A 72,089-nucleotide genomic window follows, 5' to 3' on the forward strand; every position below is an offset into this window, starting at 1 on the left:
TGCTTTTGCCAGACAGAATCACGTACATCACTGCCGATGAATGGCGGCTGATACATTTTGTTTCCACAACATGGACGATCTGGAGTTTGGCTTTAACTCTGTCAAGGAATCATGTATTTATGCTGATCCCAAGGACAGGAAGCTTTTGTGTCATTGTGCTGCTGACTCCTATGAGCTATTCACAGCAAAGGACCTCCTGGCCAACTCTTACAGAGGAGATATGGACCTGACTGCAGCTCCTGTATTGTTCCTTATAGAAAGTGAGAAGTGGGAGTGGGTGGGTAGGGACTTTTTGGGGGGGGGTATGGGGGACTTTTAGGATAGCATTGGAAATGTAAATGAAGAAAATACCTAATTTAAAAAATTTTTTAAAAAAAGGAAAGTGAAGCTGAGACACTCAGTTTCCTGTGAAACAATTCACCAAAGGAAAGCACAAAGTTCTTTAAGAATACTCCCGAGAAAAATAAAATACAATCACCTGAGAAAGTTTGATAATTTGTGCTTTTAAAGGTTAAAGTGTAAGTTGCATACCATAACATCACATATTTAAGCAAGTCGTAACCAATATTTTAAGGAGATTATAGGATACTTATTTTTCTTTTAATTGAAATATATTTTTCTCACACATTACGTCCTAAGTACAATTTCTCCTCTCTCTACTCCTCCCAGTTCTTCCCCACCTCCCCTCTCACGTGGATTCATCTCTTTCTGTCTCCCATTAGAAACAAAGAGGCTTCTGAGGGATAATAATAAAATAAGAAGACAAAACAAAAACTAGCAACTAGAATAAGACAAAACAAACAGAAGGAAAAGAGCCCAAGAACAGGCACAAGAAACAGATACAGATGTAGAGACCCATTCATTTGTATAGTCAGGAATCCCATAAAAACCTTAAACTGGATGTCATGACATACACAAAGAACCTGTAGGTTGAAAAAAGAGAAGAAATATACAAAATAAAACAAAACAAAATAAAAATAAAAAGATTTTTTTAAAAGAGGAAAAACTCTGATACGACAAGGAAGCTCCAAAAATGTTTTTGAGTTTGTTTCCTGTTAGCTATTTACTACAGAAATTTGAGTGTTTCCATGGGGCCCTTTTGGCCAACAACTCAATTAGATGTAACCTAATCCCGGTATTGGAACATCATTTTGGTGACTAATGTGGGAACTTAAGGGTTCTTTGGAAAGTCAGTTGGATGGTGTTTTGCTTGGGCAAACATGTGAAGGAACATGTAGTTAAAGTGGACACTTGCGTGAAATGCGAAGACAGACTCCTGAAGGAAGGTTTCACTGAAGCAGACACACGAGAGCGGATGTGCTGCTAAAGCAGCACGGGAAAGGACACGTGATGAAGGAGTCTTTGCTAACAACACTCAAGTATTCATCTGCTTTTTTTTTTTTTTAAAGATTTATTTATTCATTATATGTAAATACACTGTAGCTGTCTTCAGACACACCAGAAGAGGGAGTCATATCTTGTTATGGATGGTTGTGAGCCACCATGTGGTTGCTGGGATTCGAACTCTGGACCTTTGGAAGAGCAGTCGGGTGCTCTTACCCATTGAGCCATCTCACCAGCCCCAAGTATTCATCTGCTTTACATTGCATAGTTGATCTGCATTTCCTGGGATGCCATAGAGAGAAATGCACCAAAAAACCGCCTGCTGGTGTGCTGCAGTTTGTTGCAGCTTCCAAGGACTCAGGCTGATTGGATGCACATGCAGAGGCAAGACCCATGCTGAGGCAAGGCATGTGGATGACATGTGATGTTTGGAGAGTATAGATAGTACTCTATGGAGTTATGGAGTACCCAAGTACCTGGCTGGTACCTAGCTTTTTACCTAGCTGTGCAATGCTTGTGGGTCTCGCGTCTTCACTGATCTTTGCTTCCCTGAGAGAGGCACAGCTGAGAACTTCTGGTGTCCCTCCAGGTCCCTTCTGCAGACTAGAGCCCAGGCTGAGGCCTGGCTGTCTCTGCTAGGTTGTATCATCGCTGTTGCAAACATGACTCTAGGGAACTGGACTGCTGGTGTATCAGTGTGCTGTTTGCTAGTGGATCAAGCTGCCAGTGCTTCCTAACCTGTGAACTGAACTGCTGATTTCTAGACAATACAGACAGAAGTTGTTCCAAAGAACCTTTTAAAATACCTACTTTCCTTATATCCTTCCTTTTTACCTATTTCTGGTGGGTGGTGGGTGACAAGGAAGGTTGAAGTGGTTAAGAACCATCATTAAAAAGAAGGTTAACCTCTTTTTAGTGACACCTCCCAGGAGGTTGGCTATGTCAAGATGAAGCTGAATATCTCCTTCCCTGCCACTGACTGTCAGAAACTCATTGAAGTAGATAACAAACACAAGCTTCGGATATTCTACTCAGCTCATGGCCACAGAAGTAGCTGGTGATGCTCTTGGTGAAGAGTGCAAGGGTTATGTGGTCCGAATCAGAGGTTGGAATGACAATCAAGGTTTTCTTTCTTTCTTTTTAAAAAATTAGACATTTTCTTTATTTGCATTTCAAATGTTATCCCCTTTCCTAGTTTCCCCTCCGAAAATCCCCTATCCCCTCACCCAGTTCTCCAACCCACCCATTCCAATTCCTGACCCTGGCATTCCCATATACTGGGGCATAGAACCTTCACAGGACCTAGGGCCTCTCCTCACATTGATGACCAACTAGGCCATCCTCTGTTACATATGCAGCTAGAGCCACCAGTCCCACCTTGTGTTTTCTTTGATTGGTGGTTTAGTCCCAGGGAGCTCTGAAGGTACTGGTTAGTTCATATTGATGTTCCTCCTATGGGGCTGCAAACCCCTTCAGCTCTTTGGGTACTTTCTCTAACTCCTTCATTGGGGACAAAGTTTTCAATGAAACAAGGTGTTTTGACCCATGGCAAGTGCACCTGCTGTTGAGTAAGGGGCATTCTTGTTATAGACCAAGGAGAATTGGAGAGAGGAAGCGCAAGTCTGTTTGTGGATACACTGTAGATGCCAATCTAAGTGTTCTCAACGTGGTTATTGTAAAGAAAGGAGAGAAGGACTGACAGATACTACTGTGCCTCATCAGTTGGGACCTAAAAGAGCTAGTAGAATCCAAAAGGTTTTTAATCTCTCCAAAGAAGACGATATTCACCAATATGTTGTCAGAAAGCTCTTAAACAAAGACGGTAAGAAGCCCAGGACCAAAGCACCCAAGATGCAGTCTTGTTACTCCACAGGTTCTGCAACACAAATGTTGATGTATTGATCTGAAGAAACAATGCACTAAGAAAAACAAAGAAGAGGCTGCAGAATACGCTAAACTTTTGGCTAAGAGAATGAAAGAAGCGAAAGAAAAGCACCAGGAACAGATTGCCAAGAGACATAGGCTGTCCTCTCTGAGAGCTTCTACTTCTAAATCCGAGTCCAGGCTTTAAGAGTAACAAATAATGACCTTGAAAAAAATATATAGTTACAGGTGACCAGAGATAGAACATTGGTGCTCTATCTGCCTAGTTATTTGGTGATGTCCTTTGGATATATCCTTTATATAGCCATACATTTTTGGAAGCATCTATTTTATTGTTTCTATACAAGTACTCAAATACCACTTAACTTTAGCTGCCTCTCTCTGTAGTCCCTCCCTCATTCCTCGTATTTTCTCTCTTATTCCCAATCTTCCCTCCCCCTTCCATTTAATTCTCCCATTCCTGTCCTCCACATCCATCCCTAACTATTGTACTTCCCCTTCCTAGGGAGGTCTATATGCCACCAGCCCCTTATACTATTCCTAACTCCTGTAGTTATATGGATCATATTTGAATATCCTTGTCTTAAGACCTTATATCTACATATAAACAAATACATACCAGATTTGTCATTCTGGGTTAGAGTTATCCCTCTCAGGATGATTTCCTCCCCCCCAAAATTAAGATTATTTCTATTTGTGTCCATTCAGTTGTTTGCCAAAAGATAGCCACTTGGTGACTTCTATCATCAAAGCTTAGCTAGAGCAGTTTCAGAAGTTCATATAAATTAAATACTTGTGTGTTAGGTTTCTATCACCCAACACATGGTTTTTAAAAGTCATTCACTTAATTTAATATATCAGTGGGGTAGTTCTTTTTATTTCCTAGGTATTCTTTTAGTTGTATAATATTAGCTTTTGAGACAAGTTTTCATACTTTGGCTCAGCACTAATTTTCAGTGCAGGCTGGCCTCACACTCATGAGAATTCTACCTCAGTCTAATGAGTGCTGAAGCAGATTTGACTTAGTTTTATGTTATTTGGGGGAATTTTTTAACATAGTTTTTATTGAAAATCCTTTTTCACTACAATATATTCTGATCATGGTTTCACTCCCTCTAACTCTGAGATCCCTTCTACCTCCCCACCCACTCAACGCCATGCCTGTTTATACACTTCTTCCCCCTCCCCCTCTAATTAACAGCAAGATCAACAAAAGAAGATAAGCAATTTTATAAGAAAAAGCTCAAGAAACACATACAACGTATAAAAACACAAAATTTGAAACCATAATGTACAAGCAAAATATAAGTAAGACAAAAATGACCAAATAAAGCACTATGAGACAAAAGTCCCACAAATTCCACTGAGTTTGTTTTGAGTTGGCTATCTTCTGCTAGGCATGGGGCCTGCCCTGAAGGTTGGTTAATAGAACCAGTGAGACTCCATTGGAAAAAAAGTAATTTTTCCTTTGCCATGGACAGATGTCAATTGGAAATAGCTGCTTTCTTAATTGACAGTATTGTGCCAGAAAGTGTTTGTGAACCCCAAAAGACCACCAAGGAGCTGGTTCCGATGTAATCACATTAGGGTATCTTTATTATAAGCTCTAACTTAGGCGCTCAGCCAACCCTGACACAGCAGGGCAGGAATGTGGAGCAGCCCTGAGCCCTCATCAGGATAGTGTTTTATAGGGAATGGCAAGCAAGCAAGGGGTGTTAAGTCAACAGGTGGGTGCTTTGAAGCAAAATCATGAATAATAAAAAACAGTTTGAAGGTACACCTGAAACAATCAGACTAATTTTGATTGACTGTCGCTAGGAAGTAACTCTGGGGTATGGGCCAAGGACAAGCCATGGTGTACTTGGATGTAGCTTGGGCTCGTCTGTGAGTCAAATTCTCAGGCACTTTTCCTTTTAAGATGGTGGCCAGTCCCAAGATGGAGTAGGTTTGGCCTGTCAACAGTAATTGCACATATTTATGAGACACAAAGTGTTGTTTCAATATGTATACACTGTGAAATGATTAAATCAGAATAATTTGCTTATCTGTCACTTCAAATATTTCTCACCTTTTAAAATGAGAACTGTTAGGAGCCCTGCGTGGCAGCTCATGCCTGTAGTTTTAGAAATCACAAGGCTTAACAGAAGGGTTCCAGAGAGTTTAAGGGAAGCCTGGGGTGCAATCTGTGATCCTGTCTCAACACCCTCAAATCCTCTTTCAGCTATTTTGAAATATATAGCACTGTTAATTATATTTCTTGTATTTGCATCAGCACACTCAGATTTATTCCTCTCATTGAACAAACTTTATACCTATTGACCATCTTTTTTTCTTTACCCCTTCCCACCCCATCCTAGCTTTTAATAACCACCTTACAATTCTCTTATGTGAGTTCAATTTTTCAGATTCTCATAGAACCAAGATAATACATTATTTGCCCATTGGTGCCTAGCTTATTATAAGTAAACTCATAATTTTAACTAAATTCACCAACAGTTTCAAAAATGATAAAATTTCCTTCTTTCCTTCCTTCCTTCTTTCTTTTCTTCCTTTGTGATGCTGGAGATCAAATTCAGGGTTCATACATGCTAGACATTCCATGACTGAACTACAGCACAGAACCTTGCTTTTTATTAAAATCTGGACAGTATTTAATTGTTTATATATACCAAATTTTTGAAAATTAAGGGTGGTCCCTTAGTTTGTTTTTATATCTTACTAATTATAAAAAGAATAATGTAATTACCAAAAAAGCAGTTGTCCTTTTCCATTATTAATTTCTTTTCATTGCTAAGATTGAATTAGGTGAGTGTAACAAAGTTAATTTTTAATCCATTTATATATTGATGCATATTTGAATTATTTTCAGGTTGGGATTTTATGAATGAAGTTTTCATGAAGATTCTTTCACAGTTCTTTCCAGGCACATGTGTGTTTGTTTCGTTTTTGTTTTTTTGTTTTTTTTCAGATTATAAATACTTAGGACTAGATTTTGGGGGTGAAAAGATGGGTCTCTGTTTAACTTGTCCAAAGTGTTTATAGCAGTTTATATCCTTGCTGTGTCCTCACACGCCCTTAGCATTGTGTTTTACATATATAAAGATTAGATGGTATCTAGCTTCTGATACATTGATTTATTACCTGTAAAATTAACATAGCCAGGGTGAGAGAAGTAGACTGGTAGACTATAGTAAAAGACCCCTCCCATTTGACCTAGACACACTTCCAGATCTGCAGTCACACTCTACTGCTGTTCACACTGGGGCTATACTACTATGGGAAAACTAACACCATACGCTAGTCAGTAACTGAGATACTATCTATCTTAAACTTGCTTCAATACCTAGGAAGACCAGCAGTCTCAACTTACCTGAACTAAACTGAGCCACAAATCAGGCAGCATAGATGAGCTGGTCTGAGACCCCCAACACATATACAGCAGAGGACTGCCTAGTGTGACCTCAGTGGGAGAAGATGCACCAAGTCCTTAAGAGACTTGAGTCTCTAGGGAGGGACTTGTTCCTGCAAGCTTTGACTCAAATATATGATATATAACTAATAACTAACCAGAACCTAACTGCAATTCTAATTTCAAAATATTCTCTATAACATTCCCTATCAAAGACCCCAAAATTCCCTGCTGAAATGAAACCCATGAATTTGTCACCACAGAGAAAGCTAAAGGATCAGGTAAAAAATGCAAAAGACTCCTATTATGTGTTTCTCAACATACCAGGTACTCACATCATGACATTCCAGATTTTGTAATCAGTGACTATGCTTTGTCCTTATCTATAAAATGAGTGTATCAAATTGCAGGTAGTAGGGCCAAAACATTTGATGAGAAATATATATACATATATACATATGTACATATATATACACATATATGTATGTATATATACATATATATATCCAAAATATCTTGAAAAATATGTCTTTTGCTGTCATTACTATTTTTGTTGGTTTTGGTTTTTAATTAACTTATTTACAATCCAGCCATTGCCCCCCCCCCAGTCCTCCTCCCCCTGTCCCTGAGAGGATGCTCCCCAACCACCACCTTTTCCCCCTCCCTGGAGACTTAAGTCTCTTGAGGACTTGGCACATCTTCCCCAGGCAGTCCTCTGCTGTATATGTGTTGGGGGCCTCAGACCAGCTCATGTATGTTGCCTTGTTGGTGGCTCAGTTTCTGGGAGCTCCCAGGAGTCCAGGTTAGTTGAGACTGCTGGTCTTCCTATGGAGTCCTTCCTCATCCACTTCCTCTATCCTTCCTCTTAACCAACCATTGGATCCCTGACTTCAGTCAAATGATTGCATGCAAGTATCTTTGTCTGTCTCAGTCAGGTGCCTGTTGGATCTCTCAGAGGGCAGCCATGTTAGGCTCCTGTTTGTAAGCACACCATAGCACCAGTAATAGTGTCAGGCCTTGGTGTCTCCCATTGAGGTGTATCCGGAGTGTGCCTGGTCACTGGACCTCTTTTCCCTCAGTCTCTTCCCCATTGTTATCCCTGCATCTCTTTTATACAGGAACACTTCTGGGTCAGAAATTTTGACTGTGGTTTGGTAACACTACCCCTCCTCTTGAGGCCTTTCTCTATTTACTAGAAGTGGACTCTTCAAGTTTCCTCTCTCCCCTGTTGGGCATTTCATATAAGGTCACTCTCATTGAGTCCTGAGAGTCACCTCTCAGGTCTCTCTAGAGTGTATCCCTACCTCCCACCCTCTGAGGCTGTATTCTTCTGGACCTCTGGGCTTCTCTACTGTCCCACCCCTTACCTGATCCTGTTCCCCTTTTCCCCTCTCTCTCCCCTTCCTGCCCAAATCCCTCCCTCCCTTTGCCTCCTGTGATTATTTTCTTCCTCCTACTAAGTAGAATTGAAGCATCCTCATTTGGCCTTTCTGCTTGTTGAAGTTCTTAAATTCAGTGGATTGTATCCCAAGTATTCTCTACTTTTTGGCCAATATCCATTTATTAGTATGTATGCACAATGCATGTCCTTTTGGGTCTGGGTTACCTCACTCAGTATGATATTTTCTAGTTCTATCCTCCATACCAGAGGAACACATGCTCCACTGTGTTAATAGTACCCTTATTTATAATAGCCAGAAGCTGGAAAGAACCCTCAACAGAGGAATGGATACAGAAAATGTGGTAAATTTACACAATAGAGTACTACTCAGCTATGAAAAACAATGAGCTTATAAAATTTTTAGGGCAAATGGATGGAACTATTTTTTATTATCCACTTATATCCTAATATCAGCCCCCCTCTTCTCCCAGTGTCCCCTCTCACATTTCTTCCTCTCATTTCCCCATCCCCTTCTCCTGTGAGCAGGGAGATCCCTCTGGGTATAATTTCCAACCCCATAGCCCCCTTCACGCAACCCACTGGAACATCAAGTCAGAGTAGGACTAGGCATGTCCTCTCCCATGGAGGCCAGAGAAAGCAGCCCAGGTAGGGGAAGGGGATCCACAGACAGGCAACAAATTCAGAGACAGTCCCTGCTCCAGTTGCTGAGGGACCTATATGAAGACCATGCTGTACATCTGCTACTAGGTGGGAGTGGGGCGCTAGATCCATCTTGTGCTCTTTGGTTGGTGGTTCAGTCTCTGGGGATTGTCATTGTTTTTCCATCATATCACAGCTATACTTTGATTTTGTTTTAAATAAGCAGCAAAATGAATAAATTCCAAAAGTGAAAATCCATTGCATTTCCCTCTTCTCATCATCCCATAGTTTTCCCCTTGTTCAAATAACATTTATGAAGCTCAGAGCTCATGAAAGTAATGTCCATTCACTAAATCTCTTCTTTCCTCTAAGTGATAACAAGGTTGCTGGTGTAGTATATTCTCAGAGTATATCCCAAAGCTTCCTTGGATCAAATAATAAACAACTGAAAGGAGATACAGGAGAGAAATTAAGAAATGGAGAAAGGAGTGATGTTCTTTCTTCAGGTGAGATTTCACAAGTCATAGTAACCACCACTGCTGCATATAGCAATGCTTTCAGTACACTACTGAGGAGAAATTTTTACCTCAGGGACACTGATGTCTTAGCACATTATGTAAGCCCCTTTTCAGTAGAGTCCATGATGTTAAGGAACATAGTCATGTACCTAACCAAGCTCTCTGTGTACTCATAAGCAGTTACCACCCACCAGCTATCCCCAGAATTCATTTTTGTTTCAAATTATAAGTTGTGAGAGCTTGGAGTATAATACTGAAGATTCAGTGTTCTGGAGACTTCTGTGCTAGAGAATTTGGGACACAGTGTTGCAAATCATTTGAGGTCTTCAAATACTTTTAGCTTTCCATTCTGAAGAACCATATTGACACTCTGAAATCATTTCTGCTTTTACTTGTGAGTCTAGGCATCTGAAGAAATGGAATTTTGCTGTGCTAATTTTATGCCTGCTTGACAAAGGTTAGAATCATCTGAGAGGAGGGACGCCAATTGAGAAAACTCCTCCATAACACTGGGCTATAGGTAAGCCTTTCAAGCGTTTTCTTAGTGATTGATGTGTAGCTGGACTGGCTACTTTGAGGGTTCTTTTTTTCTTCCTCCCTTCTCCACCCTTTCAAACACCGAACATTAGATATGAGAGAAAAAAGGTTAGAAGAGAAAGGAGTCGACATTATCAATAGACTACTTCCTGCTGATTTGGGGCATTGAGGTTTTCTGGGCAAGTTTGATCTTTGCCATCAGGATATCTAATTTCTTCTTGTTATTCTTCTTTGCACACTACTACTTAACAAACTGCAACCAACAGCAACTAATAACTAACCAACAACCCACCCCACTTCTCAGGGGGCCTAGCATTTATTTACCCTCTGAAAAGTCCCCAGAATTCCAAATGCTACACAAATGCAAAAAATATCTGCAGCTGGCAGAATCAAACCCCTGCTAGAGCATGAGGAAAATCACAGTGAGCTGCTATAGACAATCTGAAGCAGCCCTACATCCCATAACTGAGATTAAAAAGACATCATATTTCAATAATATTCTGTGTTTTTTAAAGAACCTCAAACTCTCAAATTATCACTACATTGATATGGAAGGGTCCATCCTATTGTGAGTGGAATCATCCCTGGGTTCTATGTTCTATAAGAAAGCAGAATGAGGTGCACATGGAATGTGAAGGGTGAGCGAGTGGACTGCAGAACTACACAGGAGGGCTCGGCCAGAGCAGGTAAAGGAGCCATCCTGGGTCCTGGATCCCTCAGTGAGTAGTCTACGCAGGTGAGAGTGTACACTACAGAAGCGACACAGCTTCTGGGACAGGCAGACGCAACACAGCCTCTGGGACAGACCCCATTTCAGGCTCCAGACATCTGGGCACCTTCCCTGACAGGGGAGAGGGGTCTACCCGGGAGGGCTTGGCCAAGCAGGTAAGGGAGCCATCCTGGGTCCTGGATCCCTCGGTGAGTAGTCTGTGAAGGTGAGAGTACAGACTACAGAAGTGACACAGCTTCTGGGACAGACCCCTTTTCTAGCTCCAGACATCTGGGCACCTTCCCTGACAGGGGAGAGGGGTCCGCCGGGGAGGGCTTGGCCAAGCAGGTAAGGGAGCCATCCTGGGTCCTGGATCCCTCGGTGAGTAGTCTGTGAAGGTGAGAGTACAGACTACAGAAGTGACACAGCTTCTGGGACAGACCCCTTTTCTAGCTCCAGACATCTGGGCACCTTTCCTGACAGGGGAGAGGGGTCCGCCGGGGAGGGCTTGGCCAAGCAGGTAAGGGAGCCATCCTGGGTCCTGGATCCCTCGGTGAGTAGTCTGTGAAGGTGAGAGTACAGACTACAGAAGTGACACAGCTTCTGGGACAGACCCCTTTTCTAGCTCCAGACATCTGGGCACCTTTCCTGACAGGGGAGAGGGGTCCGCCGGGGAGGGCTTGGCCAAGCAGGTAAGGGAGCCATCCTGGGTCCTGGATCCCTCGGTGAGTAGTCTGTGAAGGTGAGAGTACAGACTACAGAAGTGACACAGCTTCTGGGACAGACCCCTTTTCTAGCTCCAGACATCTGGGCACCTTTCCTGACAGGGGAGAGGGGTCCGCCGGGGAGGGCTTGGCCAAGCAGGTAAGGGAGCCATCCTGGGTCCTGGATCCCTCGGTGAGTAGTCTGTGAAGGTGAGAGTACAGACTACAGAAGTGACACAGCTTCTGGGACAGACCCCTTTTCTAACTCCAGACATCTAGGTACCTTCCCCTCCAGGGGAGAGGGGTCCGCCTGGGAGGGCTCTGTCGGAGCAGGTAAGGGAGCTATATTGGGTCCCGTATCCCACAGAGACTAACTAGTCTGCACAGGTGAGAGTGCGGACTACAGAAGTGACACACCTTCTGGGACAGGCAGAAGCAACACAGCTTCTGGAACAGACCCTGTTTCAGGCTACAGACATCTGGGCACCTTCCCCGCCAGAGGAGAGGTGTTGCCCGGGAGGACTCTTTCAGAGCAGGTGAGGGAGCCATCTTGGGTCCCTGATCTCTCAGAGACCAGTCTGCTCAGGTCAGCTCATGGACTGCTAAAGGTGAGTGAGCTGACTGCAGAAGAGACACAGCTTCTGGGACAGACCCGTGTAGGGCTCCAGACATCTAGGCAGCTTCCCCACCAGGGGAGAGGTTTAAAATCATATCTCATGATGCTGGTAGAGGACATCAAGAAGGGCTTTAATAACTCACTTAAAGAAATACAGGAAAATACTGCTAAAGAGGTAGAAGTCCTTAAAGAAATACAGGAAAACACAACCAACCAGGTGATGGAATTTAACAAAACCATCCAAGACCAAAAAAGGGAAGTGGGAACAATAAAAAAATCACAAAGGGAGACAAACCTGAAGATAGAAACCCTAGGAAAAAAATCAGGAACCATAGATACAAGCATCAGCAAAAGAATATAAGAGATAGAAGCGAGAATCTCAGGTGCAGAAGATTCCATAGAGGACATGGGCACAACAATCAACGAAAATGCAAAATGCAAAAAGATCCTAACTCAAAACATCCAGGAAATCCAGGACACAATGAGAAGACCAAACCTACGGATAATAGGAGTTGATGAGAATGAAGATTTTCAATTTAAAGGGCCAGCACATATCTTCAACAAAATTATAAAAGAAAACTTCCCAAACCTAAAGAAAGAGATGCCCATGAACATACAAGAAGCCTAAAGAACTCCAAATAGACTGTACCAGAAAAGAAATTCCTCCCAACACATAATAATCAGAACAACAAGTGCACTAAATAGAGATAGACTATTAAAAGCAGTAAGGGAAAAAGGTCAAGTAATATATAAAGAGGCCTATTAGAATTATACCAGATTTCTCACCAGAGACTATGAAAGCCAGATGATCCTGGACAGATGTTATGCAGACCCTAAGAGAACACAAATGCCACACCAGGCTACTATACCCAGCAAAACTCTCAATTACCATAGATGGAAAAACCAAAGTATTCCATGACAAAACCAAATTCACATAATATCTTTCCATGAATCCAGCCCTTCAAAGGGTAATAAAGGGAAAACACCAAAACAAGGACTAAAACTACACTCTAGAAAAAGCAAGAAAGTAATCCTTCAACAATCCTAAAAAAAGACAGCTGCAAGAACAGAATCCCAACTTTAACAACAAAAATAACAGGAAGCAACAATTACTTTTCCTTAATATCTCTTAATATCAATGGACTCAACTCCCCAATAAAAAGACATAGACTAACAGAGTGGCTACACAAACAGGAGCCAACATTTTGTTGCTTACAGGAAACCCACCTCAGGGAAAAGGACAGACACTACCTCAGAGTGAAAGCTGGAAAACAATTTTCCAAGCAAATGGTCTGAAGAATCAAGCAGGAGTAGCAATTCTAATATAGAATAAAATTGACTTCCAACCCAAAGTTATCAAAAAAGACAAGGAGGGGCACTTCATATTTATCAAAGGTAAAATCTATCAAGATGAACTCACAATTCTGAATATCTATGCTCCAAATACAAGGGCAGCCACATTTATTAAAGAAACTTTAGTAAAGCTCAAACTACACATTACACTTCACATAAAAATAGTGGGAGACTTCAGCACCCCACTCTCACCAATGGACAGTTCCTGGAAACAGAATCTAAACAGAGACACATGGACACTAACAGAAGTTATAAAACAAATGGATTTAATAGATATCTACAGAACATTTTATCCTAAAACGAAAGGATATACCTTCTTCTCAGCGACACATGGTACCTCCTCCAAAATTGACCATATAATTCATCACAAAACAGGCCTCCACAGATACCAAAATATTAAAATTATCCCATGCATCCTATCTGATCACCACGGACTAAAGCTGATCTTCAATAACAACATAAATAATAGAAAGCCAACATTCATGTGGAAAATGAACAACACTATACTCAATGATTCTTTGGTCAAGGATGAAATAAAGAAAGAAATTAAAGACTTTTTTGAGTTTAATGAGAATGAAGCCACAACATACCCAAACTTATGGGACACAATGAAGGCAGTCCTAAGAGGAAAACTCATAGCTCTGAGTGCCTCTAAAAAGAAACCAAAGAGAGCATACACTAGCAGCCTGACAGCACACCTAGAAGCTCTAGAACTAAAGGAAGCAAATTCACCCAAGAGGAGTAGATGGCAGAAAACAATCAAACTCAGAGCTGAAATCAACCAAGTGGAAACAGAAAGAACTATTCAAAGAATCAACCAAACCAGGAGCTGGTTCTTTGAGAAAATCAACAAGATAGATAAACCCTTAGCCAGACTAACTAGAGGGCACAGGGACAGTATCCTAATTAACAAAATTAAAAATGAAAAAGGAGACATAACAACAGAACCTGAGGAAATCCAAAACATCATCATATCCTACTACAAAAGGCTATACTCAACAAAACAAGAAAACCTGGATGAAATGGAAAACTTCCTATACAGATACCAGGTACCAAAGGTAAATCAGGATCAGATTAAGGATCTAAATAGTCCCATTTACCCTAAAGTAATAGAAGCAGTCATCAATAGTCTCCCAACCAAAAAAGCCCAGGACCAGATGGGTTTAGTGCAGAGTTCTATCAGAACTTCAAAGAAGACCTAATTCCAACTCTTCTCAAACTATTCCACAAAAGAGAAACAGAAGGTACTCTACCCAATTCATTCTATGAAGCCACAATTACTTTGATAAGTAAACCACACAAAGATCCAACAAAGAAAGAGAACTTCAGAACAATTTCCCTTATGAATATCAATGCAAAAATACTCAATAAAATCCTTGCAAACCGAATCCAAGAAACATCAAAACAATCATCCATCATGACCAAGTTGGCCTTATCCCAGGGATGCAGGGATGGTTTAATATACAGAAATCCATCAATGTAACCCACTATATAAACAAACTCAAAGACAAAAACCACATGATCACCTCATTAGATGCTGAGAACGCATTGACAAAATCCAATACCCATTCATGATAAAAGTCTTGGAAAGATCAGGAATTCAAGATCCCATACCTAAACATAATAAAAGCAATATACAGCAAACCAGTAGCCAACATCAAAGTAAATGGAGAGAAGCTGGAAGCAATCCCACTAAAATCAGGGACTAGACAAGGCTGCCCACTTTCTCCCTACCTATTCAACATTGTACTTGAAGTTGTAGCCAGAGCAATTACACAACAAAAGGAGATCAAGGGAATACAAATTGGAAAGAAAGAAGTCAAAATATCACTTGTTTGTATTTTGAGGCATGAAATTTTAGTAAGTAGATTCCTACTGAGGATTCCAACTAAGTCAATTTTCAAATATTCACATGTGGAATAGTCATGGTCAGAGTACATAAAAGCAAGCAAGTTAGTGATATAATTGTTTTTTTTTTCCTGATAGTAGTGTGGCTAAACATCAGCAGAAATCAAGGAGTAAAACAGACTGCTGGAAGTTATGTCAGATGCTTAATCTGCCTTTCAGGGCCCCTGAAAAATAGTAAAAATTCATTTACAGCATACACAAAAACACCTCCCCAACAAATTGCCTCCTTGGGTTAAATCAAGCTGTTCACATCCACGGTGATAAATCTAAGTAACTCTGTCAGCATAATACAGAAAGTCTGTAATGGTCTTTATTATAGCACTTTAGATGCCTGCTTAAAAGTATTCCATTTATCTTTCAAATAATCACCTATTTAAGGAGCATATGCTATAAAAATGATTTCTTTGGAATCTCATCATCATGATGAGACTTCAGATATTTTCTTTAAAAATCAAAGTAAATTTCCCATATCTACAAGCCTTTAGATGCCACCTGTCATTAAGATAGCTGGCATATTATGTATCCTTATGCTGGGAAATTGTCCAGGTACTAGGAGACTGGGCCTAATAAAGCTAACACAGAGCTTATGCCCAGGTGGGCCAGTTAGCTTCATGCTGAGAAAATCTTTCATAGCCATGAACTGTACTCACAATTGTAGTTTCAAGACAAATTCTTTCAAATTAGCCACAAAGGAGTCTGGATAAGCATGTCTACAACTCCCTAAAATCCATTATTGCTAATGGAAAAAATAGGTCCTAACACCAACTTTTACTGGCTATAGCATCACTCCAGGGTATTGCCTACTATCATGTTATATCTCAGATACACTCTCCCCTAACATATTACTCTAAAACAATAAATACCCACAAAGGAACATCAATTCTCCATATTTTGGACACTTTTATTAAAATTACTATGCTAGTTGAGTCCCTTTCCCTGAACTTTGGACCTTTCCTATAGGACGACTTCTCTTGGATGACTCCGGACACAAAGGCCCAACTTAATCCCAGGTCATATTTTTTTTAACTAACATTCCTTGGCTTTCTGCATTAACAGTCTCACAGAATGGTGAATCAAACCCCCCAAGCCAAATAACACTGGATTCTGTTTTCTTCCTTGACTAGCCACACTTGCCTTTAAATTCTATTTTCTACTGCAATGACACATCTACTTACTGTGTATTGCTCTTGTTACTGCCTATTCCACATGCCCCAGGACCATTACAAATGTCTCCCAACTGCTCTTTTGCTCTTCAGTCTCACGCTTCTTCACCCTGATTCTTTTGTATGTCAGATTCATGAGTCTAAGACAAAAGTCCCCCACATTCTCTTCTTTTAAAAATACCTAAGTGCCCTAGGACCAAAATTCTGGATTTTCAGACATTTTCCCAGACCCAAGATTCTTTTGTGCTCAGGTGCCACCCATCACTAACAGCTTGCAGCTCTGGGTCCACATGTTCCATTTCATAGAGGATCACTTACTGGAAGCTCTCTATCTCAAGTTTTGCCTAGAAATTTTCTACCCATCCACTCAAAAGGTATTTTTCTGTCTCTATTCCTGAGCATTTTTTACCTTTTTCATTTTCTTGTGGGCCCATTATACTGATAAAAAAAATGGTGGCCTTATGTTTCAGATAACATTTTCTATATAGCAGCTTACTTCCTTTTTCCCCTCCCTCCCTCCCTTTCTCCCTCCCTCTCTCCCACTTCCTTCCTTCCTTCCTTCCTTCCTTCCTTCCTTCCTTCCTTCCTTCCTTCCTTCCTTCCTTTCCTTCCTTCCAACCACTACGGTTCTATTAGCCCAAATCTCTAGCCTCCATTGTCTTTATTACAGTGGTTATTGCCTACTTGTGATGACAGCTAGGCCATAGTCATCTAGATCATGCAAAATAGCTCACTCACATGATTGGAAATTGATGTTAACTATTGTCTAGGAAGCCCTCCCACATTACCTCCTCATGGCCATTTCACATGGTTTGATCCTCTCATAACATGGTGATAAGTCTCTCAGGAGTGAAATCCCAGAAGAAAAACTTGTAAAGTGAATAAAGAAAGGTCTACTCATTCTTTGGACATTCTAATATGCTGTGTCTCTGACTCTCAGTGGTGAGCAAAATAACTTCCAAAGCCAGAAAGAATGATCAGGATGTTTAAACATGGAGTAGAACTGCAGGCATGATGCCACATGCCTGTATGCTTAGGACCCAAATGGCTGAGCCAGGAGAATCAAGTTTAAGGACAGAATAAACTATAGAGTGAGTTCAAGCATACTATGCAATACATAGTGAAACTATGTTTTATAAACAGTAACAATACAACAACACCAAAAACAGAACAAGAAAAAAAGAGAGAAAAGAACAAGGAAAATAAACTAAGGAAAGGACAAACTGTTAGACCATTTTTTTTTTTTTGGAGAAGGATTACTACATACTCTTGGTTGATATTAATTCCACTTCTAAAATCTAGAAAGACTCTGGAGATTATGTTCTAATCACATGTTTAACACAGGTCCTCGAATATGGTATTTGGATGCTGATTACATACTTGCAATTTATTAATCCAGTTAAACCAGACTGGTTTTTTGCTTGTTTGTTTTCTTTTTAATAGGGAGGTTTATTTTGGCAATCAGCTCTGATCCAAACTGGTATAATCCTGAGGTGACAAGATGAGTAAGTTTGCAGGGGAGCCGTGTGTCTGTTGTGTGTCATGTGTGTTTTGAGCACTTATTCCAGGCCAATCTCTCTGGTTACTTCCTATGGAAGTGACGCAAGTGAGTTAGTTCTCTAGAGACTGATGAGTCAGAAACAGCACTGCAGTAGAGGGGTGAGACAGATAACAAGATGATTACTAGTTAAAGGTAATTATAGTCCAAGCATCAGTGTGGAAACCATAATTGATTGTCATGCTAATTGTGAAGGCTATGATACTATAGATTTTTCAGGGAAGGCTGTGTCTACTTCACATAGAGAAGGTTTTGAGAGGAAATGAGGTTGGGTCTGAGTCTGAACTGCAACCTGAGATAGGATCAGAGGTGGGGAAAAATGTAACCAAAATAGAATTTTAGAAGTGATTATGTAGAGTGTAGCACATGAATTGTATTATTTCAAATACTTATACATATACAAAACTTATAGATCACCCCACCAAAAAAACCTCTTTACCATATGATTAGGACAAGGAGTCAATGAACAACTCTGGGCAAAATATGAGTTTCAAGGAAATATATTTAAAATGTGAGAAACCAGTGACCAGGAGCAAAGGCTAATATCATGCTTTCCTTCTGTATTGCCCCAGCTCTTTGAGTTTATGCTAAAACATAGGCCTTCTGGTCTAAGATGGTGAAGATTACATGAAAGTGCTCATGCTTCCTGTTTTCTTATTGTGTAGTTGCAAGTGACATTCTGAGGGGGTTAGAGCTACAGGTCAGAATTTAGCCTGGATATGTAAGTTGACCATAGGTAGAGGCCCATGAAAGAGAGTCAGCTGCTTCTGACTAATTATGACCAAGAAGTAAATATTTACTCCAGTGTCACCTAGCCCTAGTCTCATTATTATACCCAGTGTTCTATGAAGGAATGGAATGTCACACCATTTAGTCATGCTCTATTTAGAAAAGATAGTAAAGAAGACTAAAATATGTTTTCGCTAGCTACAGTTGAGCACTATACTTTGTTTCCTGGAAGTAAATTCTCAAGCCATTGATGTGTAATTAGTCAGCATCCATAATTCCTTCTGTGCATTGATTGAGCTAATACGTTGCTATGCTTTGTTACATAAAACATCCTACAAAAGCTATAACTATGGACCACAGTAGGTGGGTTAAGAAGGACAAAAAGTTACTTGAAATAAGTAATATTTAATGAAACTTAAGTCAATACTATCTTTAAACAGACTTTTTTTTTTTACCATGGTTACTAACAAGTAGAGAATAATTTTCTCCTCCTTTTTCTTCTGAAATTCTCATTTTAATAGGTCAACTAATTAGATGAAAGGTAATCCAAAGGCTAGAGTCTCAAGGAAAAAAGGGAGCCAGAGGCCAGACAAATACACACGATAGAAAACAGACTCGAATCGCAAGTGATTGTCCTACCTATACCACTTTTTGTTGCCAGAGACTGTCTTAGATTAGACACTTTATTTTTCTGTCAGTTCTATTATCCTCTGGCCTGAAGGAATTTCAAGTTGCACACTGTTTTCCTGGGTTACCATGAATTTCCTAGGCTATGAATTAAACTTGAACCAAAAAACTTCACAACAAATCGCTTTTAGCTGAGCAGTATTTATAAAAGTTCTATGTGCTAAACCTGAGGAAACACTTTCCAGAAGATTCAGCCTCATTTATGCAGGTCTATTCTTATTCACAGCTAATTCTCCAGCCCAAGGTGATCAGAAATACAAATTCTTAATTTAAAATATCACATGAATGACCTTGGAAGAGTCTTTGCTCTCCTCTGAAACCTCATGAGCCAGGCCTCCATCATCTCTATTTCTTCCAGCATTATCCTTTATCTTAGCTTGGGTTACTGTTGCTATGATGAAACACCATGATGAAAAGCAAGTTGAGAAGGACAGGGTTTATTTGACTTACACTTCCACACAACTGTAGTCCATCATTGAAGAAAGTCAGGCCAGGAACTCAAACAGAGCAGAACCTGGACATGGGAGCTAATGCAGAGGCCATGGAGATGTGTGCTGCTGTCTTGCTCAGTAAGGTTTGCTCAGCCTGCTTTCTTATAGCACCCAGTACCTCAAGCCCACAGTGGACTGGACTCTCCCCCCATGAATCACTAGTTAAGAAAATGTCCTACAAGACTGCTTTCCCACAACTGGACCTACAGCCCAGTCTTATGAAGGTATTTTCTTGAGTTTCCCTCTTCTCAAATGACTTCAGCTTCTGTCAAACTGATGTAAAACTAGCCAGCACACCCTTCAAGTTCCCACAACAGCTCACCAAGCTTTGAACACTCAATGGATTTTCTAGGCCAAAGTTCCAAAGACCTTTCACAATGTCTCCAAACACATATGGTTAGGTCGGTCACAGAAATTCCTCATGACCTGGAACCAACTTATGTCTTTCATTGTAGTTTCTATTGCTTTGATAAAACACCATGGAGGGGAAACAACTTGGGGAGGGAATGATTTATTTCTACTTACAGTTCTGTACTGGATGGTTTTGCATGTCAATTTGATACAGCTAGAGTTATCACAGAGAAAGGAGTCTACATTGAGGAAATGCCTCCATGAGATTCAGCTGTAAGGCATTTTCTCAATTAGTGCTCAAGGGGAGAGGGCCCATTGGGGACGGTGCCATCCCTGGGCTGGTGGTCTGGGTTCTATAAAAAAAAAACAAAAACAAAAACAAAAACAAAAAAAAAACAAGCTGAGCAAGGCAAAGGAAGCAAGCCAGTAAGTAACATTCCTCCATGGCCTCTGCATCAGCTTCTGCCTCCAAGTTCCTGCCCTGTGTGAGTTCCCTTCCTGACTTCCTTTGGTGATGAGCAACAATGTGGAAGTATAAGCTAAACAAACCCTTTCTTCCCCAACTTGTTTCCTGGTCATGATGTTTTGTACAGGAATACAAACCCTGACTAAGACAAGTTCTGTGTTACAGTCTACCACAGAGGCATGTTAGGGCAGGAACGCAAGCAGGGCATGAACCTAGAAGCAGAAGCTGATTGAGATCCTCATGGCTTGCTCAGATGGCTTTCTTATACAAACTAGGGCCACCAGCCCAGAGATGGAACTGTCCACACCAAACTGGGCCCTCCTATATCAATCATAAATCAATAAAGTACACCACAGGATGATCTTGTGGGAACATTTTCTCAACTTTTATTTTCTTTTCCAAATGACTCTAGCTTGTGTCAACTTGACATAAAACTCTGATCTGGTATTGGGTGAGGGAAAAGGACTGAAGCTCTGAGGCCAGCAGAAAGAATGGAAACAGGCAACCTCTGGAGGTAGGCGGGGACCCTCCAGAATGCACCAGAGACCTGGGAGGTGAGAAACTCTCAGGACTCAAAGGGAGGGACCTTAGATGAAATGCCTGACAGTGGGGAGAGGAAGACAGCAGGAAGACAGGAAATCAAGTGACAGAGGGGGATACCATCCCACAGTCACACCTCACACCCATAATTGTTCCAGTCTGAAATAATTACAGGGATGGAAATGGAGAAGAGCCTGAGGAAAAGAAGGTCCATTGACAGACCCAAAGTGGGATCCAGCTCAAGGGGAGGTCCCAAGGCCTGACACTATTACTGATCCTATGGAGCACTCACAAAACGGGACCTAGTATGACTGCTCTCTGAAAAATCCAACAAGCAGCTGAAAGAGTCAGATGCAGATAGTTGCACCCAACCAATGGACAGAAGCAGCTGACCCCTGTTGTTGAATCAGGGAAGGAAAGAAGCTGAGGAGAAGGGTGACCCCGTAGGAGGACCAGCAGTCTCATCTAGACCACCAAACAGACAGCATACATATACCAGCTGATATGAGCCCCACAACACACACACAGTAAAGGACTGCTGGGTCTGTGTTCATTCAGAGATGATGCACCTAACCCTCAAGAGACTGGGGGTCCGAGGGAGTTTGGAGGTCAGGTAGGGTGGGGGGTAGGGACATCCACGTGGAGACAGGGGGTACGGAGGAGGTACGTGATGTGGAACAGTTGGATGGTGGACAGGGGTTGGTGGGAATAAAATATGGAGTGTAAAAAATAAAAAGTATAATAAAAAAAAACTAGCCAGCCTAATCTACCCTAGGAATGGCTGTACTATCTAAAAAGCAAAGTCTTTAAAAGGAAAATAGAGTGCCTCTTAATGATCTGCAATGATTAAAAGGAACTGAGAAAATTAATACCCAGGTTTATTCTGATCCTGAGCTCTCATCTTTTGCCAGGGCCTCCCAATGACTGGCCATACACAGCTAGAGCACACAAAGCTAATGAATAAAATGCAAACAGAAACCATCCTCTCTTAGATCTCTCAGAGAGTGGGCCTATGGAGTCAGAGGGAGAAGAACCAGCACACTGAACAAGACTGAAAGCTTGTGATTTTACAGAGAATGTGTATTTAAAGGAATAATCAAATACCAGTCATAAGCTTCTAGAGAACCCATACATACCATGGACATATTTTAAATTCAGTGGACAATCATTCATTTTGTGTTTTATTTATGAAATGATATTCCCAATGTCAGAACAGTAAGGAATTGAAAACTGGAGATATTTCTATTACAGAATATAATGGTGTCACTGTCAGACATTTCTTATTAATGTCCACTCAAGCAGAAGCTGCCATGTAACTAAGGTCTTTGTGCTACACATCAACCCTGTATTATGACACACCTAAATATATTAGAGTTACCTTACATCTCTTCAACAGTTGGAAGCAACATTATCTAGAAGTCATACCTGGATATTCAGTATACTTTCGGTATCCACAGATCCTAACTCCCTTTCTAGATGTGTGATTCGAGAACCTATAAGCATTGATGAAGGGATCATTCATACTGACTCCAAAAACTCAAATACCCAACTCCTTTCTTCTGGAATGAATTTCATCTAGATCATGAGTCACAACCTTTCTTGTTACGATGTGAATCTGTCACTTTCCAACATCTCAAATCTCTGATTACCTTCTCCTTTCTGTGTCTGGAAGCTCTCACATCTTCTTTGGTTCTCTCAACTGTGTTTGGTTATCTATAGTGTATTACTGGTCATTCTTAATTCTTTGCCATCCCCAGTGTGTACCAGCATCCTCTCTACAGCGACTACAATATTCTGCTCTTGTGCTATTTGTCGATGGCCTGCTCTCTAACCACTGGCTTCTTCTGTTGGTTTTTCCAGCCTTCCTTCCCCAAGTAACCCTTGCCTCTTTTCCCTCAGATATGCTATAAATCTACAGTTTGCACCACTAGTGATTTCTGTGCCTTTAAGTCTCAAATAGTTTTCTGGAATCATATTTCTACTGAGTACCTCTCAGATGTGTTTAGCTTATTAAGAAAACTTTTGTTGGCTTTATGATCCTGATGGAATAGGTGTGAGGACCGAGAGTGTTAAAATATAATTAAAGGGTAGGAAGTAACAATCATGGCTCTTATAGAAATATAAAATATGGACATGGAAAAGATTAATTAATGTGGAAATGAGTATGATATTACAAATGAGATCCAGGTGTAATCGTACATGCCTGTAATCTCAGGTATTCAAGAGATTGAAGAAAGTGTCTCATGAGGTCAGAAACAGTTTGAACAACATAATGAGACTGTCTCACAAACAGAAATGTTGACACAAAAATTGTTCAAAGGAGAACTCAAAGAATTTGTTTAGGCAATAAGGAATGTTGAAATGAATGTTCAAATAGATGCAAAATGATTCAAGAATTAATTGCATTCTACCAGACAAATCATTTGCATTTCTGTGGACAACATTCATTTGCATTATTATTAGTTTTTTTGTTTTTGTTTTTTACAATTTACAGTTATAAAATATCTCAAAGTCAATGAGAAGTGGAAATAACCCAGAAAGTTATTCTAAAATGACACACAGTAAACTTTTTCAGTTGATTTTTAAATCTCTCATAATATTTCACAGAAAGTAGAAGGTATTTTCTTATACTAAGGGAAACTGACATCCAATTATAATTAGTACAAGCTATCTCTGTGAATTTGGAATAGGTATTTTTGCATGTGATGACCAACATGTGTGTCTTCCTTATCTCTAATTCTTGATAAGAGATGGCTGACTTCTTCCTTTTAGAGAGTTGCTACTCAGAAGTGTGGTATTACTTGAGATATATATTACTTAGATTATATACTTATATATTAATATATAATTAATATTAGTATATATACTTAGTACAATATATATTTCTAAGTAATATATATACTTAGTATAATATATACTACTTAGAATAACTTAGAAAATAGACTCCAGACTAAAAATTAAATAAATATAAGGGATTCGGGACTTAAACTAATTAAAAGATAGCCTATATTTACACATCAAAATGTTAATTTAATGATATCAACAATCTTGAATCATCACCAGCAGATTCAATACAATGTGCAGCAAAAGCTCAGCTGTTCCTTCTGAAGAAACTATTCTAAAGGTCACAAGGAAATTCAAAAGACCAAGGAATACTAAAACAGAAAGATACAGTTGGAAGATTCACACTTTTCTCTTTTAAAAATTTGCTATAAAGCTGTAGTAAACAGTGTTCTAGTGTTTAGACATATATTTAACCATAGGTTTAGAGAACAGTATTGAGAATTCAGAAATATTGGTTGCTCCCTCCTCAGGATAATAGCAAGACCACACAGAAGAGAAAGAACGGTCTTCCCAACAAATGGTGCTTTGAACGACTGAGTATTCTCATATAAAAGAATGGAACTATGGGCTAGAGAGAAGGCCCAGTGATTCAGGGCATGTATAGTTCCCTGAACTCACATCAGGTGACTCAGAACTTTCTGTAATTCTTTCATACATAGATAGATAGATAGATAGATAGATAGATAGATAGATAGATAGATAGATAGTTATTTTTTTTACAGTCCAGTTGTTGCTCCCTCTCCAGATCCACCCTACCCCAGTTCCTCATCCCATTCTTCCTCCCCATGTCTCAAAGAGGATGCCCACTCCCCCCATCCCACCAGGCCTCCCCACTCCCTGGGGCCTTAAATCTCTCTAGGGTTAGTCAAGTCTTCTCCCACTGAGGCCAGACCAGGCAGTCCTCTGCTGTATATGTGTTGGGGGCCTCGTATCTGCTAATGTATGCTGACTGGTTGGTAGTTCAGTGTCTGAGAGATCTCAAGGGTCCAGGTTAGTTGAGACTGCTGTTCTTCCTATGGGGTGTCCCTCCTCCTCACCTTCTCCCAGCCTTTCCCTAATTCATCCACAGGGGTTCCCGACTTTAGTCCAATGGTTGGATGTAAGTATCTGCTCCTGTCTCAGTCAGCTGCTTGTTGGACCTCTCAGAGGGCAGTCATGCTAGGCCTCTGTCTGTAAGCACACAATAGCATCAGTAATTGTGTCAGGCCTTGGAGCCTCCCCTTGAGATGGATCCCATGTTGGGCCAGTCACCGTCTCCCTCAGTCTTTTCTCCATTTTTGTCTCTGAAATTCTTTTAGACAGAAATAATTCTGGGTCAGAATTTTTGACTGTGGAATGGCAACCCCATCCCTCCACTTGATGCCCTGTTTTTCTACTGAATCTATTAGAGGAGAAAGTGGGAAAGAGCCTCAATCGCACTGGCACCGGGTGGGGGTGGGGATTTCCTAAACAGAACTCCAATGGCTCTAGTTCTAAGTTAAGAATTGATAAATGGTACCTCATGAAACTGAAAAGCTTCTTTAAGCAAAGTCAATAGGACAAATAGGCAACCTATAGATTGGGGGGAAATCTTTACTAACCTCACATCCGATAGAGGGCAAATATTCAAAGTATATAAAGAACTCAAGAAGCTAATTAAAAAAAAAAACAAACAACCCAATCAAAATACGGGGTATAGATCTAAACAGAGTATTCACAACACAGGAATCTTGAATGACTGAGAAGCACATAGAGAAATATTCAAGTCCTTAGTCATCAGGGAAATGCAAATCAAACAACCCTGAGATCCCACATTACACCAGTCAGAATGGCTAAGATCAAAACCTCAGGTGACAATACATGCTGTCCAGGATGTGGAGAAAGAGGAACACTCCTCCATTGCTGGTGGGATTGCAAACTTTCTGTAATTCTAGCTCCAGGGGATCTGATGCCTTCTTTTGGTCTCTTTGGGTACCTCCTCCACAGACACACAGATAAAAATTTTTAAATGAAATTGCTTCTTAATTGGCATGATATAAAAAAACAACTAACCAACCAACCAAAAAAAAAAAAACCTAAACATTTAAATAAAAATTTGATACTAAGTGTCACTTAAGTAATATACTTAAAAGAAAAATCTAGGTATAAACCTTTACATTTCTGAGTTAGGCAATGGTTTCTTTTTTATTTTTCTTTTTTCCTTTTATTGGATATTTTCTTTATAATTTCAAATGTGATCCCTTTTCCAGGTCTCCCCTCTGGAACACCCCACCCCTTCCTCCCCCCCCCACCTCTATCAGGGCACTCTTCCACCCATCCATCTACACCTGTCTTCCAGTCCTGGCATTCCTCTACACTGGGGCATCGAACACCCAGAGGCTCAAGGGCCATTCCTCCCACTGATGTCCAACAAGACCATCCTCTGCCACATATGCTGCCAGCGACATGGCATACTCTTTGTGTACTCCACGTGTAATCTTTGGATGATGGTTCAGTCCCTGGGAGCTCCAGGGTGGTCTGGCCGGTTGACATTGTTGTTCCCTGCATGGGAACCTCAGCTCCTTCAGTCCCTTCTCCCAACTCCCCCATCAGGGACCCCATGCTCAGTCCAATGGTTGGCTGTGAGCATCCACCTCTGTATTTGTCAGGCTCTGGCAGAGCCTTTCAGGAGACAGCTATATAAGGCTTCCATCAGCAAGCACTTCCTGGCATCTGAAATAGTGTCTGGGTTTGGTGACTGTATATGGGATGGATCCTCAGGTGGGGGCAGTCTCTGAATGGCCTTTCCTCAGTCTCTGCTCCACACTTTGTCTCCATATTTCCTCCTGTGAGTATTTTGTTCCCCCTTCTAACAAGGATTGGAGTATCCACACTTTGGTCTTCCTCTTCTTGAGTTTCATGTGTTTTGCAAATTGTATCTTGGGTATTCTGGGCTAATATCCACTTATCAGTGAGTGCATACCATGTATGTTCTTTTGTGATTGGGTTATCTCACTAAGGATGATAATTTCTAGTTTCATCCATTTGGCTAAGAATTTCATGAAGCCATTGTTTTTAATAGCTGAGTAGTACTCCATTGTATAATTGTACCACATTTTCTGCATGCATTCGTCTGTTGAGGGGCATCTGGGATGTTTCCAGTTTCTGGCTATTATGAATATGGCTGCTATGAACATAGTGGAGCATATGTCCTTATTACATATTGGAGCATCTTCTGGTTATATGCCTCAGAACAGGGAAACGCCAGGGCCAAGAAGTGGGAGTGGGGGGAGGGGATTGGGGAGAGTAGAGTATGGGGAGACTTTTGGGATAGCATTGGAAATGTAAATGAAGAAAATACCTTAAAAAGGAGCATAAACTATGAAAGAAAAACTCCATAAATTTTACATCAAAATTAAGAAATTTTAGATTTCAAAACACCACTCAGAAAGTGAAAAGACAAAATACACTGAATGGGGGAAAGTATTTGTAAATCATATGACTGAAAAGGGTTTTTATCCATAATTATACAAAACAGTTATACCCCAACAATAAAAAGACAATTCATTTTTAAAAATAAGCAAAGGATTTGAATGACTATTCCCCCCAAAGAATATCTGTAAATAGCAAATAAGGACATGAAGATATGTTGACCATCATTAGTCACTGGGGAAATGCAAACCAATACCACTGTGAGAAACTATGTTTCTTCCCTAACATTAGACTAAATCATAAAATCTAAAAGACAGTAACAGTGTTGAAACCCTCAAACATTGCTGCTACACATGTAAAATGACACAATCATTTTGGAAAAGAATCTAGCAAAGTCTTAAACATAGTCTATGATTTAACTATTACACCTCTACAAGATAACTGGGAATGCACATCTTTTATAGAGTTTATACATGAATGTCCATTAGTCATAACAACTAAAAAGTGAAAACAACCTAGATTTCTTTGAACATCAAAATTGTTGATAAAATATAGTACATCTTTATAATAGCAATGAAAATGCATGGAAATTAAACTCAAGTGAAAGAAACCATATGCAAAAGCTAAAATAAGCACATCTATAGAAACAAAAATTATTAGTTGTTGCAGGCCTACAGAAGAGGTAAAATGGCCTGTGTCTGTTAATAGAGATGGGACTTAATTTTGGAGTTATAAGAACACTCTATTAATGACCACCATTCTGACTGGAGTAAAATAAACTCTCATGAAAACAAACAACAAATGTGGCAAGGAGGTGGGCAATAGGGAATGTGTATCTACTGCTTATGGGAATGTAAACTACTCTAGCGGATTGAAAGCCACCATGGAGGTTTCTAACAACAACAACCAAACCAACCAAACAAACAAAAACAAACAAAAAACCTTCCATATGACCCAATTATACCACTCATGGGTATTTACCTGAAGGACTCCAAGTCATCACGCCACAGAGATACTTGTTTATCAATGTTCACTATAGCAGTACTCACAATAGTTAAGTTATCAAACCAGCTTATGTATGCAATAACAGAGGAATAGACAAAAAAAAAATGTGGCTTCAGGAAAACCAACAAAGTCAACTAACCTGGATCCTTGGGAGTACTCAGAGACTGAACCACCAATCAAAGGATATTCAAGGGCTGGATCTAGGCCTCCCTGCTCATATGTAGCAGATGTGTAGCTTCGTCTTCATGTGGGTCCTCAACAACTGGAGGGGGCTATCCCTGTCTGTGGAATCTGTGTAGCTCCAATAGGGCTGCCTTGTCTGCCCTCAATAGAAGAGAATTAACCTAGCCCTGAAAAGAATTGAAGTGCCAGGTGGGGGAATACAGCCTCTCAGAGGAGAAGGGGCGGGAAATGGGGGAAGGGAATGTGGGAGGGAGGACCAGAGGGAGAGCAGTGATCCAGTTGTAAAATGAAATTAATGAATAAATAAATAAATAAATAAATAAATAAATAAATAAATAAATAAGTGGAAAAATCAGACTGGTTAAAAATGTGGCTTATGTACAAAATAGAATATTTTTCAGCTGTAAAGAATAATGAAGTATTGTTTAGGAAAATGGATACAACTGAAGATAGTCATTAATGAATTAAGCCAGTCTCAGAAAAATGAATATCATTTATTTTCTATTTGTGGTAGCTAAGTTTTCTATAGATACATGAAAGAATAGAAGCTGCTCAGGACAGAGGAATGAAGGTGACTCGGGAGAGGGAAAGACAAGAAAGGCAAGAGTCAGGACACGTAGTGGGATATGCTGGAGGTACGTTAAGATACTTGGAGTACCTATTTCTAAATACTTACAATTTTTAAATCAAATAGATGATGGTTACAGAGTAAAGGTATGTGATAGCCCAGAATGATCTTGAAAAAAGTTCCTCCTGCCTCAGCTTCTCAAATGCTGGATTATAGGCATGGAACTCTATCCTGAACTGCAGAACACTCTATTACTCTAGAACACTCTGTTGTTGAATTTGTTTTATGTGTCTAAAGATTTTTTTTATCTTAAGTATTTTAAAAGTATGCGTCTGTGTGTGGAGTGATGTGGTGGGGGAGGTGTTTTCACAAGACAGCTGGTGACTTCAACAGACAGGAGTGTCAAATGCCTTTACAGCTGGAGTTACAGATGGCCCCGAGCTACCTGACTGGTTGGAGCCAGCCTCAGATTCTCAGCAAGAGTACTCTGTGGTTTTAATCGCCGAGACATCTCTTTAGCCCCTGAATTTTACGTATTTTAAAATTATTTTATTGTATATTTTCTTTTATTTATTATTATGTGTATGTGTATACAGGCTTGGGCATATCATCGTACAAATGAGGTCACAGGACAGAAGTTGAGAATCATTTCTCTCCTTCCACAAGTTCTGGGGACCAAACTCCCTGTTCCTATTTGTTCAGAAATCCTAGGTGTGCTGATCTCTCCCTAGAAGTGGTCGTTACTATAGATAATGAAGTCACAGGCCAAGGAAACTACATCTTCACAATACGAAATAATGGCACCACCCAGAAAGAAAACTACTTTAACGAGAAAATGATGATTAAGTGATATTCAAATAATTTCCTTTAAGTAACCAACCATCCACACAATTCAATAGGAACAAACAAACAAACATACTTGGGTGTTAATCCACAAATTTAAAAGATATTATAGAGTTAGGACGGTCTGTATAATGCCTTCCAGGTTGCTGTGGAACCAACCCTGTTCTCTTGGTTTGCTCCTCGACCTTTCACCTGGTTCAATCCCCTCCGGCCCCGACCGCCAAGCCTTTGCGGTTGGTCGGTCTCTCTGGTGCTGTCTTCCCCAACTTGTTGGGCGGTTACTGCTTCTGTCTCCGCCTTATTACCTGACTGGCCAGAGCCAGGAACTGATAGTCTCTCTCCTCCCTCTCCAGAAGTGACTGAGACTCCTGCTGCCACTTTCGCCAACTCCACAGCTCACAAACGGTCAGTTGCTGCCTTCCTGCTCCAGCCGACCTCGTGCTGCCATGGCCGCTTCTGTTCCACAGCTCGAGCAGACTTACCTGTCGGAGTCTAACGCTGCCCTCAACTCACAGATCCAGTTGCAGCTGTATGGCAGTTACATCTACCTCTCCATGGCCTCGTTCTGCAATAAAGAAGAGGTGGCCCTGGGGTCCTTCGCGCTCTTCTTCCTGCGTCAGTCTCAGAAGTGGATGGAACGCACCGAGATGCTCTTCTCCCTGCTGACCGAGCGCCAGGGCTCCCTGACCCTTGGGAGAATTGCCAATCAAGACCGCCAGGACTGGTTGGATGGCCTCATGGCGATGGAGTGCGCGTTCCATCTGGAGAAAACACTCAACCAGAGCCTTCTGCAGCTGTATGGCCTGGCTAACAGCAAAGGTGACCTCTACCTGTGCAACTTCCTGAAGTGCCACTTTCTGCCACAGCAGGTAGAGATCCTCAAGGAGATGGGCGGCTACATGACCAACCTGCGCCGGTTGGGGGCTCCGGAAAATCAGGATGCGGAGAAGCTCTTCGACCAGCTCACCATGGCGGACAGCATCAAGAAGAACTAAAGTGGGACTGTCTCCCAGTTTGGGTGGAGTCTTCCTCAGGCAAGATGCCCGCATTATATTTCTAGAAGCTTCCCCTGTCTTTCTGTTTGGCATTCTTTGCAATAAATTTGTTTGTTTCTAAGCAGAATAAGCGCTTCAGTTGAGTCATATGTGTAAAATTCTCACCTTTAAACAAAGAAGACAGATTTCCTTACAGGTCTAAAAAGAGTATCCAGGTGTTTCTTCACACACCCAAGCCGGGTCTCCTTGCAGCTGAGAGCTCACATAGGTGGAAGGAAAATGATATTCACAGGTCCTGGGAGAAGGACCAAATTAGCCTTCTCTCATGAACGGTGTGAGCTTGGGGTGGGGTGAGGTGGAGGGGAATGAGCGGCCTGTAGGTACTGCTGGGGTCTAAGCATGGGGAGAGTGCAACTGTGCCGTAAAAGTGTAAACACATGGATGAAGTCAAGTGATGTAACTGGTAGGGATTAAAACAGTGGTCAAAGGCCTCGAGAGCTGCAGTTACTGGTGGCCCTGAGCTGCCGGACTCGTTGGAGCCAGACTTGGATCCTTAGCAAGAGCAGTTTGTATTTTTAATAGCTGAGCCATCTCTTTAGCCCCTGGATTTTATTTTTCTGTTTTTACTAATTTATTGTATATTTTATTTTATGTGTATGTATGTACAGGCTCAGGCATGCCAATGCACATGTTACACAAATACCAAGTAATTGTTTTAAAATAAACTTCTTTATTATTTATTCTCAGTTTTTTTTTAAAAGCAGTTCTCAATCTGGAGGTTGAAAGACCCTTTTTCTCAGAGGCCAAATATCAGATATTCTGCCTATCAGGTACTTAAATTATCATAACAGTAGCAAATTACAGTTTGAAGTAACAACAAAATAATTTTATAGTTGGGCGTCACAGGGTCACAGCATTAGGAAGGTTGAGGACCACTGGATTAAAATAAAGTCTTCCACTTTACCTAAAGCCCATGATTTTATTAAAATATGCAAATATTAGCCTTTGCTGATTCCAGGTAATACAGTGAGACAACCTGTATGGCAGAATGCTTGCGGCAGGCTTACTCTGGGCAATGGTGATAATAGGTAGCCAAAATTAGAATAACCTCTTCATAGCCACAAGGTTAACAAACAGAAATACGAGCAGTGTAACTTTGGGGCTCCAAAAGCTTTCATTTATATTATTTATATTTCATTTCTCTAAGAATCTCAGGAAGTAGGAAAGTCAGCAATCTGAAGGGAGGCGACAAGGGAAGTTATAGAATCGGAACAGAAAGATACTTCTGATTCGGTGTGATGTCTTCTTGCTATCCTGTGGGTGTCAATGAGTTAAAAAAAAAAAAAAGAGGAGTGTGGGGGTAAACTGGGAATTCATCCAGATCACCAGCCCCAGAGGGAGGGAAATCCCCCAAACTGGTAAAGGCAACCTTATTCACTGTAGCCTTTCCCTTAATTACAGGTGTGCCTTCCAGCCTAGGGAAGAGATGACTTTTAAACATCAGCCAAGGAAAGAGACTGTCTGAGAGTCAGTAAGGTACCACCCTGGAAGGCAGGCAGTTCTCTCTCTAGGCTCTCTTCCCCAACACAGGCCATAACCTGAGTTGCACTGGTTGCCTGGGAAGATCAGAGGGTTGGAAATCCCCAGCATGAGCTATCATCCACATGCCTTCATTGGGAGCAGCTTCTCTTCGAGCACAATAAAGAAGGGGTGGCTGCAAAGCACACACGTGTGCTTTGCCTGCTGTTGCAGCTTTTCTCAAGGCCCTCCGAGAGAAACCTGCATGCTTGCTGGCCGCAGCACACTGGAATTTGTGAGCTAAATCGTTATCTGTAGTCTATTCACAGGGATCTGTAGCGCACTCCAAAGTTGCCTGACTGGTCTCCCTTCTCTCTGGTTCCTGTGATTGGCTTTCCAGGAAAGGCAAGAGACACCATTAAAGAACTATAGGTTTTGATTTTACCTGGAAAAGTAGTATTTCCTCGTGCGCAGGACTCAAAAGATAACAGTGATTAGACTCCAGTGCCCATTACAAGCCACTCTTGGTCAGGTCACATTTTGCAGGTTAAAAAAAAAAAAAAAAAAAAAATCCGTGACAGGGAAAGCTTGGCACAGGAGCAACTCAGTTGTTTCTTTTACAAAGAGTTCCTATTTGATCTTTAATTATATGTGTATGTGTGTGTATATGTGTGTGGGTGTTTAAAGGGGCCAGAAAAGAGCCCCCTACCCTCTGCAGCTGAGCTAGCACGAGTTGTGTCTAACAGACACTGGTGCTGGGAGGCCACCTCTGCCTGAACAGGCTGTGCGCCTCACTGCCGAGCCAGCTGGCTCTCTAGAGTCCCACCCCATTGATTTTTATCTCTATTCTGCTGCAAGTAAGAAATGCCCTTTGACTCAGTTTCAGCAGTCACAAACAGGCTCTGGAATACATGAGACTGGAACGAAAACGAAGAGGAAACTTTTAGCCTGCTGAAAGAAGCTGCATTTTATTTTCTAACATCTCGACTTTGCCCTTCACTGAAAGTTTCCTTGTTTTCCCACACTGCCACGCACCTGACAGAAAGGTTGAGGGGAACGTCTTCTGGATGTGTTACCCTCTCAAGTCCTAGATAACTGAACTTTAAATACTTGGTAGAAAGATAGGGCTTGTTCTGTGAGCCCTGCAAGTTACCACCCTGAGACACCCAGCTGGATGGTAGTCAGTCACTGACCATGCTCTGTTGCTTTCAGGGGGGATGATATCTGAAACGGTGGCCGTTGCTATGGGTACCAGAATCTCAGGAAATGATTATATCAGGACATACTAGGGGGAAATGATAAAATTGATAACTTCATTTCTGGCTCAAACACGGATTCAAATGAACTGTGCTGAATAATTTACCTCTGGGAGGAAAATCTTCACTGCATCGCAGAAGGAAATTTCTTTTTTTTTTTTTTTTTTTTTTTTTTTTTTTTCCATTTTTTATTAGGTATTTAGCTCATTTACATTTCCAATGCTATACCAAAAGTCCCCCTTACCCACCCACCCCCACTCCCCTACCCACCCACTCCCCCCCTTTGGCCCTGGCGTTCCCCTGTACCGGGGCACACAAAGTCTGCGTGTCCAATGGGCCTCTCTTTCCAGTGATGGCCGACTAGGCCATCTTTTGATACATATGCAGCTAGAGTCAAGAGCTCAGGGGTACTGGTTAGTTCATAATGTTGTTCCACCTATAGGGTTGAAGATCCCTTTAGCTCCTTGGGTACTTTCTCTAGCTCCTCCATTGGGAGCCCTGTGATCCATCCATTAGCTGACTGTGAGCATCCACTTCTGTGTTTGCTAGGCCCCGGCATAGTCTCACAAGAGACAGCTACATCTGGGTCCTTTCAATAAAATCTTGCTAGTATATGCAATGGTGTCAGCGTTTGGATGCTGATTATGGGGTGGATCCCTGGATATGGCAGTCTCTACATGGTCCATCCTTTCATCTCAGCTCCAAACTTCGTTTCTGTAACTCCTTCCATGGGTGTTTTGTTCCCACTTCTAAGGAGGGGCATAGTGTCCACACTTCAGTCTTCATTTTTCTTGAGTTTCATGTGTTTAGGAAATTGTATCTTATATCGTGGGTATCCTAGGTTTTGGGCTAGTATCCACTTATCAGTGAGTACATATTGTGTGAGTTCCTTTGTGATTGTGTTACCTCACTCAGGATGATGCTCTCCAGGTCCATCCATTTGGCTAGGAATTTCATAAATTCATTCTTTTTAATAGCTGAGTAGTACTCCATTGTGTAGATGTACCACATTTTCTGTATCCATTCCTCTGTTGAGGGGCATCTGGGTTCTTTCCAGTTTCTGGCTATTATAAATAAGGCTGCTATGAACATAGTGGAGCATGTGTCCTTCTTACCAGTTGGGGCTTCTTCTGGATATATGCCCAGGAGAGGTATTGCTGGATCCTCCGGTAGTACTATGTCCAATTTTCTGAGGAACCGCCAGACTGATTTCCAGAGTGGTTGTACAAGCCTGCAATCCCACCAACAATGGAGGAGTGTTCCTCTTTCTCCACATCCTCGCCAGCATCTGCTGTCACCTGAATTTTTGATCTTAGCCATTCTCACTGGTGTGAGGTGGAATCTCAGGGTTGTTTTGATTTGCATTTCCCTGATGATTAAGGATGTTGAACATTTTTTCAGGTGCTTCTCTGCCATTCGGTATTCCTCAGGTGAGAATTCTTTGTTCAGTTCTGAGCCCCATTTTTTAAGGGGGTTATTTGATTTTCTGAGGTCCACCTTCTTGAGTTCTTTATATATGTTGGATATTAGTCCCCTATCTGATTTAGGATAGGTAAAGATCCTTTCCCAGTCTGTTGGTGGTCTTTTTGTCTTATAGACAGTGTCTTTTGCCTTGCAGAAACTTTGGAGTTTCATTAGGTCCCATTTGTCAATTCTCGATCTTACAGCACAAGCCATTGCTGTTCTGTTCAGGAATTTTTCCCCTGTGCCCATATCTTCAAGGCTTTTCCCCACTTTCTCCTCTATAAGTTTCAGTGTCTCTGGTTTTATGTGAAGTTCCTTGATCCACTTAGATTTGACCTTAGTACAAGGAGATAAGTATGGATCGATTCGCATTCTTCTACATGATAACAACCAGTTGTGCCAGCACCAATTGTTGAAAATGCTGTCTTTCTTCCACTGGATGGTTTTGGCTCCCTTGTCGAAGATCAAGTGACCATAGGTGTGTGGGTTCATTTCTGGGTCTTCAATTCTATTCCATTGGTCCACTTGTCTGTCTCTATACCAGTACCATGCAGTTTTTATCACAATTGCTCTGTAGTAAAGCTTTAGGTCAGGCATGGTGATTCCACCAGAGGTTCTTTTATCCCTGAGAAGAGTTTTTGCTATCCTCGGTTTTTTGTTATTCCAGATGAATTTGCAAATTGCTCCTTCTAATTCGTTGAAGAATTGAGTTGGAATTTTAATGGGGATTGCATTGAATCTGTAGATTGCTTTTGGCAAGATAGCCATTTTTACAATGTTGGTCCTGCCAATCCATGAGCATGGGAGATCTTTCCATCTTCTGAGATCTTCTTTAATTTCTTTCTTCAGGGACTTGAAGTTTTTATCATACAGATCTTTCACTTCCTTCGTTAGAGTCACGCCGAGATATTTTATATTATTTGTGGCTATTGAGAAGGGTGTTGTTTCCCTAATTTCTTTCTCAGCCTGTTTATTCTTTGTGTAGAGAAAGGCCATTGACTTGTTTGAGTTAATTTTATATCCAGCTACTTCACCGAAGCTGTTTATCAGGTTTAGGAGTTCTCTGTTGGAATTTTTTCTTAATAGATGCTTGTCACCAACAACTTGTACTTCATTTTCTAGAAAAAGGAAAAGTGAGTACTTTTTCTTCATAAATGTGTGACAAGCAGTACAAAGTACCCTTTAATTTCTCCCAAATTCTTTCTAGCCTAGAAATTTACATTTCTGATTTTTATACCTGACTTTATTTTTTTAAATCACCTATGACCAATTCTAGTTTCCTTTCATAAGCACCCCAAAAATATGTCTAACCAAATTGCCAGTAGACAGAGGCCTTACCAGTCATATTGGAAATATATAAGGCTTTATATTTTAGAATTATATTTTATATAAAGCATGTATGTGTGCATACATACACACATGCCTGCATTCATGTGCAAGAGCTGTGTGACCTTTGAGCTGGGCTTCAGGGGCATATCGACGAAGAATCCGGAATAAAGGGTGAGGTCTGGAGGACTGTATTAGAAAGGATTACTTAAAAGGTAAAGAGGGGGACTTTGCACTGGATTCACTAGTCCACAAAGGGAGTAGGGTGAGGTATGCTGAAGAAGGAAAGAAAATGGCAACAGAGTTTTCAAACGCTTGTTTCAGTTTGGACTTAGGTTAGAAGTCAGTCATAAGAGCCATCAAAACAGGTTTGAAAACGGCAGCTTTCTCTTCCAATAATGGGAAATGAATGTGAAGGAAACCAGGTCAGAGGTGCTGTAGGACTTTGTGTCACGTTTCAGTAATTCCAAGAGGCAGTTTCTGCCCCTCAGATGTTTGAATCACATCTTTGAAATAGGGGTGTTTAGTGTCCTACCATTAGTGTCGCTGTGGTTCTCATTGCCTAGGGATGTACTTCAAGCACAACCGTGGCTCCATTGACTGAAAAACCCTAGAGACATTGAGGAAAACTCTTTTTTTTTTTTAAATTGTATATTTTATTTGTTTACATTTCAAATGCTATCCCCTTTCCTGGTTTCCCCTCTGCCAACCCCTGTCCCATCTCCCATACCCTGCTTCTATGAGGTTGTTCCCCTACCCACCCACACACCCACTCCCAGCTCACCGCCCTAGCATTCCTCTGCACTGGGGTATCAAAACTTCACAGGACCCAAGAGCCTCCCCTCCCCTTAATTCCAGATAAGGCCCCTTCAGCTCCTTTAGTCCTTCCCCTAACTCCCCCATTGGGGATCCCTGAGCAGAGACTGATGGTTGGCTGCAAGCATCTGTGTCTGTATTTGTCAGGTGCTGGCAGAGCCTTCTCAGGAGACAGCTGGACCAGGTTCCTATCAGAAAGCACTTCTTGGTATCAGCAATTGTATCTGGGTTTGATATCTGCATTTGGGATGGATGCCCAGGTAGGGCAGTCTCTGGATGGCCTTTCCTTCAGTCTCTGTTCTACTCTTTGTCCCTGTATTTCCGTTAGACAAGAGCAATTCTGGGTTAAAGTTTTGGAGATGTATGTGACCCCATCTCTCTACTGGGGGCCATGACTAACCTCTAAATATGGTCTCTATAGGTTCTCCCTCCCCTTTGTTGGGTATTTCAACTGTCATCCCCATGGGATCCTGGGAGGCTCTTGCTTTCCTGGCATCTGGGACTTTCTGGTTGCTACCCCCAGTTCCCCATCCCCCATTGCTACACACCACTGTTCAATTTCTTGACCCTCTGTACAACTCTTCCATCTCCTCCCATACCTGATTCTGCCCCCCCCCTTTTCCCTCAGCTTCTCTCTTTCTCCCAAGTCCCTCCCATGCTCTACTTCCCTTGATTATATGGCTCCCACTTCTAAGTAGGTTTTTGTAATAGAATCTGATGATTTTTTGAATGTCCTCACGTTCTGTTGTTATATCTTCCTTTTCATTTCTGATTTTATTAATTTGGATACAGTCTCTGTGCTCTCTGGTTAGTCTGGCTAGGGGTTTATCTATCTTGTTGATTTTCTCAAAGAACCAGCTCTTGATATCTTGTTGATTCTCTGTATGGTACATTTTGTTTCTAATTGGTTGATTTCAGCTCTGATTTTGATTATATCCTGCCCTCTACGCCTATTGGGCTTATGCGCTTCTTTTTGTTCTACACCTTTCAGGTGTGCTTTCAAGCTGCTACTGTATACTTTCTCTAGTTTTCTTCTTAGCACTGCTTTCATTGTGTCCCATAAGCTTGGGTATGTTGTGCCTTCATTTTCATTGAATTCTTAAAAGTCTGTAATTTCTTTATTTCTTCTTGACCAAATTACCATTGAGTAGATCATTGTTCACCTTCTATGTGTATGTGGTCTTTCTAATGATTTTGGTGTTATTGAAGACCAGCCTTAGTCTGTGGTGATCTGATAGGATGCATGGGATTATTTCAATCTTCTTGTATCTGTTGAGGCCCATTTTTTGACCAATTATATGGTCAATTTTGGAGAAGGTACCATGAGATGCTGAGAAGAAGGTATATCCTTTTGTTTTAGGATTAAGTGTTCTATAGATATCTGTTAAATCCATGTGTTTTATAACTTCTGTTAGTTTCATGTGTCTCTATTTAGTTTCTGTTTTCATGATCCATCCATTGTTGAGAGTAGGCTGTTTAAGTCTCCCACTATTATTGTGTGAGGTACAAAGTGTGCTTTTAGCTTTAGTAAAGTTTCTTTTATGAATGTGGGTACCCATGCATTTGGGGCATAGATGATCAACATTGAGAGTTCATCTTGGTAGAAATTGCCTTTGATGAGTATGAAATATCCTTCCTTATCTTTTATTTCTTTCTTTTTTTATTAGATATTTTCTTCATTTACATTTCAAATGCTATACCAAAAGTCTCCTATACCCTTCCCCTGCCCTGCTCCCCTACCCACTCACTTCCACTTTTTGGCCCTGGCTTTCCCCTGTACTGGGGCATATAAAGTTTGCTAGACCAAGGGGCCTCTCTTCCCAATGATGGCCAACTAGGCCATCTGCTATGTATGCAGCTAGAGACACGAGTTCTGGGGGTACTAATTAGTTCATATTGTTGTTCCACCTATAGGGTTGCAGACCCCTTCAGCTCTTGGGTACTTTCTCTAGCTCCTACATTGGGGGCCCTGTGTTCCATCCTATAGATGACTGTGAGCATCTACTTCTATATTTGCCAGGTACTGGCAAAACCTCACAGGAGACAATTATATCAGGGTCCTTTCAGCAAAATCTTGCTGGTGTAGTCAATAGTGTCTGCGTTTGGTGGCTGATTATGGGATGGACCCCTGGGTGGGGCAGTCTCTGGATGGTCCATCCTTTCGTCTTAGCTCCAAATTTTCCCTCTGCAACTCCTTCCATGGATATTTTATTCCCTATTCTGGGGAGGAATGAAGTATCCAAGAGTTGGTCTTCTTTCTTGATTGTCTTGTGTTTTAGAAGTTGTATCTTGGGTATTCTAGTTTTCTAGGCTTACCAGTGAGTGCATATCAAGTGACTTCTTTTGTGATTGGGTCACCTCACTCAGGATGATATCCTCCAGATACATACATTTGCCCAAGAATTTCATAAATTCGTTGTTTTTAATAGCTGAGTAGTACTCCATTGTGTAAGTACCACATTTTCTGTATCCATTCTTCTGTTGAGGGACATCTGGGTTCTTTCCAGCTTCTAGCTATTATAACTAGGACTGCTATGAACATAATTGAGCATGTGTCCTTATTACCAGTTGGAACATCTTTTGGATATATGCCCAGGAGAGGTATTGCTGGATCTTCCAGTAGTACTATGTCCAGTTTTCTGAGGAACTGCCAGACTGATTTCCAGAGTGGTTGTACAAGCTTGCAATCCCACCAGCAATGGAGGAGTGTTCCTCTTTCCCCACATCCTCGCTAGCATCTGCTGTCACCTGAATTTTTGATCCTAGCCATTCTGACTGGTGTCAGGTGGAATCTCAGGGTCGTTTTGATTTGCATTTCTTGGTGATTAAGGATGTTGAACATTTTTTCAAGTGCTTCTCTGACAATAAGCCAAAAAGGCCACCAACAGATTGGGAAAGAATTTTTACCAATCCTAAATCTGATAGGGGACTAATATCCAATATATACAAAGAGCTTCCTTATCTTTTTTGATAACTTTAGGTTGAAAGTTGATTTTCTTTTATATTAGAACTGCTACTCCAGCTTGTTTCTTGGGACCATTTGCTTAGAAAATTGTTTTCTAGCCCTTTACTTTGAGGTAATGTCTGTCTTTGTCACTACGGTGTGTTTCCTGTATGCAGCAAAATGCTGGGTCCTGTTAAGGTATCCAGTCTGTCACTCTATGTCTTTTTATTGGAGAATTGAGTCCACTGATGTTAAGAGACATTAAGGAATAGTGATTGTTACTTTCAGTTATTTTTGTTGTTAGACATGGAATTGTGTGTGTGTGTGTGTGTGTGTATCTATCTTCTTTTGGCTTTGTTGAAAGAAGATTACTTTCTTACCTTTTCTAGGGTGTAGTTTCCCTTCTTGTTTTGAAGTTTTCCATCTATTATCCTTTGTAGGGCAGGATTTGTGGCAAGACATTATGTAAATTTGTTTTTGTCATGGAATATCTACGTTTCTTTGTCTATGGTAATTGAGAGTTTTACTGGGTATAGTAGTCTTAGCTGGCATTTGTGTTCTCTTAGGGTCTGTATGACATCTGTTGAGGATCTTCTGGCTTTTATCGTCTCTGGTGAGAATTCTGGTGTAATTCTGATAGGTCTGTCTTTATATGTTACTTGACCTTTTTCCTTTACTGTTTTTAATATTCTTTCTTTGTTTTGTGCATTTGGTGTTTTGATTATTATGTGACCAAATGAATTTCTTTTCTGGTCCAAATGATTTGGAGTTCTGTAGGCTTCTTGCGTGTTCGTGGGCATCTCTTTCTTTAGGTTAGGGAAGTTTTCTCTATAATTTTATTGAAGATATTTACTGGCCCTTTAAGTTGGGAATCTTCACTCTCTTCTATACCTATTATCCTTAGGTTTGGTCTCCTCATTGTGTCCTGGATTTCCTGGATGTTTTGGGTTAGCAGCTTTTTGCATTTTGCATTTCCTTTGACTGTTGTGTCAATGTTTTCTATGGTATCTTCTGCACCTGAAATTCTCTCTTCTATCTCTTGTATGCTGTTGGTAATGCTTGCATCTATGACTCCTGATCTCTTTCCTGGGTTTTCTATCTTCAGGGTTGTCTCCATTTGTGATTTTTTTTTTTATTGTTACTATTTCCATTTTTAGATCCTGGGTGGTTTTGTTCATTTCCTTCACCTTTTTGGCTGTGTTTTCTTGTAATTCTTTTAGGGATTTTTGTGTTTCCTCTTTAAGGGCTTCTACCTGTTTACCTGTGTTCTCCTGTACTTCTTTAAGGGAGTTATTTATGTACTTCTTAACGTCCTCTATCATCATCATGAGATGTGATTTTAAATCAGAGTCTTGCTTTTCTGGTGTGTTGGGGTATCCAGGGCTCACTGTGGTGGGAGTACTGGGTTCTGATGATGTCAAGTAACCTTGGTTTCTGTTGCTTATGTTCTTGCCCTTTCCTTTCACCATCTGGTGATCTTTGGTTATCTGGTCTTGCTGTCTCTGAGTGTCATGTCCCTCCTGTAAGCCTGTGTGTCAGAACTCTTTGGAGACTAGCTCTCTCCCAGCAGAATTTGGGTATGGAGGGCTGTGGCACAGGTTCAGCTCTGGGGTGTAGATGGAATTCAGAAGGATACTGTCCCAAGCTGCTCCTCGGTTCCTGTGTCCTGAGGACTCTGAGAGGGTCCCTCTTGGGCCAGATATTTGAGCAGAAGTGGTGATCTTACCTGTGCTCACAGGTATGTTGGCACTCCTGGGAGGCGAGCTCTCTCCTAGCGGGATTTGGGTATGGAGGGTATGGAGAGCTGTGGCACAGGGTCAGCTCCAGGTGCAGATGGAAACTGGAAGGCTGAGGAAAACTCTTAAGAAATAGCATCAGAGCAGCATGCTTGATGGCATAGAGAAGGTCATTCACATTCTAAGTATAAAAATTGATTTGAAAAAATTTGTATCTGAAGAAGTTCTAGCAGTACTTTATACCATCTGTTATATCGTTTCTTTATTTTAATAGTACTCAATAGCTTACTTATTATTTATGTCTCTTTTTAATCACATGTGAAAATGATATAATGAAGAAATATAAAGAAATCTTTCAGAATACATAAACTGAAAAATGACTAAGAAATATATGAGGTAAGACAACATTGTGCTCCAATTTAATTGGTGACTGCTTACTATTTCCTCATATGTAAATTGACAGTCTGCTTTAAAATCATCTTGCTTTGTTTGATAACATATTTCACTGCACTTGTTCCACTGTTGAGAGTGTCCAGACCTAAAATTATTTCATGGTCCAACATAGCTAACATAAACTAATATAAACATTACATTATTGTTCCAGAAATTATTGGGATATTTGTTTGGAGGAAGGAAATAAGAAATTTGGATACAATAAATGGAGAATTGAACCTTGAATTAAAATTGTACGGGGAGGGTGTAGTACTGTGGTCTCTGATGATTCAGGAGAACATTGTCATAGGTACATTTATTTTACCTTCAGACCACAGGATCCAAGAGAAGGCCTCAGAGTAGATTCACTTTAATATATGTTTTAGTTCAAAATGATAACATTTTAGTAAACTTTTCATTTTAGAACAATTTTATTCTATGTGAACTATATAAATATGGATTTCTCTCTTTTGGATTTTTATTTTACTTTTATGTATATAACGTATGTGTGTGTTCATGTATGCAGGTGTATGTATGTGTGCATGTTTATAGAGGTCAGAGGTCAATGTCTAATGGAATCTTCTATCCTACATTTTCTTTCTGTCATCTTTCCTTCTGTTTCTTTTTTCCTTTCCTTTTTAAATTAAATTTATTTATTTATTTATTTATTTACACTCCATATTTTATTTCCCCCCACCCCGTCCACCCTCCTACTGACTGCTCCACATCCCATAACTCCTCACTACCCAACCCGTCTCCACGTGGATGTCCCCAACCCCCATGCCACCTGACCTCTAAAGTCCCTGGGGCCTCCATTCTCTTGAGGATTAGGTGCATCATCTCTGATTGAACACAGACCTGGCAGTCCTCTGCTGTATGTGTGTTGGTGGCCTCATATCAGCTGGTATATATGTATGTTGCCTGGTTGGTGGTGTAGTGTTTGAGAGATCTCAGGGGTCCAGATTAATTGAGACTGCTGGTCCTCCTACGGTGTCACCCTTCTCCTCAGCTTCTTTCAGTCTTTCCTTAATTCAACAACAGGAGTCAGATGATTCTGTCCATTGGTTGGGTGCAACTATCTGCCTCTGACTCTTTCAGCAGCTTGTTGGGTCTTTCAGAGTGCGGGTCACGCTAAGTCCCTTTTTGTGAGCACTCAATAGCCTCAGTAACAGTGTCAGGCCTTGGAACCTCCCCTTGAGGTGGATCCATCTTTGGGCCTGTCACTGGAACTTCTTTTCCTTAGGTTCCTCTCCATTTCCTTCCCTGAAGTTCTTTCAGACAGGAACAAGTATGTGTCAGAGTGGAGACTGTGATGGGCCCCCCATCCCTCATTTAAGGTCCTGTCTTCCTGCTGGAGGTGGGCTCTATAAATTCTCTGGTCTACAGTCTGACATTTCATCCAAGGTCCCTCCCTTTGAGCCCTGATAGTCTTTCACCTCCCAGGTCTCTGGTGTATTCTGGAGGGTCCCCCAACCTCCTACCTCCCAAGGTTGCCTGTTTCCATTCTTTCCGCTGACCTCAGGGCTTCAGTCCTTTTCTCTCACCCAATACCAGATTAGGTTCTCCTCTCCTCCCCACTACAAACCCCCCTCAATCTACTTTCCCTCTCAGGTCCCTCCCTCCCTCCCTCCCTCCCTCCCTCCCCACTTGTGATTGATTTTTTTCTCCCTCCCAAGTGGGACTGAAAAACATTTTTAATCTTTAAAAGATATAATTGCATCATTTTCCTTCCTTGCTTTTTCCTTCCTCCAACCCCTTCCATATATCCTTTTGGTCTCTTCCAAATTCACAACTTTTAAAAAAAAATTGTTATGTGTGTGCATGCATGCATGTCTTCCAAAATATATAAATACAACCTGCTCAGTCTGAATAATGTTACTGGTGTATATATAAGATTTCAGGAATAACTAATTGCTATTGGAAACCCAATTAGGGGGAACTTTTCCTCTGGCTCTCAGCATTCTTTAGTAATCCAGACTATTTCATCACAGGTTGAGGCACTGTGAGATTTTTTTCCCCTTTCTATGTTTGCATGTCTAATGTCTAGCTTATTTCTTGAGATAGGATTTACTTCTCATTCCATTAGGCTACCTGGCCAGCAAGTCCCAGAGATCTTTCTGTCTCTGTTCCCTCAGAGCTGGAATTAAGAGATGATTACTACCTTGCTCTCCAGAATTTAGGTCATCATGTTAATTATGATTATGTACCAAGTCCTTCACTAGCTAAGCCATGCCATCAGCCCCTGAATAGAAACAAAAAGCCAGTCCCTTTCCCATTTCATCTAACAGTAGCATCTTCCAAACAATGACATATTTGACAAAGTATGAAAATACAATGGGCACATTGCTATTAACTAACTCCATGTAGATTTTAGTTTTTCAAGCAGTGTATTTTTCTTCCACTAGGTTCTATTCCAGAATGCCATGTTGTAAATTTTCCTGTTTCTTCTATCACTGTGTAGCCACATTTTATGATTTTGTCAGTTTTGAAAAGTACACTTCATGTATTTTGTTGAGTATTTCTCAATTTGGGTTTGTCAGATGTTTGTCTCATGATTAGACTTGCATTCTGGAAATAGGGATGAAGATCATGGGACTGAAGTATCTTTCTCTGACACATAAAGTCAAAAGTATGTTGTCCAGCCAAGATGACAGCACTGCCAATGCGATCCTTTCTTATTTAATTATGGTCATGTTGGCTAGACTTTTCCACTGTAAATATGTGATTTTTTTCTCCTTTTCCAAACTCTATTTTATAATGTAGGTCATTAAATCTAGTTCAAATATAAAAGGCAACGAGGAGAGGAGAAATTAAGCCTCATTGTCTGGACAGATTATCTACCCACAGCATTTTAAGTTCTTCTATAAGATATATATATATATATATATATATATATATATATATATATATATATATATATATTGTGTGTGTGTGTGTATAATTTATACCAGATTTATTCAATCATTTTTATTTTTATATTAACTTGTTTACAATTATTACCTTGGTTTGTTGTTCTAGAGTCTCATGGAAAAACTCTTACAATTAAGTCCTCTGTCTCTTAGACATATTCCATCAATTCATAGTCTCCCTTTCCTCCTCTTCACCCCTCTCTCATATTTGTGTGAGTTGTTCATATACACATATGAACATAAAGCAGGTTTTTTGCATTTAGTCCCACAGGCCACAAATGATCTTCATTCACAAGCTATATTTCCTGGCAAATTTAGAGTGTCACAACCACAAGGGAGCACAATACATTGATCAAAAGATTGTGGGAAGCTCAGCCCAAGCAGATAGATCTGTATCACAGCTTTCACACACAGGGATCAGTGAAAATCCCAGAAGAAAGACAGAAAGACTGAAAGTGCCAGAATACTAGGAAGTCTGCTATGAAACAGTCTGTCTAGAAATGGTTGAATAAACAAGATGGAAAGAGGGGTAACATAAAAAAACATGCTAACATGGAAGGGGGAAATTTTCATGGGATCTCACCACTAGTCAAGGAACTACTACCAACTAACAACTGGTGAAAGAGGAAGAAATTGCTGGGATGAGACCCCTTATTGGTTATCCAACACAGAATGATCAACCATAAAACTATAACCACACAAACAACAAAAGCAGACTCAGCTTTTGTGTGTGTGAAGACATGTGTATATGTTTGTAACAATTAAAATCAAAGAAAGGGGGGCTATCAATTTCAAAGTTGGGGAGCATATGGGAAGGGTGGGGGAAGGAAAGGGATGGGCAAAAGCAATGTAATCATATTTTAATAAAAGTTGTATAAAATTAAAAAACACTTCTTACTTTCTGGTTCTACAAAATGCTCCATACTCATATTTCCCATGCTGTAGAATAAGTCATTTCTCCAAAGATTCCTAATCCTTTTTATTGGAATAATAATATTTAAAAACCAATATGTTGACAAGATAATGAGTTTAAATTGGGAAAGCTTTCATAAAATTTTATATTCCTGGTTTCTCTTGAAAATACTACACAATACACCATTTCCCATGGAAACCCTCACATAGAGCTAAATTTCTGCTGCCACCTTAAAGCATGTATATTCTTCAGAGCACTAGAGTATGTACCATTCAAGCAATATAAAATATTACAGTATTCCTATTGATTCATAGCCCCTTGTAGTTAGACGTTTTATCCCAGATAAAGAAGAGTAAAGGAATAAGAAAGTTAGCATGACTCTTTTCCAAAGAATGGACAGTTCTTGTCCCTTTTGTTCTGTGTCCATTGGTCTTTGAGTCCCTGATATCAAGAGGTAACAATGGGTCCTTGGGTCTCTGATTTCTGTTGATTTTAAATCAGAAGAGTGCTGGCACAGTTTAGTCTGCAGGCATCTCACTTCTTTAGCCTCATGTTGCTCAAACATTAAGCTTATTTTAGCTTTTGTAAAAGTATGTGTAATGCCAAGCACTGACCATTAGTGTCCTGTACTAACTCCAACTACAGCTCCCAAGAATTTTGCTTCAGTAACCCAGCCTATAAAGAATCTTACAGCAAGCAGTGATCCTAAATTTCCCTTATTTGGCTGACCAATGCAAACAGGCAGTACTCAGTCTTACGCAGCTGCAAACTGTCAAGTTACAAGAATCACTGACCTGGTAATATATGCTCAGTTGTACAATAGTGTCATGTCTGTTATGGGAATAACCAACCATGTACTTATTGGATTTAAGGCCCACTAATGAAGATGGAAATAATGTGTGGTACTGTTAACTGTGCCAAAACCCATGGTTAGATCATAGGCTCTAGGCAGGAACCTAATTAATATTGTTATTCTACTAGATAGACATAGAATTACAGTGTTCTCTTAAGTCTTAACTTTAAACTCATAGTTAGGTGCATCTCTCAACCCTCAAAATTGAAGCTTCTTTTTGCAGTAGATAGCGACTCACAACTGGTCAGTGTGCAGAGGATAAAAGTGCTAAGATCTAAATGGCACATTTGCCCAACCCCACCCCCTAGGCTCAGGGATAATTATGGAAGAGGGAATAGACAGATTATAAGACCCAGAAGGAGTGGATATCTGCAGTGAAACAATATATTCTTGGCATCACAGGGTTGTTTGCACACATGAATTCATAGCAGCTATGACTGTATACATAAGACCTGCCCCAGATTAGGCTAGCCAAAATCCCAGCATGCGCATGGAAGGGGTTCATAAAGTCCCATCACTAACTACAGAGCTATTGGCAATTGCTGGTGTCTGAGGGAAGGGTCAGTCTATTTTATTCAGGGATGCAGTCACCTTTGAGAGGCTACCCACGGGGCTGGAGAGATTGCTCAGAGGTTAGGAGCAGTAGCTGCTCTTCCAGAGGTCATGAGTTCGATTCCCAGCAACCACATGGTAGCTAATAACCATCTATAATGAGATCTGGTGCCCTCTTCTGGCCTGCAGTCATACATGCAGGCAGAATGCTGTATACACAATAAATAAATCTAAAAAAAGAAAAAAAGAAAAAAAGAGAGGCTACCCATACGCTAAGGAATGGTCCTACACCCGTGCACATACAAGTAGCACTGAGTAGACTCGGTGAGCAGACACAATAAGCCCACGATTTGTGGAAGAAAAAAATGGGGGGTATAAGAGGAGTCTGAGGGGAGTAGATGGGGGTGGATTTGATCAAAACACTGTATTATACATGTTTATCAAATGATAAAAAAAACAAACTAAAAGCAAATATAAGTACTTTAATATACTAAATATGTATATTTATAATTCATTTTTATTTTCCTTACCAATAATTGCTTAGCATCCGCATTTTAGATGGCCATTCAGTCTTGGTTTTGCAACATAATGACTTAAGTATTATCAATTAGTTTTTATTTATTTTTTATTGGATATTTTCTTTATTTACATTTCAAATGTTACCCTCTTTCCCAGTTTCCGTCCCTCCTGGAAACACTCTATCACATCATCCCTCCCCCTGCTCTTATGAGGGTGTTCCTCCACCCACCCACCTGCTCCTACTTCCCCACCCTCAATTCCCCTACTCTAGGGCATCTCTGGAGCCTTCAAAAGGACCAAGGACTTCTCCTCCCACTGATGCATGACAAGGCAATCCTCTGCTACATATGTAACTGGAGCCATTTTCCTTCTTCTTTGGTTGGTGGTTTAGTCCCTAGGAGCTCTGGGAGGTCTGGTTGGTTGATATTGTTCTTCCTATGGGGTTGCAAACCCCATTAATTCCTTCAGTATTTTAACTCCTCTACTAGGGACCCTGTGCTCAGTCCAGTGATTGGCTGCTAACACGCACCTCTGTATTTGTAAGGCTCTGGCAAGGCCTCTCAGGAGACAGCCTGTAGTTTTGTCACTTCTTGTTACTGGGCTAATCACCATTTAGTTTCTCCAAGCACTCATAGACACTATCTTCTTTGAGATCATACATACTTGAAATTCTTTTTTTGGGGGGAGGGGGTTCGAGACAGGGTTTTTCTGTGTAGCCCTGGCTATCCTGGAACTCACTCTGTAGACCAGGCATGCCTCAAACTCAGAAATTCACCTGACTCTGCCTCCCAAGTGCTGAGATTAAAGGCGTGCACCACCACGCCTGGCCTCATACTTGAAATTCTTAGTTGCCTGTAGACTTGCATGTAATGCAGACCAAACATTGTCACATCTTAGCTCTTTGAAAAATTGGATGCACTGCTTCATTGTATTCTGATTTGAATACTGCAGTGAGAAACTTTGTTTGTGTTCTTTTTGTATCATCAGCCACTTATTTCCCCCTCAATTATCTATTCTTTGCTTCTATTTCTTTACCAAGAAATGACTCAGGGCTAGTCATGTATTTAAAAGGAAAGTGGGTTTTCTTCTTGCAACCCTTGAAAATGACTTTGATGACTCTTCAGCCTTCAAACACATTGTCACAAGGGCATAGAAGAAAATACAACCCAAAAGGTTCCCATAAGAATGTAAGATCCTCAAGCCCAGGAGCTTAGTGAATGATTTAGAAAAAAAAAAAAAAAACGGAGAAGCATGGAGAGAGGGAGAAGAGGAGGGACACGGAACACGGAAAGCTGTAAAGATGAAGCGACTCCACCACCCATTTCCTCTTTCTTATGATATTTCTATGCCTGTTCTCTCTTCACTACTTGAGACTTGCTCACTGGAGCCAACACACAGTTGCTGTCTTAGAGAAGCATAGGGACAAATAACCCTGGCTACAGTTTTAATTCTGAACACCTGCTAAACAGCTGCTTTTATTTATTTATTTAATTTATTTATTTATTTATTTATTTATCAAAACAATGGACCTGGTAGTTGTCACTAATGTTTAACAGATCTTAGGGTGCACTGTCACAAATACTTGAATTTGACTTGGTCTTGTGATCTCTAACATTTAACAAATGTATTTATTTTGTCTACTTCTTTCTGTGTCTGTTTCCCAAGAACTTTCAATATTTAATTTCACCAATCCTCTCTGTTTCATTTCCCTATTAAGCATTATTAAACAGTAGAGACTAGGAGTGTATTCGGTGACAAAACATTTAGTTGCCTAGCAAGTTCCAGGACCAGAGTTAGTTCAATCATTACCACCTTCATGATCATCTGAAAGCCCTTCTGCTGGTATAGGCAGCTTACAAAGAAGGGATTATAAACTCTATTTTCTTTAAATATCTTGGTCTCCTAGCCCCCAGAGCTCCAAATGACCTAGGAAAGATAGAAACATTGTCTTCCTTAAATGAGGTATTCTTTTTTTACCCTCTTCTAATTTTTAAATTCGGAGGACAATTTTATTAGAGTTTTAAAGAAAAGCCCCATGGCAGGCAAATACGCATCTTGGCAACTACCCAGAGTAGGAAAATAGAGAAAAGAGAAAAACAGCCATGCAATATGAGTTAAGTCAGCTTGGGGATCAGCCACATGGTAAACACACAGCCATATGGTGGGTAAACTCAGAGTTTCTATTGCTGTGATAAAACACCATGGCCAAAAGCAACTTGGAGAAGAGCAGCTTTTTTCCCAAGTATTTCAGTGTCCAGCTTATAGTCTATCATCCAAGGAAGTCATAGTGGGAATTCAGGTCAGGAACCTGGAGGCACAAGCTGATGCAGAGGCCTAGGAGAAGTGCTTACTGGCTTGCTCCCCATGACTTGCCGGGCCTGCTTTCTTCTAGCACCCAGGTCCACCAGCCCAAGGGTGGCACCACACACACTGCACTGAGCCCTTGAACATCAATCATCAAACAAGAAGATGCACCATAGGTTAATCTGGTGGGAACGTTCTCTCAATTGAGGTTCCCTCTTCCAAAATAACTCTAGCTTTTGCCAAGTTGTTATAAAACCAGCCAGAACTTTGGGGATAGGAGGTTTACAAAAAGTGAAGCATGATGTTAGAGAACACATGCTTGGAAGAGAGATAAAAACAAGAAAAGGGGAAGTTCCATTCTTGTGAGTAATTCCTACTTACAAAGCTGCATGCTTGTCTGGAGCACTACAAGAGACTACAGTAGGGACAGTAATGTGTGTGGGGGGGACAATTATTCCATTTATGGTTTAAGATATATCTGCCTTCTTGAGGAGAGGTCCCAGTTGACTGGCTGACTCAACTAGATTACCTTTTAAGGGAGAAAACAATGACATGTGTCTACCAGAGGTAGACTCCATTTCTGAGGGTTGTTGTTATTATTGCTATTTTGTTTTGTTCTGTTCTGGTTTGGGCTAGGAGGTAACAGTTTTCCTTTAGTGGGCCTTTAAAGTCTGAAAATACAACCCTCGCATCACTTAGGAGATGGGCAAAAATTAGGGAATACATATCACCAACTTTCCCCCACAAGAATCTAAAGATCCAGTTCCAAAGACATTCTTTAGAAGAGAACAATACGTGACTTGCAGTTTCAGTCCCACCCTCAAATATAGCCTCTGGGCAGTTCGGGACATTTAGGAGGAAATAAGAAACCAGACATCCCCTCAGGTATTGGGTAAAGGACTAATGACATTACTGGAATTGTTTTTAAGGATGTTGTTTCCTTAAGTCTGTCTAGCCAGTTTCTAGCTCCTGTTCTCACTACTCTTATGAAGAGCAAATCCTAACTGTTGTTTAGGGAATTGAGGCATTAATGAATTTTGATTCATTGAACTGAGTGGGGGTCATTGGGTATGGGTATTTGGGGTGCTCTAAACTGGGTATTTTAGTCTACTTCTTACTTTAATTTGGGGTTTGAAACTTGCAGTAAGTATTAAGTCTCTTTGGGGGGGTGTGGAAAGAGTAAGGGAAGGAGGGTCAATTCCACAAGCTAAAGGCAAATGAGATAAGATATAGAGATTAGCATACAGAGGTATAGACACAGATACAAGAATTATCAAGAAGGTTTGTTTAAGTTTATTGTGTAGGTACTCATAAGAAACAAAAAAGGGTGCGCTGGTTGGCCTTCTACATCTGAAAAAAATGACACGTCAGCACCTGCCTCTGATGTCAGGTGAATGAATGTGTAATAGAGAGATGGGGAAGATGGAGTTCGCTCTGGAAGGATGGAAAAGAAAGCCAAGTTGAGGGGTTGGTACACTGTGGAGAAAAGTGGAGCTGGATATTCAATGGCAGTAAGGAACAGACAGATATGAGGTGGTCATGGTGAGGTCCTGGCACAGGCTGTCACCAAGGGCCAGATCATGTCTGGGTCTTATAGCCTTGCTGCAGCTGGGGGTCTATGTCAATGTCTATCACCCAAGTTACCACCAAAGGACAAGTGGACGTCTGTGGTGTGGATTTCCACCAGACACAATGTGGATATCTAAGGGCCATGCTTGTCGAGGGAGACATGATGATCTCCCAGACTGCTGCACTGCCACTTGAGGCCATTGGGATAACCAGGCCCAGTCTGCTGCCGGGTGCCATCGCTGGGTCCATGGTCCTATGGAAGCTGGGCTCTCTATTGATGTCCCAGGCACAATTTTACCAGCAAACACCATTCAGATGTCCCTGATCTAGACTGCCACCTGAGGCAGTGTGCTGAGCTAGCCCCACCCCTTGCCTGGGCAGCAGAGTAGAACTGACCTTGATAAAGTTGGAGTGGGTGAGCTGGACCTGAGGGTAAGAGCAGGGCAGCAGGAGAGCTGGCCCCGCCCCAGGCTGCTGTGAGGTGGCTTGGGTGAGGAACAGATGCCCTCCCCCTACAGTTCTTCCCTTGCCACCAGCTGTAGGCTGAAGAGCTGCCCCTGAGGTCCTGAGAACAGGAGAGCTGCCCCTGTCACTCACTGGCTGCAGCACTCTGTTGAGAAGGGCCTGCACCTCACCTGGACAGCACAGTAGAGCTTGCCCTGGTTGTGAGAACTGCTGGCCAGTCAGCCCTGAGTGGATGAGAGTAGAAAAGCAGGCTCTGCTCCTTGCAGCTGCAGCATTGGGTGAGCTAGCCTGATGGTATCGACACAGGTGAGCTGGCAGACCGATCAACTCAGCTACCTCCCAGATCCAGATCCAGTGCTTTGAGTTGGCCCACCCCATCATCTATCCCATCTAAGATCTCCTGAAGGGAGTTAAAGGGCCAGTCATAAAGATCCAGAGCTGCAGGGTCTCCATGACACAGGGCAACAGCAGAGTGTTTTAGAGGAGTCTTCATGAGGATCCAGGATAGTATAGCAAAAGCCTGGAATCAGACCAACAAGTCATTACCAATGAGTCACTACAATGAACATTTGCAAATAAAGATGTAGGGACAAAAGGGTTCACTGTGGGACACACTGTGACACACCATATAGCTTCCACGACAAGATGTTTTTATTCTATCTTATTTTATTTTATTTTGTTGGGGAGGTTGCAAGGGTACACGGTGTATAGGAAGAGACAGGGAGATAAGTAGGATTGGGGTAGATGATGTGAAATTCACAGAGAATCAATTTTTTTAAAAAAAGAAACATAAAAAGGAAAATCCTGGGAGTGATTAAACATGGTATCTGAAATTATTCAATCTGATATTAATTTTTTTTTCAGGCAAGTATAATCCTGTCCATAAGGAGAGTAAACTGAGTAGCTCAGGTTAAATAACTCTAGGAAAATAAACAGCAACACTTTCTCTCACTTCCTAGAAAAAGATACATCCATTTGTCCTCTTGTGAAGTAAAGCTATTAGCTTTACAACTAGACAGATGAGCTACCTTAGTTCACAATTTGTTCTGGAAGGATCTCTTCTATACATGCAGGTTTACTTTTGTTAAAAGAGAATCTCCACTTCTCCACTGGGAAACATCTGTAACACAGATCTACTGGAAGAGACTAGAAAGGTAACTAAAGGTTGTCGAATACTTGGAGTCTGTTTCTGCTCTGATTCGAGGTGACTCATGATGTAACAGTCATTTGGTGTCAAAGGGTTACTTGCGTAAGGCAACTGAATGGCCAGACATGGTCATACTTTCTGCTGACACAATCAGAGCAGGCTTGACGGGCATGGGTGAGGACTCCCACAACTTTATTCTATTTGGATTCTAGGGACCCTCTGATATTTGCAATAACTACATGCCAGAGCTCCCACGTGGTTTGTCAACTTAAATGCTTCTGAAAATAAATGAGTTTCAAGAAGTGGTTTCCAGATGAAGAGGAAAGGACTCTTCTTTAAAAAATGAGGAAGTAATGTTTTACATAGATGGTTTTGTCATTACAGGTCATGTGACTTCATAGTATTTCCAGGAAAGAAATTTGGGAGAAAAGGAATGCCAAACTATTTTATATTTATTTTTAAAGAAAAACATATTAGAAACTGAAGGGGAGACCTGAAGGCAGCGGGAAGACAGAGAATCCAGACCTGACCACAGTCTGACCCAGAAAGGCATTGAAGTTTGCAGAAATGTAAGCTCTGTCTGGGAAATTTTCACATAGCAAAGATAAGAGAGATCTGCATTGGATAAAGCAACTATACTACTAAAAAATGATTTATCCTCCTTCTCATTCTTCAAATACTTAGGTGAATGTGTAGAGAATGCCAGTAAGGAAGTGAAAGAAAGGTCAGAATAGCCCACAGGTCAAAAAGTAGTGAGCTGGGGCCCTCCTTTACAAGGGGCTGGAATTTAGAGGGAAATCTCTCTTGACAGACAGGAAGTGTAAACAATAGGGAATAAATGTTCAAAACCAGGAAGTGGGTAAACCAGGAGTGACGGAAAGACAGAACATCCACCTAGTGTGAGGGAAGAGAGGAGTGTAAGTTAAGGGGAGAGTACAAAAGGTAAGGCACAGGGAGAGTAGTGAGCTTAGTTCAAGGTCAAGGGGACTGCACATTTGAATCTGGATTGGGAGCCCGCTGGGCTGTCAAATATCTTCTTCGAAAACCCCTGGGATGATGCATCTATCCAGTGACAGACACCTGGCATAAATATGAAAACATGAAACTAATGACCCTGTGTTTGAAGACACAAGAGAGCATTCATTGCTAATGAAATGAGTGGCATCAAAATGTTCTGTATGAGGTGTCTCTGTCTTTTTTCTTCTTAAAGTAGAATTTGACGGTTGCTTCAATTTGCTGCCTCAGAAGAGTACAAGCCCAGATGTCAGGATGTCAGAGTGCTAGAAGAACATCAAAGTCCCCAGTGGTGACAGCACAAGTGTTTTTGAGCAGCATCAAAGAAATGCAGGGCTTGCACCCGTCTTCTTAGACAAAGAACATCAGACTCAGCTCTGGCAGCTTTTGCCTGCCTTGAAAATTCATTCACCACTTTTGTCATAGAGTTGGAAGCAGTACGTTTATCAGCAATCCCTGAAGTTTAAAAAATGCCTGTGTTCCTTAACTAGCCAATCTTTCCCATGGGGTACACATAGTTTAGCTTGGAATCTAGTAATAATGGTGAAGTTATACACCATGGTGTCTACACATGTTACTAGTCAAGGAACTAGACATATATATATATATATACCCTTCCCCAAACCTCTCAGCATTGTAGACAGATATGAAAATCATCCTCCAGAAATCTGCCAGCTCCTGCAAACCAATAGCTTCTCCATTCCTATTTGCCTTGCAGCCAAAATATCTAGTGTCAAATGGTCTACTACCTTTGCCTTTGTTCATCGTCACAAGAAGCACCAATCCCTAGTATCCTCACTGCTCAGCCTTCCTTTTCTTCTGTGGCCATCTACCACTCCTTCCCATGCACTCTGCGAACATCATAGATTATTATCTATTCATTTTTCTGTACTGTCATCTCATAATCTGAACATTTGCTTCACCTTCTAGAAACTACAGTCTTGAATTTTCTCAAAGACACTACTTCATCTATATGCCTCTCTACAGTACTACTGGGGCTAAGGATGAAAATGGCAACTTTTTTACTTCTTATTGATGCTTCTACACCTATTTTTCTTACATTCTATGCCCTATTCTTCTTTCCCTCAAACTGTATTTTAGAATCTAATGCCATCATATTATACCCCTTCCTATCTTTTCCTGTTAGGGTTATCTAGAGACACCCACACAGCAATTTTTATTTCTTGGTAATTGTAGCTCCTGGCTGATGATAATATTTAATATCAGCAGTGTTCCAATTCCTAGCGACTTCAATAGACACATAGATAGCTCTTATACAACATGACCTGTTAGCCCCCTGATCTATCAATGAGCTTGACCTTCAACCCATACAGTCATTCATAACAGTGGCCATATCTGAGACCTTGTTATGTGAAACAATCATACTCATAGAATGTCTATATCTTCATCAGGCTTTCTGACAACCACCTCTCATTTCCCTAGTTGATTCTCTTTAGAATGAAGATGCTAAAACCCTTTAACTATTCTCTAATACATAACTAATGAACTCACAGATTTCACTGCTCTCTCTCTCTCTCTCTCTCTCCCTCCCTCCCTTCCTCCCTCCATCCCTCTCTCTTTCTTTCTTCCCCCTTTTTTTACATTAATGGTTTATATGTTGGGGGCTTTCTGTGTGTATGTGCATATGTAAAAGTGCCACACATCACATGTGGAGGTCATCAGACTACTTGCATGAGTTTGGTTCTTTCCGCCCTGTGGGTCCTGGGGATCAAACTTCTGTTATCAAGCTTGGCTGCAAGTGCCTTTACTTGCTGAGTCAATTCACTTGACCCTCACTGTTCTTCCTTCCTTTCCTTCCTTTCCTTCCTTTCCTTCCTTTCCTTCCTTTCCTTCCTTCATTCTTCCTTTGCCCATTGTCCTTTCCTTTAAGAATATAAATTCCAAGGAAATAGGGATTTCAGTCCATCCTGGTATTTTATCTCAACTGCCTGGAACACAGTAGGGCAAAAAAGTGTGATGAATGAATGATGCTAGGACTTGAGTACCTACCTGCTCAGCTTTCCAGGAAGCTGATCTGCCTATAGAAAAAATGCAGTTAAATTAATACTGATACTTTCTAGTATCATATACCTTTTTTTTTGCATGTGTGGTGCTGAATTCATGTGGTAAATGATCACATGGCTTTGTGTATACTAGGCAAGCACTCTCTGACTCAGCTACATCCTCCAGTCCCTTTTTAAAAACAGATATTTATTTTTAACATTTTTATTAGGTGTTTTCTTCATTTACATTTCAAATGCTATCCCAAAAGTCCCCCATACCCTCCCCCCCACTCCCCTACCCACCCACTCCCACTTCTTGGCCCTGGTGTTCCCCTGTACTGAGGCATATAAAGTTTGCAAGACCAAGGGGCCTCTCTTCCCAATGATGGCCAACTAGGCCATCTTCTGATGCATATGCAGCTAGAGACATGAGCTCTGGGGGTACAGGCTAGTTCATATTGTTGTTCCACCTATAGGGTTGCAGACCCCTTTAGCTCCTTGGGTACTTTCTCTAGCTCCTCCATTGGAGGCACTGTGACCCATCCAATAGCTGACTGTGAGCATCCACTTCTGTGTTTGCTAGGCCCTGGCCTAGTCTCACAAGAGAGAGCTATATCAGGGTCCTTTCAGCAAAATTTTGCTAGTGTATGCACTGGTGTCATCGTTTGGAGGCTGATTATGGGATGGATCCCCGGATATGGCAATCTCTAGATGGTCCATCCTGTCATATCAGCTCCAAACTTTGTCTCTGTAACTCCTTCCATGGGTGTTTTGTTCCCAATTCTAAGAAGGGGCAAAGTGTCCACACTTTAGTCTTAGTTCTTCTTGAGTTTCATGTGTTTTGCAACTTGTATCTTGGGTATTTTAAGTTTCTGGGCTAATATCCACTTATCAGTGAGTACATATCATGTGAGTTCTTTTGTGATTGGGTTACCTCACTTAGGATGATACCCTCCAGGTCCATCCATTTGCCTAGGAATTTCATAAATTCATTCTTTTTAATAGCTGAGTAGTACTCCATTGTGTAAATGTACCACATTTTCTATATCCATTCCTCTGTTGACGGGCATCTGGGTTCTTTCTAGCTTCTGGCTATTATAAATAAGGTTGCTATGAACATAGTGGAGCATGTGTCCTTATTACCAGTTGGAACCTCTTCTGGATATATGCCCCAGGAGAGGTAGTGTGGGATCCTCTGGTAGTACTATGTCTAATTTTCTGAGGAACCGCCAGACTGATTTCCAGAGTGGTTGTACAAGCTTGCAATCCCACCAACAATGGAGGAGTGTTCCTCTTTCTCCACATCCTCACCAGCATCTGCAGTCACCTGAATTTTTGATCATTACCATTCTGACTGGTGTGAGGTGGAATCTCAGGGTTGTTTTGATTTGCATTTCTCTGATGATTAAGGATGCTAAACATTTTTTTCAGGTGCTTCTCAGCCATTCGGTATTCCTCAGGTGAGAATTCTTTGTTTAGCTCTGAGCCCCATTTTTTAATGGGGTTATTTGATTTTCTGGAGTCCACCTTCTTGAGATATATGTATGTATGTATATATATATGTATATATATATACTGGATATTAGTCCCCTATCTGATTTAGGATTGGTAAAGATCCTTTCCCAATTTGTTGGTGGCCTTTTTGTCTTATTGACAGTGTCTTTTGCCTTACAGAAGCTTCGCAATTTTATGAGGTCCCTTTTGTCAATTCTCGATCTTACAGCACAAGCCATTGCTGTTCTATTCAGGAATTTTTTCCCCTGTGCACATATCTTTGAGGCTTTTCCCCACTTTCTCCTGTATAAGTTTCAGTGTCATTTATTATGGGGCACAACTGTCTTGGAACTTACAATTCTCATTCCTCCACTTCTGGAGTGCTGCATTTGCAGAAGTAAGACACCACTGCATTTTTTTAATGGGTATTGGAGAAAGACGGTGAGTTAGAAAAGGGTAACATAGGGTAAGGTGATACTGGTCAGGAACTAGAATGACTTTGGGCTACAAGATATAGAGTAGTATGACTAGTAGAGAATAGTCACATGAGTCATTGCAATGCAGCAAGGCACAGGTAATCCTTAGAAAACACCAACTTTTGAATTTTTCCTAAGTTATTATAAGCTTCAATCTTCTAGATATAAAAGTACTGGAAACCATGGAATTTGAACAAAATCAGGAGCCTTTTTAAAAAAACTTTAAAAAAATTTTATATTACAATTTCATTACATTTACACATTTCCTTTCCTTTTTCCAAACCTTACCAAATACTATAGTTCTCTGTTCTCTTTCAAACTCATGGCCTCTCTTTAAACTAACTATAATTGAATGTATATATGTATATAGATAACCATTCCTACAAGTAACAGGTTATTTTTTAGGAATCATGAGCTATCACATGAATTTTGACTCTTATCTTTACTTTGTTTTATATATGAATTGCTTGTATTTTGTTTTCATTATAAACTCTATAAATTTAACATTTAAACCACCATGCTCATAGAGTTTCTGGTCTTAATTGTTCCATCAAGAGCAAGATTTTGGCCAGTTGAGTTATATTCTTGTGTTATGTCTCTATGTCACCACTTCCTCAGTGATTATTTATATTTCATCCACAGCCTCCAGACATTATGAAGAATGCTCTTGCAATCTATAGGGGTTTAAAGAAATAGCCCTCTATATCTTATGAGACAGACAAGGTTACTGCTTAGTCAATCTTTCTTACAAAAGAATTCAGTGATAACGGCCAAATTAGAGCTCTGGTCAACCACGGTTGACGATGAGCTCTATTGATGAGTGCCCTTGGCTGGAACCTGAAAGTGATGTCCTGAGAAATGATTACTGTTCTGCTCTATAAGTCAAAGGCATATCCATTATAGTATGACTGGGAAGGAGGAAGAAATGCATAAGTGTAGCCTCTTAATCACTGCGTATTATACCTCTTACTCTCTGCCATGAGCTCTAACATATCTATCAGATGCCTTCATGTGCATGGGATAATGCCAATACCACACCTTAGGTCCTTATAATCTTATAAAAGCACATCTATGTATGTAAACAATAAATTAGTCTGAGAATAGTCATGTGAAAAAGCTTGGTATTGCATGCTACTTGTTTATGCATTTAGTAATTATTTTTGAAGACTCACTCATTTTGACTGAATATTATGCTAAATGCTAGCTATTATGTTTTCAAGATGTCCATACTCCATTTGGACAAACTCACTGTGTAAAAGCCATGGTAGCATTAAATACATGGAGAAAATTGGAATGGTACTTTGATTTGGGGAAACATGATGTTCTGAAATCTTTCTTAGGTGTGATAATATGTGAAAACAACTTTGAATTTTGAACAGAGGATATTGAAGAGAAGAGACAGGGTAACACATTGCAAGCAGAGAGAGTGACATGTGCCTTGTTGCTACATCTCATATGCAGGGCCAAGTGACAAGGAAGACTAGAACAGAGAGTAAGGAGCAGAAAAGATGTTAGAAAAGAAGCAAGACAGAAGAGAGAAAAATTTGGTAATTTAAATACGAAATCTGTATCCTGTGTGAAAAATGAGAAAATATTACAGCCATATTTTTTAAATAAAATGATCATATGTACTCTTACAGCAAAGGCAAATATGGAAGGATAAACTATGTCTCCAAATGTTAATAAAGGCTTGAGGCCTGAGAGCTTTTAGTGGTCTGGTACAGAAAATATAGAGAACAATAATGAAGACTCAAGGTAAAAACAATAGAGAAGAGAGGTCAGTGTTGTATGACATTCAAGATTAGAAGCCATAATTCTTTGTGAAAAAAATGAACAGAAGAGGACAAAAGAGAATTTCAGATTACAATATTTGATTTATAGCTTTAAGCATCTTGGATATGTGGTGCCTTCCTTGTTAGAGTAGAGGGAACACAGAGAAAACAATCGAACAAGTGGAAGGAGAGGAAACTTTTCTTGAGTTGTAGGTGCTGTAGGACCACAAGGAAAAGCTATTTCTCCTTGAATTGAAATGAAATATAGCAATTATTTATTTAAGCTACACAGAACTAAGGTGGAGGAAGTGAGGAGTAAACTATAATCAGAATATATTTTATGAAAAACATCTATTTTCAATTAAAAGCAATCAAGCAAACAAATAAACAAATAAAAATAAAGTACACAGAATTAAAGATGAGGGTTAAACCCTGCCAACAATATCCCCTTCTACTGACTTAGTATACTTTCTCTTCTTTCTTCCCAAATAGGTCTCTATCTAAATTTAAATAGATAAAGACAGACAATCTCATAAATAGGTGTAGAAGCTAGGTATGGCTGGAGAAAAGGCAGGAATCTGAATAGGCCAAAGGCAAGACAAGAGAAGGTTCTGGAAGGGAACATGGCACCAGCAAAAGAAGAACACTGCTATAAAGGAAGAAAAGACGGCTGGGGATCTAGCCCAGTGATAGAGTGTTACATAGAATGAGAGAAGCCCTAGTTTCAATCTTCAGCAATGGATAAAATAGGAAGAGAACAGGACAAGACTTGAGTTGTTGAAAAGAAAGTTTCAATGTTACTAAAATGATAGAGCTGGGCTCCTAATGAACTCATTCTCTAGATGGATGCTGGAATCTTCAAAGGTAATCCTAGTGAGGACTCATAGTACTAGAGGATATAGAGTCTGAAGTGCGCTATCTTTTATAGCCAGGCAAGGTTTCCAGTGATGGGCTTAGGTTACATTGGCTTGAGTAATTTGCCAAGGGGGTCCCTTGCAGATCCCTATATAATGCAGCCTGACAAAAGGTGACTCTTTGAAAACTGACATGGGGCCCTATTGCCAAGGACAACATCCATATAGCTCAATGAATGTAGAAAGGTTGAGCTGGTACCTACATGGAACCTTCACCTCTATGTTCCAGTCTCTTTCTCAAGAGAAGGTACTTTGCAGGCTATGGAAAGAGAAATGTGGACACCAACCCAGCCACAAAACCCTTGACCTACAATCTGACTTGCCTGTAAGGTGTTCTGGGCAATGATGGCACAGAACTTGTGGCCAATCAATGTTTGGTTTGCCAAACATTGCTCCTTTTCCTATAGGCCCACTGCCTATAGGAAAAGGAGCCCATGTCCTACACTGTATGGAAGGCCAGGAATTAGAGACTGCATAGCCCAGAAACCTAAGGGAGAACCAAACAGGATAGGCAAAAAAAAAATCAATGAAATGATTCCTAATGATGTTCTACTATGCTCATAGATTGGTGTTTTGTCCAGCTATCATCAAAGAAGCTTCCTCTGGCAGCTGATGACAGCAGGTGCTGACACCAACAACCAGACATTATGCAGAGAGGCAGTCTAAATTGGAGGTTTTCATCAGGTCTCTCCCATTGGTGATGAGGGAACCCCACAGCAGAGGGGGATGAATGACTGTAAGAGTCAGAAGGAATGGAGGACACCAGGAGAACATGATGCACTGGATCAATTAAGCACGGCTCATCTGGGCTCACAGAGACTGCAGTTGCAAGCACAGGGACTTCAAAGTCCTCTGCATATATGTTATGTTCCACTTCTAACAGTAGAAGAATGTATATTTCTGACTCTTGGCCTGTTCTTGGGACTTTTCCTCCTATTGGGTTGCCTTATCCACCCTCAATGTGAGGGCTGTTGCCTTGTCTTATCATTTCTTGTTTTATCATGTTCAGTGGATGTCTCTTGGAAGGCTGCTGTTTTCTGAAGAGGAAATAAAAGGGGAGTGGATCTGGGTAAGAAGGGAGGGTGGCTGGGAGGAGTGGAGAGAGGGGAAATTGTGTTCCCGATGTATTGTATGAGAGAAGAGCCTATTTCAATTTAAAGGTTTTTAAGCGATCAGCATTTAAAAGAGACTAAAGAGCACTATATGACTTGTATTTTAGTAATACGGTCTGGTAGTAACATCAACGAGGGCACAAAAGGTACAGAAATTGGATGTAAAGAGGTCTGGTCAAGAGACAGTACTATGGGTCTTTCCAGCATCTCCAGATGGTTGTAAAGAACTCACATCCCGGAGGGTGAGGAGGTGACTTTCTGGGTAAAGTGCTTGCCACCCAAGCATGAAGATCCAGCTTCAGTACACCAGCCCCCATGGAAAAAGCCAGGCATGGTGGCATGCACTTGTAGCCTCAGTGCTGGGAGTCATAGAGACTGGAGGAAGAATAAAATGTGTTTGGTTAACACAGACAAATTGATGAGTTCTGGGTTTAGCCAATTACCTTGTCTCAAAAATAAGGTAGAAAGCAATAGGGGAAGACCTCCAACATCTACTGCTGGTCTCCTTATGAGCATGCATGGACTGTCTCTGTCTCCATCTCTGTCTCTGTATCTCCCTGCCTGCCTGCTTGCCTGCCTCTCAGTAATGTAACCACTAGTCTTCATTATGAATATTAAAGCACATGGGTTTCTTGAAATATTCCTGCTTTACACTCCAGAAGATACTCAGCCACAGTCCCCTTGAAGCAGCAGGATGAGATCTGTGAATAGGTTTTTTTTTTTTTTTTTTTTTTGGTTAGAAAAATACAGATGCAAATAAAAATAAAGCTTGAAGTAATCACTATTTTTGCCCAATTACACATACATTCCTAAGTGTCACAAATCCGCCAAGCTGGAAGGTGTGATTTTTCTTAGTCGACTGTTGGGTTGAGACGAGAGGAATTGCTCACTGTTGATAACACTGTTGGATATTGCTAATGTAATTACAGTTTCCCAGACTGCTCTCAAGAATTAAGGTTCTTGTATTTTTCATTTACCTTTCCATTTGGTGAAGATAATAATATAAAAGTACACACTTGCTTGCTTTGATTTTACAATGAGTTTTCACATTTTCATTGTGTCTGATACTGAATGGATTGAGCTTTTTCAATTTGTCTTTGAAAATACCATTTGCTCAGGGAAACTGAGTTCACTTAATTTGTTTAGTCTTACAAAGTAATGTTTTTATGTGGGAAGTGAGTCACGAATATATATGTATAAGTTTATATGTGATTTTATATATTGTATAATGTAAAACATACATAAGCATAATGTAAAAGGAGGTGATATGAATAATGAACAACTAAAATAATTCATCATAGGATATAAGGAATACGTGGAAAATGAAATTAGCTAGCAGGACTGAGAGGATATAGTAAAAATGGACCTAAGGTACCATGGAACTCTGTCCTTCAGGCAAGGCATAACAAGGCTACTGTCATCTTGAAATCAGAGAAGCTGCGATTTACTCACATGAGACCCGAATAAGACTGGACCCCTTAACATTCTGACAGGTAAGGGAGGTTAGAAGTAGGAATCTAGCTCTTCCCTAAGAACATATAAGCAGTTAATAGTTGTGAAACAGGGTTGAGACGATGGGAGCTATTTTCCTTGATATTATGGTCACTTATAAGTTGCCCACACTCCTCTCTAGGTAACTCACATTTTGGCGAGTAACTCCAATTAAAGTCAATGGCTCAACAAGCTAGATTAAATGGGATTTTGTGGCCTGTTATTGGTGTCCAACAGTAAATGGAGGCACATGGAAAACTTCACACATACATTCATATCAATTTAGAGAACTTCATTGTGTCAGGAGGGCTTTATACTTTATCATAGTCATTCTTTTCTTTTCGTCAGAATCTGCCCTGAAACTCACTATGAACACCAGGCTGGCTTCCAACTCACAGACATCAGCCTGCCTCTCCCACCCAGGTGCTGTGATTAAAGCTTTGAGTACCACACCCAAGATTATTTAATGAGTATAAAGTTATGCATATTTGTAGGTTATCATACTGTTTTGAGACATGAATATGTTGTACAATATTGGAATCAAGAAAAAATGGGACTCTTCAAAAGTTTATCACTTATGGTAAAAAAAAATAGTTTTAATTTTTAATGTAGCATACATTATTATTCTCTGAATCTATTCTGCTGCACAGTGGTCCACAGAACGTTTTCCTCCTAACTCGCTGTAACTTTATGCTTTATGCTCTAACTTTATGTTCCTGGATCATTTCACTTATGACCTCCAGTTTCAACTCTTGTGCCTCAAATGCCGGGATTCCATCTTTCTTTATGGCTGAATGCCATTCCACTATATAACAGTGTGTGCACGTATCAGTTCATGGACACTTTGTTTGTTTCCATTCTGATTATAAAAGTGCTGAAGTGAATATGGGGAGTTCCTTCCACACAGAAATTACATTAACCAGTGTGTATGGTAGTTCTGTGTTTCCTTACCACTTAAGAATTCTCCACTCTGTTTACCACTATTTTTTTTCTCCACATGCTCTTTTGCACTAGTCTTTGTCTTTTTTTCCCCTAATAATGGTTCTGTCTGGAATGACAGAAAAAAAATCCATTGTGATATTTATGACCTGATCATTAGCGATAGTGTGTGTTTTAAACTTTTAAGCTCATTTTAGTGTGTATGTGTGTGCAGAGGTGTGTACATACCACTGTGCGTATGTGGAGGTCAGAAAACAACTTGGAGGACCGGGCTCTTTCTACTTTGTTGAGGCAGTATCTCTCTTGTCCCTGCTGATGTACTGTGTATACTTCAAGACAGATGGCCCATGAGCTTCTGGGCAATTCTCCCATGTCCACCTCCTATCTTACAATAGGACCACTTGGATTGCAGATATGTGCTGCCTCATCTAGACTTTTATATGGGTTCCAGAGATCAGACTTAGGTCATGAGGGTTGTACAGCTAGCTCTTTTACCCACTGAGCCAACTCCTCAGGCCCCTAATTAGTGTGTGTGTGTGTGTGTGTGTGTGTGTGTGTGTGTATGCATGTGTGTGTGTTGTATAAGGGTATACACATTTGTGATGAATACTCTCAATTGCCAACCTGATAACATCTGTTACACCAAGGTCCTGTCTCTCTTCCTAGAGGACCTGGGTGTTGCCAGGTATGCCACTCAGAGGACTCAGGGCAAAGTCCAGATCAGGCAGCCCCAGCCCGCGTTTTCCTTCACCCGCTAGAAGAGGAAACAGCAGTATCTGGGACAAATGCTATGGTTACTGGTCTTCTTTCTGGGAACTCAGATGAGGAAGTCAGGAATGGAAGTCAGAGGTCTAAGTTTCCCCTCAGGGCCTGTACAAGTCAGGCAGGAAATGGAAGGCAGGCAGAGCCCAAGATAAACAGGATCCCACCTGGTTGGGAGTGAGGCCGAGCACTGGAGGGGCTGGAGAAGAGAAAGCCTTCCTTGGGAGCCTTAGGCACAGCTCATTTAGGCAAAGATGCCCCCCCCCCCCCCCCGTCAGTGAGGAAAGGAATACACAGGAAGGTTATTGGCTGAAGGCTTAGGCTACCAAAATGCCTCATTAACTTGGGGAAGCATTTGAGGGGTTATGCTACATGACTGAGTGCCACAGTCCTCTCAGCTGGGTGTCATGGTTACCTGTTCCGGAAGTAGGTAGAGAGAGACAAGTAGTAATTGGTTTGACTCCTGCCGTTCTCAGATCTCTGAGATTCCTGGGGATTCGAACTCATTCAACTTTCCCAGTTCTTACACCTATTTGGTAGCACAGTCCCACAGGCCAACAAACATTCAGAATCACCCGGAGATGGGCTTCTGGCGGCCGCTGAAGGATTGTCTTGTTTAGGTTAATTCAAGTAAGAAACCCTGCCCACAGTGTATTGTACCATGCCCCAGGCTACACTGCTCTTATATAAAGAGAGGAACGTGAGCTAAAAAACACACAGTCACCATTCTCTGCTTCCATACTGTAGATGCAAAGTGATCCATTCCTGCTACCCTGAGTTCCCTTCCATGATGGATCACACTCTGAACTGTGAGCTCAAATAAACATTCCTCGTTGATAGTGGCTTTTGTCAGGATATTTTATCACAATAACAGAAAGTAAGTCATACAGTATCTGTACCTGTATGTGCACATGCTTGTCAGCACTTGTATAACTCAGACACAACAGTGGGTATCTTCCTCAGTTGCTCTACAACTTTTTGAATTGAGAGGGGCTCTGTCACTCTATCTAGAGCTCACCAAATTGGCTAGACTGGCTAGTCAGCAAGCTCTGAGGATGTGTTTGTCTCTGCTCCCACAGTCCTGTAATTATAAGGACATACTTTTGTGTCCAGTTTTTTACATGGGTCTTAGAGATTTGAACTTGGGTCCTTGTGCTTGCACACTACACACTGAGCCATCATCTTACCTCCCAGCATCATGTATTTTATCATATTTCTCTCAGTCATTTGTATACCTTTCTTTAAGACATACAAACCTAAGTCTATTAGTCACTTTTCTCTTGAAAACAGGTTTCATTCTGTAACCCTGGTCACCTGTAATTCAGTGTGTAGACTAGTCTGGCCTCGATCTCATATATATATATATATATATATATATATATATATATATATATATATATATATATATATATATATTCATTCCTCTGCCTCTCAAGTACTGGGAATAAAAGTGTGGGCTACCATTTCTATCCCTGCCACCCATTTTTTTAAAAAATGATTATTTCTTCTATTGCTATTGGGATTTTATTTTTGGCTTTTTATATATTCTAGATATCAACCTCTGGTCAGATATCTGCTTTATAAAATACTTCCTCTACTTCAGTGTATTGATGGTTTCCTTTGCTATGTGAAAACTTATTCGTTTGAAATAATCCCATTTGTCTATTTTTATTTTTGGTGCCTGTGTTTTTGAGATTTTTAACAAAAAAATGTCTATACCTAGGCATTTTGTTATATTTCACTGGGGTTTTCTACTAGTAGCTTCAGGTTCTGTATGTAGGTCATTGATCTGTTTTGAGTCAATGCTTGTACAAAAGAGGTGACAGGGATCAAATTTCAGTTTTCTGAAAACTGGAAGTCCACTTTTCCTAGCACATTTATTGAAGAGGCTTCCCTTTCCCTTCAATGCCTTTGTTTAAAATCGGTTGGCTGGGGCAGTGGTGGCCCATGCCTTTAATCCCAGAACTCAGGGGTGGCGTGGGGTAGGGGCAGAGGCAGGCAGGTCCCTCAGTTTTAGGACAGCCTAGTTTACAGAACAAGTTTCAAGACAGCCAGAAATACACAGAGAAACCCTGTCTTTAAAACAAACAAACAAAAACACGAACAAATCAGTTGGCTGTAGCAATATAAGTCTCCCTTGGCAAATTCCTTGAATTATGTATCTATTTTATGCAAAATAATCTCTACTACAGTTCTATAGAGTTTGGTTTGGTTTGGTTTGGTTTTGGTTTGTTTTGTTTTTTCGAGACAGGGTTTCTCTGTGTAGCCCTGACTGTCCTGGAACTCACTCTGTAGACCAGGCTGGCCTCGAACTCAGAAATCCACCTGCCTCTGCCTCCCAAGTGCTGGGATTAAAGGCATGCGCTGCCACTGTCCAGCCTCTGTAGAGTATTTTGAAGTAGGGTGTTGTAATGTTTTATGTTTATTCTTTCTCAAGATGTCTCTGTCTATTTGGAGTTTTTACATGGTTCCATATAAATTTTAGGATTGCTTTTTCTACTTATGTGAAGAAAGTCATTGGTATTTTAATAGAGATGGTGTTGGATCTCTAGCTCACTTTGAATATTTTGCACATTTTAACAGTATTGATTCTTATAATCCATAAACAGAAAATGTCTTTCAATTTCTTTATATTCTCTTCAAATCCCTAGGATGGAAATCATGGCCTACTGCATAGTGCAGAATAAACAAGTATTGTACCACGGACCTACATCTCCAGCTCTTCGTATTTTGAGATGAATATTACTATATAGTTTAGTCTAGACTTAAACTTACGATCTTTGTGCCTCTGCTTTTGGAGTTCTGGAAATATAGGCATGCTTTTACTGTGGCAAGCATAACCAATACTTTGCAGTATCCATTATATGTGTCACCCACCTCTTCAATTATATTATTTTTAGGTATTTAATTTTAATAATTATTATAAGTAGAAATTCTTTTAATTTTTCATAAAATTATATATACCCTCAGGCATGCAACATACATGCTCATACATACACTGATAGACTACTGATGATTGTATGTTGACTTTTCTTTTTTCTTGAGACAGGGTTTCTCTGTGTAGCCCTGGGTGTCCTGGAACTCACTTTGTAGACCAGGCTGGCCTCGAACTCAGAAATCCACCTGCCTCTGCCTCCCAAGTGCTGGGATTAAAGGCGTGTGCCACCACCGCCTGGCTGTATGTTGAATTTTCTATCTTGCATTTTGCTGCATGTATTTATTCTAGGAGGTTTTGGGTGGAATCTGGGCTTTCTATATATAAAATCACATTAGTTGTAAACTGTAACAATTTGATTCCCTCCTTTCCAATTTAGAGTCTCTTTCTTTCTCTTGCCTGATTGCTCTAGCTAGGCCTTCTGTTTCAGTTGTTATTTTAAATATATACAGGAGTGACCTAATACAACTAGTGTAAATTTCTCCTACATGCTGCTTTGAGCATCATGGCTGATTGAACTTAACTGAATTTCTGCTTCAGAGAACGACAAAATACCATTAAAAGATCTTCAAATGTTCCCATTTCCTATCTTATGCTATTGCCTGCACATTAGGTCCATCTATGAAAACATTCTAAAACACCTTAATTCATTCTTATTATGTAGTTACTGCCAAGAACTATAAATTAGAAGTTTTAAACACTTTATAAAACAGAAATGATTTTAGAAGTCATTGTTTTAAATAATTTTAACCATATAAAATTTCTGATCAATCTGAGAACTCGTAAGCATATGTAGTGTATTTGATGCCCAGCAGGTGGTCATTTGTATAGAAGCTCATGAAAACCTGTTGTTCACATTTGATCAGATTATAGGATGGCCAATGCTACAAAGTGAAGCAGGAGGAGGAGGAGGAGGAGGAGGAGGAGGAGGAGGAGGAGGAGGAGGAGGAGGAGGAGGAGGAGGAACTGTGACCACTTGGGAACTTTCTCCCTCAGTCACCTAGAGATAACAATGTTTAATAGGATGACCTTGGAGAATTGGGAAAGAAAGAGAAAGTTTAATATAAGTTCCAGTTTATATTTATCCTTTAGGGGAAAAATAAGGGGTTTTCTAGTTATCCATTATTCAAGAAGACTCAGCTGTGTGGAGTCAAGAATCAGATTTCTTAGGTTCAAATCCATTTTCGAAGTGGATGACACCTTTAACAGGGATCATTCTTACCTCAGAATGCTGATGAAGATGCAGAATATTCTGTGTGCCAAGGACAGAGTAAAAACACAGATTTAAAACAAAAAAAAAACAATAAGAGCTTAGTAACAACTGTTCTATTTTTGTACCAATATGACATGTTGTACATTGTCAAGGAGTCCTAGAGTTCTAGTTATATTGACTAGGCACCCCAGTTTCTCTCTGAAAATAAGACATTTTCAGGAATTTGTACCAAAATCTCTAGACTCTTACTGAGTTAGTTCATGGTGGTTTGTGGTATATGAAAATGTTTTGTTTTCTGTTAAAGTCAAATGCACTGCAGCTCGGCAATGCCACAGCACCCACACTCTTGGGTAAATGAACCGGCACTGCCCGTCTTACTATGGTGTGAACAGGTGTAGAGTATGGTGTCGAGCTCTGAAGGTTTGTTGGCAAATGCGAAAATCTAGAATATTGAACAGCATGGGAAACCATGTCATGTAAGAAACAGGTTTGAAGGGAAAGATATTTAAGCTTTATAACAGTCTATAACCTAAAAGAGTTCCAGAAACATCAGAGAGATGCCACAGGTGGGAAACCTGGTTATTCCGGAAGTCACTGGAATCAATGGGTGGACATCATGTACAACATTGCTCATCTACAACGATATTGTGTAGTTCTTGAACTAGTAATAATTAAGAATCCTATTCCCGAAAGAAGGTATCAAAATTTCATACAACCTACATATGAAAATGATTTAGGTATTTTTCATCCTTGATTGGGAAATTTGAGTTTCAATTGCTAGATCCTGGAGTCAAAGGGTTCTTTTTAATTCTGTTTCAATTATAATTTAATTTCTATATTGCAAGCAAGGTGTCACATGTTGTCCCTTTTCTACAACCTCATCTGCTGTAAAAGCATAGCCACTGAGAACATAATCCACAGCCATGAGGAGTGGAGATGCCTTCACTCTCTGCTCTAACAGTGCCAACATACCCACACCAAGAGGGTAATTACAACTCTTGAAGAAACTGATAGAGTTTTATATTTCTTACACTGAATGGAGCATATTCCCATCATTTTGCCATGGCCTTGCACTGTCTGGAAAAGATGTGTCATTTTTACGGAATAATAGTTCTATAAGGATTAAATACCACTGAAGTAGGAGACATTTACAGTACATTTGTGTGGTTTTTTTCTTTCATTTTATCCCTTGGCAAAGCTGTTACTATCATTATTTTCATTGTGCACATGAGGTTCTAAGGATTAAGCTGAACCTTCAGAGTTGAACCTTCAACCTAGACCTTGTGACTCAATGCCAATGGTCCTTCTATAGCAAAAGAAAAATGCAAATTATCCCCAAGTCTAAAATCAGTCAGACCTAAAGCCTCAAATAGAACAGCAGGGATACAAAAACCAGCATAATCAGGAGAGAGTCAATACAAGAACATTTCTAGACACAAAATTCCCTGTTAAACACAATAGCAATAACAAAAAGGCACGCAAATGCAGTTTGAACTAAGAACAAGAATCAGAACTAGGAACAATAGATTTTGTTCTATATGTTGTTTTCTAAAGGCACTAAAATTCTGTTTTTCTTTCTTTGGGCTAGTTTTCTTCTCACTTCACCTCCCCCTCTGAGCTATCCAAAAGGGAAATGCAGAGGGTGTGAAGAGGATAAGAAGTCAAGCTGCATATTTTAATGTGTTTCCAAATGCCATGGTGAAAGCTTCAGCAGCCAACTTGGTATGGAGCACATATACTTTGAAACTGCTAAACCATGATCGTCATGAGTATAACACAAGGCGACATCAGCGTGGGACAGACTGAGTCACATTTGGAAAATAACTGAAACCTTACCAATTTGCTGTTTGCATATTTTCTTTTCAATAGTATTATGAGACTGTATTTAAAATCATAGTATGATATTTATATTGATATATTGAAAGGGAAATTTTAGACTCAGATTTTTTAAAAATGAAGAGTATTAAATATATATATATATATATATATATATATATATATATATCACAGAATAAACAGAAGAGCGTTTTTGAACCTGTCAGTGCACATGACCCTAACACATATCAGCTTCCACCATGATATGTTGAAGGCTAGAGTAAGGTAATTTGATCTGCTCTTCATTCTTCCAAATACCCAATCTACAAGCAGCTTTCCCAACAGAGCAATACCCTCAAAGAGTATCCAGAATCAAGTAAAAGCTCTCCAGTGTTTATATCAGGAATTTTATCCAGAAAGAAAGAATAAGTAGAGATACAGAAAGATGGAGAAGACAGCAAAAATAAACGGGAAAGAATGAATCATGATTTCCATGTGAAAAATGAACATAAGAATACTTACCTCTTCAAGTTGTAGTTCCAGTTACACAGCATATCTTTTTTATTATTATTATTTGGTTTGGTTTTTCA

The 72,089-nt window shown here is 40.5% G+C and overlaps 1 protein-coding gene and 1 pseudogene across 2 annotated transcripts; both read left to right on the plus strand.

Moving 5' to 3' along the window:
• Positions 1-2,291: 2,291 nt before the first annotated feature.
• On the plus strand, positions 2,292-3,415 carry Gm16463 (annotated as a pseudogene).
• Positions 3,416-10,351: 6,936 nt separating this feature from the next.
• Positions 10,352-30,966, plus strand: Fthl17a (ferritin, heavy polypeptide-like 17, member A). Of its 2 annotated transcripts, none has more exons than NM_028046.1 (2): positions 10,352-10,419; positions 30,195-30,966. In NM_028046.1, exon 2 carries the CDS (start codon positions 30,288-30,290, stop codon positions 30,834-30,836), a length of 549 nt encoding a protein of 182 aa, NP_082322.1. In that variant the 5' UTR covers positions 10,352-10,419; positions 30,195-30,287; the 3' UTR covers positions 30,837-30,966. The 2 variants fall into 2 exon arrangements, with proteins under 2 accessions (NP_082322.1, XP_011245986.1); XM_011247684.2 differs by having other exon boundaries at positions 10,354-10,469; positions 30,195-30,963.
• Positions 30,967-72,089: the final 41,123 nt, after the last annotated feature.

This window comes from Mus musculus, chromosome X, assembly GCF_000001635.26.
Source record: "Mus musculus strain C57BL/6J chromosome X, GRCm38.p6 C57BL/6J".
NCBI lineage: Eukaryota > Metazoa > Chordata > Mammalia > Rodentia > Muridae > Mus > Mus musculus.

Coding starts and splice junctions, on each gene's coding strand:
- Fthl17a (NM_028046.1), top strand. CDS start 30,288: ATGGCCGCTTCTGTTCCACAGCTCGAGCAGACTTACCTGTCGGAGTCT.